The sequence below is a fragment of the Triticum urartu genome, chromosome 7, assembly GCF_003073215.2.
Source record: "Triticum urartu cultivar G1812 chromosome 7, Tu2.1, whole genome shotgun sequence".
NCBI classification, from domain to species: Eukaryota; Viridiplantae; Streptophyta; class Magnoliopsida; order Poales; family Poaceae; genus Triticum; species Triticum urartu.
In genome coordinates, this window is record NC_053028.1 from 714,241,535 (window position 1) to 714,301,810 (window position 60,276).

Consider the following 60,276-nt stretch of genomic DNA (forward strand, 5'->3'; position numbering starts at 1 on the left):
TTTTGCAGGGCATGTTGTGATGTGATATGGTCAAGGCATGATGCTGAATTTTATTGTATGAGATGATCATGTTTTGTAACCGAGTTATCGGCAACTGGCAGGAGCCATATGGTTGTCGCTTTATTGTATGCAATGCAATCGCGATGTAATGCTTTACTTTATTACTAAACGGTAGTGATAGTCGTGGAAGCATAAGATTGGCGAGACGACAACGATGCTACGATGGAGATCAAGGTGTCGCGCCGGTGACAATGGTGATCATGACGGTGCTTCGGAGATGGAGATCACAAGCACAAGATGATGATGGCCATATCATATCACTTAAATTGATTGCATGTGATGTTTATCTTTTTATGCATCTTATCTTGCTTTGATTGACGGTAGCATTATAAGATGATCTCTCACTAAATTATCAATAAGTGTTCTCCCTGAGTATGCACCGTTGCCAAAGTTCATCGTGCCCAGACACCACGTGATGATCGGGTGTGATAAGCTCTACGTCCATCTACAACGGGTGTAAGCCAGTTTTTGCAGAAGCAGAATACTCAGGTTAAACTTGATGAGCCTAGCATATGCAGATATGGCCTCGGAACACGGAGACCGAAAGGTCGAGCGTGAATCATATAGTAGATATGATCAACATAAACGATGTTCACCATTGAAAACTACTCCATCTCACGTGATGATCGGTTATGGTTTAGTTGATTTGGATCACGTAATCACTTAGAAGATTAGAGGGATGTCTATCTAAGTGGGAGTTCTTTAGTAATATGATTAATTGAACTTAAATTTATCATGAACTTAGTCCCTGATAGTATCTTGCTTGTCTATGTTGATTGTAGATAGATGGCTCGTGCTGTTGTTCCGTTGAATTTTAATGCGTTCCTTGAGAAAGCAAAGTTGAAAGATGATGGTAGCAATTACACGGACTGGGTCCGTAACTTGAGGATTATCCTCATTGCTGCTCAGAAGAATTACGTCCTGGAAGCACCGCTGGGTGCCAGGCCTGCTGCTGGAGCAACACCAGATGTTATGAACGCCTGGCAAAGCAAAGCTGATGACTACTCGATAGTTCAGTGTGCCATGCTTTACGGCTTAGAATTGGGACTTTGACGACGTTTTGAACGTCATGGAGCGAATGAGATGTTCCAGGAGTTGAAGTTAATATTTCAAGCAAATGCCCGGATTGAGAGATATGAAGTCTCCAATAAGTTCTATAGCTGCAAGATGGAGGAGAACAGTTCTGTCAGTGAGCATATACTCAAAATGTCTGGGTATAATAATCACTTGATTCAATTGGGAGTTAATCTTCCGGATGATTGCGTCATTGACAGAATTCTCCAATCACTGCCACCAAGCTACAAGAGCTTCGTGATGAACTATAATATGCAAGGGATGAACAAGACTATTCCCGAGCTCTTCGCAATGCTGAAAGCTGCGGAGGTAGAAATCAAGAAGGAGCATCAAGTGTTGATGGTTAACAAGACCACTAGTTTCAAGAAAAAGGGCAAAGGGAAGAAGAAGGGGAACTTCAAGAAGAACGGCAAGCAAGTTGCTGCTCAGGAGAAGAAACCCAAGTCTGGACCTAAGCCTGAAACTGAGTGCTTCTACTGCAAGCAGACTGGTCATTGGAAGCGGAACTGCCCTAAGTATTTGGCGGATAAGAAGGATGGCAAGGTGAACAAAGGTATATGTGATATACATGTTATTGATGTGTACCTTACTAGAGCTCGCAGTAGCACCTGGGTATTTGATACTGGTTCTGTTGCTAATATTTGCAACTCGAAACAGGGACTACGGAATAAGCGGGCACTGGCAAAGGACGAGGTGACGATGCGCGTGGGAAACGGTTCCAAAGTCGATGTGATCGCGGTCGGCACGCTACCTCTACATCTACCTTCGGGATTAATATTAGACCTAAATAATTGTTATTTGGTGCCAGCGTTGAGCATGAACATTATATCTGGATCTTGTTTAATGCGAGACGGTTATTCATTTAAATCGGAGAATAATGGTTGTTCTATTTATATGAGTAATATCTTTTATGGTCATGCACCCTTGAAGAGTGCTCTATTCTTATTGAATCTCGATAGTAGTAATACACATATTCATAATGTTGAAGCCAAAAGATGCAGAGTTGATAATGAAAGTGCAACTTATTTGTGGCACTGTCGTTTAGGTCATATCGGTGTAAAGCGCATGAAGGAACTCCATACTGATGGACTTTTGGAAACACTTGATTATGAATCACTTGGTACTTGCGAACCGTGCCTCATGGGCAAGATGACTAAAACACTGTTCTCCGGTACTATGGAGAGAGAAACAGATTTGTTGGAAATCATACATACCGATGTATGTGGTCCGATGAATATTGAGGCTCGTGGCGGATATCGTTATTTTCTCACCTTCACAGATGATTTAAGCAGATATGGATATATCTACTTAATGAAACATAAGTCTGAAACATTTGAAAAGTTCAAAGAATTTCAGAGTGAAGTTGAAAATCATCTTAACAAGAAAATAAAGTTTCTACGATCTGATCGTGGAGGAGAATATTTGAGTTACGAGTTTGGTGTACATTTGAAAAACTGTGGAATAGTTTCGCAACTCACGCCACCCGGAACACCACAGCGTAATGGTGTGTCCGAACGTCGTAATCGTACTTTACTAGATATGGTGCGATCTATGATGTCTCTTACTGATTTACCGCTATCGTTTTGGGGTTATGCTCTAGAGACGGCTGCATTCACATTAAATAGGGCACCATCAAAATCCGTTGAGACGACGCCTTATGAACTATGGTTTGGCAAGAAACCAAAGTTGTCGTTTCTTAAAGTTTGGGGCTGCGATGCTTATGTGAAAAAGCTTCAACCTGATAAGCTCGAACCCAAATCGGAGAAATGTGTCTTCATAGGATATCCAAAGGAAACTGTTGGGTACACCTTCTATCACAGATCCGAAGGCAAGACATTCGTTGCTAAGAATGGATCCTTTCTAGAGAAGGAGTTTCTCTCGAAAGAAGTGAGTGGGAGGAAAGTAGAACTTGACGAGGTAACTGTACCTGCTCCCTTACTGGAAAGTAGTTCATCACAGAAAACTGTTTCAGTGACACCTACACCAGTTAGTGAGAAAGCCAATGATAATGATCATGAAACTTCAGATCAAGATACTACTGAACCTCGTAGATCAACCAGAGTAAGATCCGCACCAGACTGGTACGGTAATCCTGTTCTGGAAGTCATGCTACTAGATCATGATGAACCTACGAACTATGAAGAAGCGATGGTGAGCCCAGATTCCGCAAAGTGGCTTGAAGCCATGAAATCTGAGATGGGATCCATGCATGAGAACAAAGTATGGACTTTGGTTGACTTGCCCGATGATCGGCAAGCAATTGAGAATAAATGGATCTTTAAGAAAAAGACTGACGCTGATGGTAATGTTACTGTCTACAAAGCTCGACTTGTCGCAAAAGGTTTTCGGCAAGTTCAAGGGATTGACTACGATGAGACCTTCTCACCCGTAGCGATGCTTAAGTCCGTCCGAATCATGTTAGCGATTGCTGCATTTTATGACTATGAAATTTGGCAGATGGATGTCAAAACTGCATTCCTGAATGGATTTCTGGAAGAAGAGTTGTATATGATGCAACCGGAAGGTTTTGTCGATCCAAAGGGAGCTAACAAAGTGTGCAAGCTCCAGCGATCCATTCATGGACTGGTGCAAGCCTCTCGGAGTTGGAATAAACGTTTTGATAGTGTGATCAAAGCATTTGGTTTTATACAGACTTTCGGAGAAGCCTGTATTTACAAGAAAGTGAGTGGGAGCTCTGTAGCATTTCTGATATTATATGTGGATGACATATTGCTGATTGGAAATGATATAGAATTTCTGGATAGCATAAAGGGATACTTGAATAAAAGTTTTTCAATGAAAGACCTCGGTGAAGCTGCTTACATATTAGGCATTAAGATCTATAGAGATAGATCAAGACGCTTAATTGGACTTTCACAAAGCACATACCTTGACAAAATTTTGAAGAAGTTCAAAATGGATCAAGCAAAGAAAGGGTTCTTGCCTGTGTTACAAGGTGTGAAGTTGAGTAAGACTCAATGCCCGACCACTGCAGAAGATAGAGAGAATATGAAAGATGTTCCCTATGCATCAGCCAAAGGATCTATCATGTATGCAATGCTGTGTACCAGACCTGATGTGTGCCTTGCTATAAGTTTAGCAGGGAGGTACCAAAGTAATCCAGGAGTGGATCACTGGACAGCGGTCAAGAACATCCTGAAATACCTGAAAAGGACTAAGGATATGTTTCTCGTATATGGAGGTGACAAAGAGCTCACCGTAAAAGGTTACGTTGATGCAAGCTTTGACACTGATCCGGACGATTCTAAATCGCAAACCGGATACGTGTTTACATTAAACGGTGGAGCTATCAGTTGGTGCAGTTCTAAACAAAGCGTCGTAGCGGGATCTACATGTGAAGCGGAGTACATAGCTGCTTCGGAAGCAGCGAACGAAGGAGTCTGGATGAAGGAGTTCATATCCGATCTAGGTGTCATACCTAATGCATCGGGTCCAATGAAAATCTTTTGTGACAATACTGGTGCAATTGCCTTGGCAAAGGAATCCAGATTTCACAAAAGGACCAAACACATCAAGAGATGCTTCAACTCCATCCGGGATCTAGTCCAGGTGGGAGACATAGAGATTTGCAAGATACATACGGATCTGAATGTTGCAGACCCGTTGACTAAGCCTCTTCCATGAGCAAAACATGATCAGCACCAAGGCTCCATGGGTGTTAGAATCATTACAGTGTAATCTAGATTATTGACTCTAGTGCAAGTGGGAGACTGAAGGAAATATGCCCTAGAGGCAATAATAAAGTTATTATTTATTTCCTTATAATCATGATAAATGTTTATTATTCATGCTAGAATTGTATTAACCGGAAACATAATACATGTGTGAATACATAGACAAACAAAGTGTCACTAGTATGCCTCTACTTGACTAGCTCGTTAATCAAAGATGGTTATGTTTCCTAACCATGAACAATGAGTTGTTATTTGATTAACGAGGTCACATCATTAGTTGAATGATCTGATTGACATGACCCATTCCATTAGCTTAGCACCCGATCGTTTAGTACGTTGCTATTGCTTTCTTCATGACTTATACATGTTCCTATGACTATGAGATTATGCAACTCCCGTTTGCCGGAGGAACACTTTGGGTGCTACCAAATGTCACAATGTAACTGGGTGATTATAAAGGAGCAGTACAGGTGTCTCCAAAGGTAGATGTTGGGTTGGCGTATTTTCGAGATTAGGATTTGTCACTCCGATTGTCGGAGAGGTATCTCTGGGCCCTCTCGGTAATACACATCACATAAGCCCTGCAAGCATTACAACTAATATGTTAGTTGTGAGATGATGTATTACGGAACGAGTAAAGAGACTTGCCGGTAACGAGATTGAACTAGGTATTGGACACCGACGATCGAATCTCGGGCAAGTAACATACCGATGACAAAGGGAACAACGTATGTTGTAGTGCGGTCTGACCGATAAAGATCTTCGTAGAATATGTAGGAGCCAATATGGGCATCAAGGTCCCGCTATTGGTTATTGACCGGAGACGTGTCTCGGTCATGTCTACATTGTTCTCGAACCCGTAGGGTCCGCACGCTTAAGGTTACGATGACAGTTATATTATGAGTTTATGCATTTTGACGTACCGAAGGTTGTTCGGAGTCCCGGATGTGATCACGGACATGACGAGGAGTCTCGAAATGGTCGAGACGTAAAGATTGATATATTGGAAGCCTATGTTTGGATATCAGAAGTGTTCCGGGTGAAATCGGGATTTTACCGGGTTACCGGGAGGTTACCGGAACCCCCCGGGAGCCATATGGGCCTTATTGGGCTTTAGTGGAAAGGTGAAAGGGGCTGCCCATGGTGGGCTGCGCGCCTCCCCCCTCCCCTAGTCCTACTAGGACTAGGAGAGGTGGCCGGCCACCTCTCTCTCTCTTTCCCCTTGGGAATCCTATTTGGAATAGGATTGGGGGGGGGGGAGTCCTACTCCCGGTAGGAGTAGGACTCCTCCTGCGCCTCCATAGGGCTGGCCGCACCCCTCCCCCTTGGCTCCTTTATATACGGAGGCAGGGGGCACCTCTAGACACACAAGTTGATCCACGTGATCTATTCCTTAGCCGTGTGCGGTGCCCCCTGCCACCATATTCCTCGATAATACTGTAGCGGAGTTTAGGCGAAGCCCTGCTGCTGTAGTTCATCAAGATCGTCACCACGCCGTCGTGCTGACGGAACTCTTCCCCGACACTTTGCTGGATCGGAGTCCGGGGATCGTCATCGAGCTGAACGTGTGCTCGAACTCGGAGGTGCCGTAGTTTCGGTGCTTGATCGGTTGGATCGTGAAGACGTACGACTACTTCCTCTACGTCGTGTCAGCGCTTCCGCAGTCGGTCTGCGTTGGGTACGTAGACAACACTCTCCCCTCTCGTTGCTATGCATCACATGATCTTGCGTGTGCGTAGGAAATTTTTTGAAATTACTACGAAACCCAACAGAGATGCCACAGGAGCCGACCGATACTGGGTCGACGGCTGCCGCAGGAGGACGCCACGGACGCATGCGTGAAAGTGCGTTGCCCCGCGGACGAGGAGCGCATCGACGTCGAGTGGAGCCTCCTGAAGCCAAGGGGAGTCGTCGGCGATGAACGTGAGCGCGCCGAGACGAATCTCGCGGCCCTCCACCAAACCTCCGCCCGAAACCATGATCAAAGTGATTGGAAAAAATCGCAACTTCTCCAACTAGGCGCTAAGACTCCTGCCCCAAGGTGGGCGCCAACTGTCGTGGTTCTAACTTTGACAGTGATGTAGGGGGGTATGTATGGAGAGGCTAGATCTTAGCTATGGAGGAGTTGTAAGCACAGGAGGATTACGAGTTCAGGCCCTTCTCGGAGGAAGTAACAGCCCTACGTCTCGGTGCCCGGAGGCGGTCGACTGAATTATGTGTGTATGAATAACAGGGGTCTGAACCCTTGATACTGAGGAGGGGGGTGGCTTATAAAGAGTTCGCCAGGCCCCTCCAGCCCTCAGTAATGCAGGGTTTAAAGTACATTAAGACTAGGGGTTACTGGTAACGCCCCTAATAAAGTGTCATGATGACCATAAAAGCTACTTAATGACCGACCGTTTGCGTGCAGTGTGACTTTAGATCTCCTGGCAGTCGAGTGGTTGGATCTTGGTCGAGTGATTGCTTCGTGGTAGAGTGTCTTGAATCCGTTGAGTGGGATACCTCCAAGTCGATTAAAAGGTGACTTCTTCTAGGGATGTCCTTGGGTAGGGTACTTAGGACAGGTCCATACCCCTATCCTAGGTACATAGCTTCATCAAGCACTGCCCGACGCGCCAAGCCAGGCGATGGGCGCACGGCAAAGTAGTTTTTAGCACGCGGTGCTTTCGGCGGCTGTTGGAGATTCTCTTATAAGTTCCTTATTTATGCACTTGGGGATGCTTGGCAAAGTTCAATGTTTCAATTCCCATGAAACGCAAACTCGGAACTAAGATAGTGGATTGTGTTTTTATAGGCTATGCTCAGCGTATCACTGGTTATAAATTTTTAGAGGTCAAATCAGAGATACATGATATGCATGTTGATACTATTATCAAATCTCATGATGCAACATTTTTTTAAAACACGTTTCCTATGGAAAAATATGCACAGTGTTGCAAGACTTTTTATGGGATAACTCCAAATTCTAGTGCATCTAGCGATTATTCTGAACAACCACATGCTGAGGAAGTTCTTGAGAAAGATGACAATGAAGCTCCTAATAGGAGTAATATACAAAGGTTTCAAAATAACTTTGGTGATGATTTCGTTGTATACCTTGTGGACAATACTCCTATGTTCATTTTAGAGGCATTTGCATCTCCGGATGCAGATGACTGGAATGAAGCTATCCAAAATGAGATGGACTCGATTCTCTAATCCCGTGGGTTGTAAGTGTGTGTTCAAGAAGTAGCTAAGGCCTGATGGTAATATCAAAAAGTCCAAGGCACGGCTTGTGGCCAAGAGCTGCAGCTAGCAAGAAGGCGATGATTAAATTGACACCTATTCACATGTTGCTAGACTGACTACCATTCATGTACTACTTTCATTGGCTGCATGTTATGGTCTTATCGTTCATTAAATGGATGTGAAGACAACTTACCTTAATGGAGAGTAGGAAGACGAGATCTATATGGATCAACCTTGTGAGTTTGTAGTAAAGAGTAAAGATAGAAAGGTGCGTAAATTTCTAAAATCGTTGTATGGGCTGAAATAAGCACCTAAGCAAAGACATGATAGTTTGACATAATGTTAACTTATGTAGGCATTGTCATTAATAAGGCTAGAGGTGTGTTTACTGCTGCCATGGTGGGTGTGATAGTTTTATAGTATGCTTGTATGTTGACAACATACTGATCTTTGGTACAAGCATAACTGTTATAAATGAGGTCAGGTATTTTCTATCAAAGCGCTTTGGTATGAAAGATGTGGGAGAAGCTGATGTAATTCTAAATATTAAGATCATTAAGGATGAAAGTGGGATTACATTAATGCAATCACACTATATTGAGAGAGTCTTGAGCCAGTTTGGCTTTATGGAAAGCAAGCCTTCTCCAACACATTATGATCCTAGGATGACGCTTCAAAAGGATGAAAGTTGAACTAGTAATGGCGCACCATACCACGGTGCGCCATTAGTAACTTGGCCCAAACATTCGCCCGAATGCACACACACACACACACACCCCCCATGGACCGCCTTTTCAGTTTCAAAAAAAATAAAAGAAAATGATAGAAATGTCAAAAAAAATAAAAGAAAATAAGATTCCCAAGTGATATGTGGTCTAGTTGTTAGCAAAATTTACAAACATGAATTTTCGAATTTTTTGCAAAATCTCTCGAGAATTTGTAAAAATGGGCATAACTTTTGCGTACGAACTCGGATGAAAAAGTTTTTTATATGAAAAATCATCTACTCGAAAAGTTACATCCGAATTTAACGGGGAAACTCTGTTAAACATTTTCAAAATCCTCAAAAACCGAACAGAAAAAAAAGATACGGGGCTTTTAAGATCTGGAGAGGCAAAAAAATTCAAAAAAAATCAAACTTACTAATGGCGCACCTGCCCATGGTGCGCCATTAGTATCTTCCCGCCTTCAAAATTCAAAATAAGTCAAAAAATAAAATAAAAAGTTACTAATGGCGCACCTGCCCATGGTGCGCCATTAGTATCTTCCCGCCTTCAAAATTCAAAATAAATCAAAAAAATAAAAAAAAAGTTAGTAATGGCGCATCTGCCCACGGTGTGCCATTACTATGTCGTATATATGGCTGGGCGCACCTCCTCCACTCCACCTCTCCTCCACTCCATCTCCTCCTCTCCTCCACTCCACCTCCTCCTCTCGTCCACTCCATCTCCCCTTCTCTCCTCCACCATACTACCCTCCTCCTCTCCGGCGACCTCCTCCTCCTCCTCTCCAGTGACCTCCTCCTCCTCTCCGGCGACCTCCTCCTCTCCGGGGACCTCCTCCTCCCTCCTCTCCTCTCCTCCCCTCCCCTACCCTCACGGTTTCTCCTCCCTCCTCTCCGGTGAGCTCCTCCTCCCTCCTCTCCTCCCATTCCCTCATGGTTTATCCTTCCTCCTCTCCGATGCTTCGGTGAACTCCTCTCCGGCGACCTCCTCCTCCTCTCCAGCGATGTAGGCGAGCGCCTCTCCGGTGACCTCCTCCTCCTCCTCTCCGGCGAACTCCTCTACGGCAAAAGAACGTACAAGATCCAAAAACAGGAACAAAATTTGAAATAATATCGTGCCAAAAAACGAGCAAAAAATGGGCAAAAAAATCACGATCCAGATCCAAATTCAAAATTCAAAAATAGCAATGGCGCACGGTGGGGGTTAGACGGTGCGCCACTACTATTTTCCCGCCTAGAAAATTCAAAAATACTAATGGCGCACCGTGGCCTATACTAATGGCGCACCAGTGGCCTATACTAATGGCGCACCGTGGCCTATACTAATGGCGCACCAGTGGTGGGCCATTAGTAAAAAATACTAGTGGCGTGATACTAATGGCGCACCAGTGATGCGCCATTAGTAGGCAAAACTGGTGCGCCATTAGTAGCCGTTTTCCTAGAAGTGACCGGTTCGGTAACCGGCACTAAGGTGTGGGCACTAACCCCCCCCCCCCTTAGTACCGGTTCAGCACGAACCGGAGCTAAAAGGCAACCACGTGGCACGAGCCAGCTTCGGGGGCAAGGAGCCCTTTAGTACCGGTTGGTGACACCAACCGGTATTAAAAGGATGGGGGTGGGTTTATGATTTCTTTTTCATTTAATTTTGTGTTTTCCATTTAACTCTGTTTTGTTTGCTGGTATTTTACGATACTACATATTGTACACGTTATGCATATATATAAATAGAATTTCTAGTAGAACCGATCATAATATATATATATATCATCGAATGTCTCACAACCACCATTAATTAATTCACACATATATACACACATGTATATATATATATGGACTGTGATATTTGGCACATGTGTGCCATATAAGCAAAACTGCCACACCTCTACTTCTTTCACTTTAAAGTACCACACGGTCCCCCTTCCTTCGACCCCACCTTCTCCCGAACGACCTTGCAGACTTGCCCGAGAAATCTGCTTCTCCCACACATCTCGCGCGCCCACCCCCGAGAAAACTGCCACTTCTTCATGTTTACCACATGATAAAAAAATATTACGCATGTGGGATTTGAACCCACACCTCCTTGGCACCAACCACGCCACCACAACAACCTCACCCTCAGGTATTTGTTGCTGAAACTAAAGAAACTAATCGTTTGATCTTTTTTTTACAATTGTGTTACTACAAAAAAGTACAGAAAATTACCACTATTTTCCCTCGGGACAAAGTTACTATGGTATTCGCATGCAAGTTATCAGACCTGTGTTGCGTAAGTTACCGTGCTATTTACATAGAACTTACCAGGTACTATGTTTCAACAACTACACCCCTTTCAAAGTTACCACTGTGTTATAGGGTCTTCGATGTGTAAAATATCGTGGTACTTACACTTAAGTTATCAAGGTATGTGTACATCAACCTCGTCCTTGGTCAAAGTTACCATGGGGGATTGTACATGAGTTACCAGGTCTACAGTTCGTATATTATCATGGTACTTACACATAAAAACATGGGTGTGTTTCGGTAACTTTTTTCATAACTTTTTCGATGTTTTTGCGTAACTTATCACGCCTATAGCGGGTCAAGGTGGGCCGTTTTTCTGGGCCAACCCACGAGCACATGTGCCTCCTCATGAAACTAAACATTATGTGGCTTTTCTGTGGCACATCATGTGTTGTGTTCATCTAAAAGGCCTCGCGAGGCGAGCGTATGTTTTTAACAACTTGTTTTCCTTTGGTAAAACATTACCATCATGTTTATATTGTAACTTATCGGTTATGCGGTGCTTATATTATCATGTTATTCACACAAAAATTATCGGGGATGTTTTGAACAACTTTTCCCCGGGACAAAAGGTTATCATGTTGATTCTAGGTAACCTATCAAGCCTGCGGTGCTTAAAATATCATGCTATTTACACAAAATTTATCAAGGGTATGTTTCAGCAAATTCCCCCCCCCCCCACTGGTCAAAAACTTATGATGGTGTTATCGCGGTGCATATGTTTTCATGCTATTTACACATAAAAATACCGGGGGAGGGAGGTATAGTACCGTGCTATTTACACAGAAGATACCGAAGTATCTTTTCAAAAAAATCCCTATGGTCAAAGTTACCGTGGTGTTTCTACCTCAGTTATCAGATGTGCACTGCGTATATTACCATCTATTTACACATAAATTATCTGGTATATTTTCACATTTTTCTTCCCCAATGGTTAAAGTTACCACGATGTTTGTATCTAAATTATCAGGTCTATGGCGTGAATGTTATCGTGCTATTTATAGAAATTACCTGGGGCCGGGGTTAACCATGATGCTTTCACCAAAGTTATCACGCCTTCAATGCTTATGACCATGCTACTTACACATAATGTACCGTGTGGTATACAAAAGTTATCATGTTGGTGGTGCGTCATTTATCGTGGTGGTGATGGAGAATTTACCACGGGAAAAGTTTATGTGTCAGGTTTGATAGGTGAAACAAAAGTTTTTCAGTGATAAAATATTAAAGGCAAAACATGTCAAAAACAGTATTTTCCTTAGCTTGTTCAACAATGAGTGTCATAGGTGAGATGGTTGGTTCCCTTCGTTGATTACCTGCAGACCAGAGATCAAATCCCAATTAAAGCATTGTTTTTGCCCAAAAATCTGAAAGGCGCGTGGGGCCGTAACTGGTGGTTGAAAGAAAGGAAATCAGGAGGGCGGGAAAGGAAGGAGATCAAGAGGAAAGGAAGGAGATCGGGAGGATGTGCGGGAATGGAAGGAGATCGCGAGGAAAGGAAAGAGATAGCAAGGACGTGCGGGAAAGGAAGGAGATCGGGAGGGTGTGGCAGTTTTGCAATCTGCCACACGGTTTCCACTTACATATTTCGATATATATATGCAATTAGCTAGCTATCTACAATTTCTCCTAATTGGTGCCTTCGAAGCCAGTGGCATTAGCCTAATTGGTGCATTCGGAGCACGATAACAATTGGAAGTGGTTCATGGGGGCGGTAGCGGGTAATAGTATTCTCCTTTGGATCTATGATCTGGTCGAGCAAAAATCCCGCTATTTCCTCTTGAATTGCTTCTATGCGGTCCTCTGGTAGGAGCTTCTCTCACACCTCTTTGAACTGTTAAGAAGGAGATCAATATAATGGTGTAAAAATTGTAAATAGTGTTCTGACAAACGTACCCACTCCTGTCTTTGAGATCTGCTCCTTTCGGACACCATCATGCGAATGCTCTCGCAAACGTAGTATGCACATAGATTATTCCCCGGCGCCTGCTTCAGGGCCTTTACGAGAATGGAATTTGATCAGATAATAATTAATCAAGCATGATAATTAAAGAGATGGCAGCTAGTAAGTACTACTTAATTACTTACATGGGGTCGATACCATTTCAGATTTTGTTTCCATGGGCCTGGAGTGGCCCTGATGAACTTTGCCCAAGCCGTGCCCGCCGACAAAGAAAATGAATAAATGGGTTACTAAATAGTTGTTATCAGGAAATGATGAAGTAATTAAATAGGCCGAGATATAGTTAATAATGATTGAAATTACCTGTTGACTATCCCCTTCACGATGGTGTAGTCAGTTGGTCTCTTAAGTAGTGAGTCTAGTACTTCAACTGTTCCTTCATCAACTTTAATGATTAACAAGATCCAGTGAAATCTGCATGCACACACATTTGCATGTCTTAATTAAGCGGGCATATGTAAGCAAAAACATGTAGCTAGCTAGTAGGCAAAAATAGAATTTTTAGTACAAGACAGTGTGACTCACTGGAAGTTGAAAGGAAGTAGTATATCTTCATTGTATTTGAGGCGCTTGAAGAACTCTAGCATGCTTTCCTCTACAGTTTTTTCATAATATGGATCTAATTTCCATGTGTATTCATTAATGGTATTTGGGTCAACGAACCCAATGCCATAGCTTCCACCTTTTCTCATTTCATAAATCTTCATCCTGCATAATCCCACAGAAAAGAATATAGTGAGGATAATTACAGGTAATGATTGATCAAAATGATCACTACAGCTAGCTTGAGACTTAAATTACAGAAAGAAATCACTTACAGACAATAGAAACTGACGATAGATTTGTCGAGTGCGTCTTGATTGTATAGCTGAAATAGTTCTGAATACTCAACGGACACAGCTTTCTCATGGTAGTAATGATCCTTCTCGACTTTCACCATGAGGGACTCTCGATTGGAAATCTTGGTAATGTCCATGTACCATTGATGCAATTCATACATTCTCATTGGGAGCTTCTTGACCTCGTCTGGCTCAACCAAAGGTTGGCCCCGGACATATTTCCGTTTTATTTCCTCCTCTCTAGTCGGAGACATGGGCTCGATATCGAGGAGTTGTCCAACAGTGATCATGAGCGTTTCAGCCTGCTCAATATGCTCCTCGGTTATTACCACATCGCCCAGCCCGGGAACGTTAACGGTTTTCCCACAATAATATTGGGCGCACCTACTCTCATGTGTTGTTGGCACAACAAGCGGGGGGGTTGATTGCGCCGCCTGTTCTCCCAGCTGGGGAACGGTTTTACCGCTCCTTTTGCCAGCTGATTTGCTCGAGCTCGAGCTCGCCTATTTCTGTAGACGTGCTCGATTTAACTTCTTGATGTGGCGCTCATAGTCTGTGTCAACAGACTTCGGAGCTGGTGCTCTAGCCATACGAATGAAGTGGTCAATCTTTTCCTCAGGCACTTTCTCCCTTGGCGGCGATGGCGGTTTCGGTGCAAAATGGGCTTCCACCTCGGCCTTCGATATGGCTACGGTTTCCTCCTCAGACTTGTCATAAGGCCTCTGCGAAAGAGGCGTGAGGCTTGGACCATATTGAAATCGCTTGCCTCCGCCTGTACCTCCAGTACTACCTCGACTTGTACTGCTACGCACCATAGCTGAGGCGACTCTCTTCCGTGATTGCTGAGGCAGCGAAGACGGCTGACGTGGCTGAGTTGGAGGAGGAGGAGTGGCCTGAAGCTGTGCCGGACTTGGAGGAGGAGTGGCCTGAAGCTGTGCCGGACTTGGAGGAGGAGTGGCCTGACGCTTTGCCGGACTTGGAGGAGGAGGAGTGGCCTGAAGCTATGCCGGACTTGGAGGAGGAGTGTCCTGACGCGTTGGTTGACTTAGAGGAGCCGGAGTCTGCTGACTCGGTGGCGGACTTCGACGAGGAGTCGGATGACGCGGTGTCGGTGGCCTTCGAAAGATGATGCAATCCTTTCTCCATAGGATGATACGATGGTTGGCCTCTCCCAGTGTGTTCTCATCGTCACCTCCAGGAATGTCAAGCTCTAGCCCCGAATATTGGTCCACCACCTCATCAACCAAGACACGAGCATAGCCCGCTGGAATCGGGTTGCAATGGAAGGTTGCCTCGGGGGGGATTTGTAAAAGCAAGGGCGTCCGCCACCTTCATGGATATGTTCTTCATTTTGAAGTGTAGCTCCCAGTTAGTGTTCTCCATGATGTCATCCATTGGGTAGCTATCCAGCAATGCGTCGCCCGGGGCGGAACCCATGCTGCTTCTCGGCATGGATGGGACGGTGCTATCCAATGTTGGACCATCTGCTAGCTGTTGCAGCTGCTGAGACCCCCTTTGCTGGCTAAGTGAGTCGATCTGCTCCTGTTGCCACTGGAATTTGACTGCCAAGTCCGCGTGTGCTGATTCTAGGCCTTGAAGGCGTTCATAGTCTAGCTTCCTCTGCTCCTCCTCCATCTTCCTCTTCTTCTCCTCCGCAATCTTCTTTCTCGCACGGGTTCTGTAGTCAGCGTTCCAGTCCGAAAACCCCTCATACCACGGAATAGCGCCCATGCCTCGTGTTCTTCCCGGGTGTTCAGGATTTCCCAGGGCACGCGTAAGCTCGTCGTTCTCTCTGTTGGGCTGGAACACCCCTGATCGAGCCTCTTCTATTGCAACAAGTAGCTTATCTTCGGCTCCGTCCAGACATGCCTTCTTCGAAACTTTGCCTGTATTCGGGTCCAAGTCCCCCCCATGCGCATAGAACCAAGTCCTACACCTGGGGGCCAGCTCAATGTTTCTGGAGTGACACCTGCATCCTCCATCTCTTTCTCGGACTTATCCCACTTAGGCATTCCCACCGCATAGCCACCTGGCCCCAGCTTATGGAACTTATCCTTTTTTGCGGCATTGGCCTTGTTTATTCTTGACCGTTCCTTAGATAATTCTGAATCCTTGAATTTCACAAAATCGTCCCAATGAGCACTTTGCTTCTCTAGTGTTCCCTCGAATACTGGAGTCTTCCTTCCTCCCTTGACGTACTTGGCCCATTCACGATTCTTGTGGTTGTTGAATGCAACCGCCATCTTCCTAAGAGCAGCGTCCTTGACTTTCTCCACATCTGCATCTGTGAAATGACCTGGTAGGGTGAAATGTTCCATGAGCGTTTCCCAAAGCAGAAGTTTTTGTCTGTCGTCGACAAAAGTAACTCCTGGACGTGGCTTTGCTGGCTTTCTCCATTCTTGAAGGGAGATCGGGAGTTGGTCCTTCAAAAGAACTCCGCACTGACGAATGAACTTGTCCGCAATCTTCTTAGGCGCTAATGGTTCGCCATTAGGTTTGATGGCCTCGATATTGTACTTTACGCCCTCCTTCAACTTTTTGTTCGGGCCTCGTTTCTTGTTGCCAGAAGATTTGCTCGATCCGGATGGCTGAAAGAAGAAAGATCGATTCGCTAATATATCTTCAAGTCATTTAAAACATGTGATGATCACTAGATGCCTGCTTATATAAATATACATACCTCGCCGGTCTTTGTTGTTTCAAGATCAACATTTTCTTCGTCATGTTCATAGTTCATGACTTCATCAATTCAGTCATCGCGATCGAATATCATATCACCCTCCCCGGTGTTGTTTAGATATTCGGAGACGTCATAATCTTCTTCATTCTGATCATCATCTAGCCCGCGAGGATTGCGTATGATATTGAACAGGGCCTCTTCTCTCTCTCTCTCTGCCGGTATTGTCCGCCATAGGTTTTGTTTAACTAATCCAAAAGAAATATATTCAAATTACAATGCATGGATGCAATCAATTAATAAGGAAAAACTAAATCAATCATAGTACATAATAAGCATCATCGAATATAATCTCGAATACGTCGTCTCAAATAATAGATATAATCTCGAATACATCGTCTTGAATAATATATATATAATCTCGAATAAATCATCTCGAATATTATATATCAAATACATCACTAGCTAGCTAGCTAATAAAGATCGAATACTAGAGAGTAATGTAGGCGGTGGACAACCAAAGTGAAGGAACCATCACTGGATCATAGCTCGGGTGATCTCCCCAAAGAACCTGCCAGGTATTGGAGAACCTGACGTCCATAGCAGCCATGTAGCGATGGACGTGCTCATCCTCCTCCCTGACACAGCGACGTACCACCTCCAGCGAGGCCGGCTCCCTCCGCACCGAAAGTGGCCCACGCCGAACGCCACCAAAGGAGATGACGGTCAATGATGGGACCCGGGGCCGGGTTCCTCACCAAGCGCCGCACCCCTGAAGGTAGCACCTCCCAGTGCCAGCCCGGCGGAGCCCAGTCCCGGATATGGGTCCTCTGAAGCACGACGTCGTCGCGAACGGGTCGACGGCGAGGATGCGGGTCGGGCATCGTCGACAACAAATACTATATGCCGCAAAAGTAAAGTAACATTTTTTAAATGATGGATTGTGATTTCATATATGCAAATTCTAAATTTTATAACTAAAACTAACATTTCTAATATTTCTATAACTAAAACTAACATTTCTAACATTTCTATAACTAAAAAACATTTCTATATAACTAACATTTTTATATAACTAACATTTCTAATATAACTAACATTTCTATATAACTAACATTTCTAATATTTCTATATAACTAACATTTCTATATTACTAACATTTCTATATTACTAACATTTCTAATATTTCTATAACTAAAAAACATTTCTATATAACTAACATTTCTAATAATTCTATAACTAAAAAACAGAAAGATTGTGTGTGTGTGTGTGGTACATGGTGGCCGGGGCAGGAGCTCACCGGCGAGGCGCGACGACGGGGGGCGGCGACTGGGACGGAGACGGAGACGGTGACGGGGATGGGGCGGCGACGACGGGGACGGGGCGGCGACGGGCCGGGCGGGGACGACGGGAGGACGGAGTGGAGCGTGGCGATGGGGCGCGGCGCGGCGACGATGACGACGAGGACGGGGACGGCGACGGCGACGGACGGCGACGGGGTAGGCGACGGACGGCGACGAGGGGCGGCAACGACGGGGCAGAGGAGAAAGAAGCAGAGGGAGAGATGAGAAACTAGCAAATTTTTTGAAGTGTTTTCTTATATAGCCACCAACCGGTACTAAAGGTCTGTTTTGGCCAGGCCAAGCGGCGGGAACGGCACTCCTTTAGTACCGGTTTGAGCCACCACCTGGTACTAAAGCGGGTGCGCTGGCGCAGGTGCGGTGCGAAATATTTAGTCCCACCTCGCTAGCCGAGGGGCGTCTGCACTGGTTTATAAGCCCCAGTACGGTAGCTCCCTCGAGCTCCTCTCCAAAGCAGGCCTATTGGGCCTAAATGTTATGTGGTGCCCTGTGGGCCTACTGGGCCTTTGCGGGCCTGCATCCTGGCCCAACAACAGGTTGGGTTTCTAGTCGTATGGAGGCCGCCGTGGTGTACTAGGTGGGCTTTTTTTCTTATTTTTTTGCTTTATTTATTTTTGTTTTATTTATTTTTGAGTTGTTTTTTGCTGTATTTAGAGTTTCTTTGTGAATATTTTTGCTTTAGGTACAAAAAATTACAAACTTTCTGTTGGTACCGGTAGTTCACAAATTTGAATAGTTTAAATTTTAATTATTTGAAATTTGTGTGAATCACTAGTTTGTGAATAACTTAACTTTGAAAATAGATTTTTCAGTGATTCTTTTTTCTTATGTTTAATATTAGTGTGTTTTATCATTATATTCAATTTGGTAATGCTTAGGTTAATTAAAAAATGAAATGCCTTGGTAACGGATGAGTTTTCATCCGAAACCCTGATACTTCGAAAGAGATTGTCCATTTTGTATACGAAGTGCATCCAGTTTTTGCGGTAACCCTCTCTACTTTTTTGCACATGCTATGTGGGTGAAATTATGATACCATGCCAACTTTCAACCTTTTCTGAGTTCATTTGAAATGCTTTTCAATTTCAGGGTCATTTAACTGAAAAAATCAATAAATGCATGAAAGAATTTGCTTGCACATAAAATTTCTTCGCGTTTCAAATGCCAAAACACATTACTAGCTACCCTAACTATTACAGAGATTCCCTCCTGGGTGTGAAACACAGAAGAAAGTGATGATAGTGAAGCCGATCACATCCCAGATCTTTGGGTGTGAAACTTTTTTCTTTGCGTGTGTCCCTTTGCGCCGTAGCCATGGAAAATCTTCATCATTTAACTAGATGCTCGGGTCAATATTCACTATGAATGGAGCAATTTCATCAAACTTTTCATAATCTCCTGACATGTCTATCTTGTCATCCACTCCCACGATGTTTCTCTTCCCAGAAAGAACTATGTGCCGCTTTGGCTCAACGATGCATTCGCTTCCTTATCTTTTCTTTTTCTCGGCTTGGTAGACATGTCCTTCACATAGAAAACATGTGCCACATCATTGGCTAGGACGAATGGTTCGTCTGCATACGCAAGATTGTTGAGATCCACTGTTGTCATTCCGTACAGCGGGTCTTCCGTTACCCTGCCTCATGTCATATTGACCCATTTGCACCGAAACAAAGGGACCTTCAAACCACATCAATAGTCAAGTTCCCATATGTCCTGTATATAACCATAATATGTTTCATTTCCCATCTTGGTTTCTGCATCAAATCGGACACCACTGTTTTGGTTGGTGCTCTTCTTATCTTGGGCGATCGTGTAAAATGTATTACCATTTATCTCGTACCCTTTGAAAGTCATTATATTCGAAGATGGTAACTGGGACAGCAAGTACAGGTCATCTTCAATAGAGGCGTCATGCATGGTACGTGTCTGCAACCAGCTGGCGAAACTCCTGGTTTGTTCACGTGTAATCCAGTCATCAGACCGCTCCGGGTGTTTGGAGCGTAGCAAATTCTTGTGTTCATCCATATACGGAGCCACCAAGGCGGAATTCTGTAGAACTGTGTAGTGTGCTTCAATGAGAGAATGTCCGTCCATACATATTATATGTTCCCCTCCTAGCGTGCCTTTTCCATCCAGTCTGCCCTTATGCCGCGATTCAGGAACACCAATCGGCTTAAGGTCAGGCATAAAGTCAATAAAAACTCAATGACCTCCTCATTTTCATGGCCCTTGGAGATGCTTCCTTCTGGCCTAGCACGGTTATGAACATATTTCTTTAAGACTCCCATGAACCTCTCAAAGGGGAACATATTGTGTAGAAATACAGGACCTAAAACGTTAATATCTTCACATAGGTGAACTAGGACGTGCGTCATGATGTTGAAGAAGGATGGTGGGAACACCAACTCGAAACTGACAAGACATTGCACCAAATCATTCTCTAACCTTGGTATGATTTCTGGATCGATTACCTTCTGAGAGATTGCATTGAGGAATGCACATAGCTTCACAATGGCTAATCGAACGTTTTTTGGTAGAAGCCCCCTCAATGCAACCGGAAGCAATTGCGTCATAATCACGTGGCAGTCATGAGACTTTAAGTTCTGGAACTTTTTCTCTACCATATTTATTATTCCCTTTATATTCGACGAGAAGCCAGACGGTACCTTAATACTGAGCAGGCATTCAAAGAAGATTTCCTTCTCTTCTTTGGTAAGAGCGTAGCTTGCATGACCCTGATGTATGCCGTCTTTTCCGTGCATACGTTGTTGTTCCTCCCGTGCCACAGGTGTATCTTTTGTCTTCCCATACATGCCCAAGAAGCCAAGCAGGGTCACACAAAGATACTTCGTCACGTGCATCAAGTCGTTTGCGGAGTGGACCTCTAGGTCTTTCCAATAGGGCAGGTCCCAAAATATAGATTTCTTCTTCCACATGGGTGCGCGTTCGTCAGCGTCATTCGGAACAGGTTGTCCACCAGGACCCTTTCGAAAGACCACCTTCAAATCCTTGACCATATCATGTACATCAGCACCAGTACGGTGGCGAGGCTTCGTCCGGTGATCCGCCTCACCTTTGAAATTCTTGCCTTTCTTTCTTACGGGATGCCTGCTCGGAAGAAATCGATGATGTCCCAGGTACACATTCTTCTTACAATTAGTCAAATATATACTGTCGGTATCGTCCAAACAGTGCGTGCATGCGCGGTATCCCTTGTTTGTCTGTCCTGAAAGGTTACTGAGAGCAGGCCAATCATTGATGGTCACGAACAGCAACGCCTTTAGGTCAAATTCTTCCCCCATGTGCTCATCCCACGCACGTACACCTGTTCCATTCCACAGTTGTAAGAGTTATTAAACTAATGGCCTTAGGTACACATCAATGTCGTTACCGGGTTTCTTAGGGCCTTGGATGAGCACTGGCATCATAATGAACTTCCGCTTCATGCACAACCAAGGAGGAAGGTTATACAAACATAGAGTCACAGGCCAGGTGCTATGGTTGCTGCTCTGCTCCCCAAAAGGATTAATGCCATCTGCGCTTAGACCAAACCATACGTTCCTTGCGTCATCTGCAAACTCCTTCCCATACTTCCTTTTGATTTTTCTCCATTGCGACCCGTCAGCGGGTACTCTCAACTTTCCGTCTTTCTTACGGTCTTCTCTGTGCCATCGCATCGCCTTGACATGCTCTTTGTTTTGGAACAAACATTTCAACCGTGGTATTATAGGAGCATACCACATCACCTTGGCAGGAATCTTCTTCCTAGGGCGCTCGCCCTCGACATCACCAGGGTCATCGCGGCTGATCTTATAGCGCAATGCACCGCATACTGGGCAAGCGTTTCAATCCTCGTACTCACCGCGGTAGAGGATGCAATCATTAGGGCATGCATGTATCTTCTGCACCTCTAACCCTAGAGGGCAGACAGCCTTCTTTGCTTTGTACGTACTATCGGGCAATTCATTGTCCTTTGGAAGCATATTCTTTATCATTACCAGCAACTTTCCAAATCCCTTGTCAGATACATCATTCTCTGCCTTCCATTGTAGCAATTCCAGTGTGGTGCCCAGCTTTTTCTTGTCACCTACGCAATTCGGGTACAACAATTTTTTGTGATCCTCTAACATGCGCTGCAACTTCTTCTTCTCCAAATCACTTGCGCAGTTTCTCTTTGCATCGGCAATGGCCCGACCTAGATCATCAACGGGCTCATCCGATGCCTCTTCTTCAGCTTCTTCCCGCATTGTCGGCTCAGCTTCTTCCCACATTACTGTAACACCCCGGATGTAACTTTCCCTATTTGTACTCCAACTCTTGCCGTTTCCGGCGTTAAGCTATATTTATTTCTCGGGTTCGGGTCTTTATCTCCGTGTGTTGTTTTCTTTGTCATGCATCTCATATCATGTCATCATGTGCATTGCATTTGCATACGTGTTAATCTCATGCATTCGAGCTTTTTCTCCGTTGTCCGTTTTGCATTCCGATGCTTCGTTCTCCTCCGGTGGTCAATTCTACCTTTCTTTCGTGTGTGGGGATTAAACATTTCCGGATTGGACCGAGACTTGCCAAGCGGCCTTGGTTTACTACCGTAGACCACCTGTCAAGTTTCGTATCATTTGGACTTCGTTTGATACTCCAACGGTTAACCGAGGGACCGAAAAGGCCTCGTGTGTGTTGCAGCCCAACACCCCTCCATTTTGGCCCAAAACCCACCAAACTCTGCTCCATGTCCTAGAGCGTTCGATCACGATCGCGTGGCCGAAAACCGCACCTCATTTGGACTCTCCTAACTCCACTTGTGCCTATAAATAGCCCCCCCCCCCCGTTTTCGGATCATCTCCCCCTCTCGAAACCCTAAAAATCAGAACCCGGCGAGCTCCCCTGCCTCCGGCCGCCGCCAACTCCTCTCCGGAAAGGGGGATGTGCTGCAAGGCGATTAAGTTGGGTAACGCCAGGGTTTTCCCAGTCACGACGTTGTAAAACGACGGCCAGTGAATTGTAATACGACTCACTATAGGGCGAATTCTTGATCCATATGCTCCTATTCGAGGCTCCGTAACTTTGCATCCATAGCTCCGATTTGGGCATATAATATATCAAAATGTTCGCCTCGCCGAGTACATCATTTCATTCCATGGCATCATTTTCATTTGAGTTCATCTTGATGCCCGAAATGCTGTTAGAAGGAGGCTTCGTGAGTTAATTGTCAGATCTGCTAGTTCATCTTAGACTTTTGTCATTTTTGCCATGATTATTGTGTGCATGATATGCCTGCGAGTCCTTCATATGTTTTATTAAGCATTTTGTCTTATTTCCAGAGGTGCAACCCATGCGTTTTTAGGATGTGTGTGGTGACTTGTGCAAGCTTGCAAAGTGAGGCACCCGGGAAATCTGTTTTCAGAGACAGTAGTTTTCACTAAGTCTGGGATTATTTAGTTCATGATGCCATATGTTCAGCTTGATTCCTAGTGATCCGTGCCTCTTTTGAGGATGATCAGTAAAGGTGTTTTGTTAATCATGTTATGCTCTATCCATCCATGTCTTTTTTTGCAATTATGAAGCAACCTAGCTTGAGTCAATCGAGCTCTACTTTTGCTTCGTGGTGAATCTGGGCAGATCGTCAACTTGTTTGCGATTTTGCCGGCGTTGTTGTAGTTGATCCGTGAATGCTATGCCATTTTTCTTGCCATGTCTAGCTAGAATTTTGTGCCTTCTTAATGGATGTATGCCTGCCTTGCCATGACTTGCACCGTAGTGAGTGCATCGAGCTCGTTTACATGCCTTCGTGAGTTTTATTTCAGCATGTCTCAGTTTTCACAGTCTGAAAACTGATTGTGTTTGAGCTATGTTCGTGTGCTCGTTAGTATATTTTGTGATCCCTTTTGGCCCCAGGTCACTTAGGGACTTTTGTTAAGCTTGTTGAGTAGCTCCATGCCATGTTCTTACTTGTCATAATCAGGTCACGTATCATGTTGTTTTGCTGCTCCGAAGAGGGCTTTGTGATCTGAAATTTCAGACAAGTGTTAATTTCACTAAGTCTGGAATCTGTTTTGCATTTGCGTTTTTACCATACTTGTTTGAATCTCATAATGGATGAATTGGTCGTGGCTCAGTGCTAGTCTTTTGTTAAGCATCTTGTGTGCATCCCTTCCATGTATTTTTTTGTCATGTTTGGTGGCTGTAGCATATTCATTTCGTTGCATTTAGATGCCTACTTGCTGTAAATTGCAGACCGGTGTCATTCTTAAAACGCTTGCCATTTCCAAACCGTAACTCCGATTCCGATGATCTTTATATCGTTTTCAAGCGATTTCATCTCATCTTTCCAGTGGCACCCTTGGAATTCCAAGTTGAGGCCAGGTTCATGCTTTTCCTGACATATCTTGCATTTTGCATCCCGCATCGCATCCCGCATAGCATATCATCATTTCATCATATTGCTTGGTCTTGCACGTGGTTGATTGTATCCTTGTTGCTTGTTTGTCTTGTTTGGGTAGAGCCGGGAGACGAGTTCGCTACCGAGGATCCTGTTGAGTTTGCTTGTGAGGATCCAGTCAACTCTGACAACTGTGCAGGCAAGATGATCATACCCTCGAAATCACTACTATCTTTGCTATGCTAGTTTGCTCGCTCTTGCTATGCCAACGCTACGATGCCTACCATTTGCTTGTTAGCCTCCCAATTGCCATGTCAAACCCCTAACCCACCATGTCCTAGCAAACCGTTGATTGGCTAAGTTACCGCTTTGCTCAGCCCCTCTTATAGCGTTGCTAGTTGCAGGTGAAGATTGGAGGCCGTTCCTTGTTGGAACATCTTTTATTTACTTGTTGGGTTATCATTATATTGCTATGTTATCTTAATGCATCTATATACTTGGTAAAGGGTGGAAGGCTCGGCCTCTCGCCTAGTGTTTTGTTCCACTCTTGCCGCCCTAGTTTCCGTCATATCGGTGTTATGTTCCCGGATTTTGTGTTCCTTACGCGGTTGGGTTATAATGGGAACCCCTTGATGTTTCGCCTTGATTAAAGCTTGTCCAGCAATGCCCAACATTGGTCTTACCATTTGCCACCTAGCCTTTTTTTTCCTTGGGTTCTGCAGACTCAAGGGTCATCTTATTTTACCCCCCGGGCCAGTGCTCCTCTGAGTGTTGGTCCGAACTAGAGCCCCTTGCAGCGCCACCTCGGGGAAACTCGAGGGCTGGTTTTAGTTGTACGGATTGCTTATCTGAGTGTGCCCTGAGAAAGAGATATGTGCAGCTCCTATCGGGATTTGTCGGCACATTCGGGCGGTGTTGCTGGTCTTGTTTTAACCTATCAAAGTGTCTTGAGTTACCGAGATACCGAGTCTGATCGGAACGTCTTGGGAGAAGGTCTATTCCTTCGTTGACCGTGAGAGCTTGTCATGGGCTAAGTTGGGACTCCCCTGCAGGGATTGAACTTTCGAAAGTCGTGCCCGCGGTTATGGGCAGATGGGAATTTGTTAATGTCCGGTTGTAGATAACTTGAACCGTAATTAATTAAAATGAATCAACTGAGTGTGTTACCATGATGGCCTCTTCTCGGCGGAGTCCGGGAAGTGGACACGGTGTTGGAGTAATGCTTGCGCAGGTTGTTCTTCTAGTTTCTCGCTCGTGCTTTGCCTCCTCTTCTCGCTCTCTTTTGCGAATAAGATAGCCACCACATATGCTAGTCGCTTGCTGCAGCTCCACATATATTTGCCTTACCCCTTCCTATAAGCTCAAATAGTCTTGATCGCGAGGGTGCGAGATTGCTGAGTCCCTGTGGCTCACAGATACTATAATTCCAGATGCAGGTCCAGGTGATTCCGCTCCAGGTGACGAGTACGAGCTCAAGTGGGAGTTCGACGAGGACTCTCAGCGTTATTATGTTTCCTTTCGCGATGATCAGTAGTGGTGCCTAGTTGGGGTTCGATTCAGGGCCTTGTCGCATGTTGGGTTTTCTTCTATTTTGGCGTCGTAGTCGGGCCATGAGTGTTTGTATGATGGATGTTATTTATGTACTTTGATGTGACGTGGCGAGTGTAAGCCAACTATGTATCTCCCCCTTTTATTATATATTACATGGGATGTTGTAATGATTGCCTGACTTGCGACATTGCTTTCAATGCGGTTATGTCTCTAAGTCGTGCCTCGACACGTGGGAGCTATAGCCGCATCGAGGGCGTTATAATTACCGGCTCAACTTCTTCCCTCATTGTTGTATCATCGTATTCAGGGAACCCATGGCCAGGATAGCTGTCGTCGTCCTCTTCTTCTTCATTGTCTTCCATAATAACCCCTCTTTCTCCATGCTTGGTCCAAACATTATAGTGGGGCATGAAACCAGACTCAAACAGGTGGACATGAATGATTCTTGACGTAGAGTAATTGTGACCATTCTTACAGCCAGCACATGGATAAGGCATAAAACCATCCGCCCGCTTGTTTGCCTCAGCCGCAAGCAGAAAAGTATGCACGCCATTAATGAACTCGGGAGAGCATCGGTCATCATACACCAAATTAATAGCCGGCTCATCTTCAATACACAGCACCGAAAACACCAAATTAATACAATACACAAAGTTCATACGTAAAGATCATACAACATTTAAATGCAACAAACAAATAACTCTCTAGCTAAAAAATTTAAATGCAACAACAAATGCGATCAAGATCGCAACTAAGGTAACAATTGATCCAACAGCATAATGATACCAAGCCTCACTATGAATGGCATATTTTCTAATCTTTCTAATCATCAAGCATTTTCTCCATCTTAATCTTGTGATCATCGACGACATCGGCAACATGCAACTCCAATTCCATCTTCTCCCCCTCAATTCTTTTCAATTTTTCCTTCAAATCCTCGTTTTCTCTTTCAATTAAATTTAACCTCTTGACAATAGGGTCGGTTGGAATTTCTGGTTCAACTACCTCCTACATACAAATATCTATGTCGACTTGATGGGCATAATTTGTCATAGACACGAAATGCAATGAATAGTTTTAAAAGAGAATATACCACATCCGAATCATAACCAGGACGAGGGCCGACGGGGACGGATATCAAAACCATGGCACTATGTATAACAAACAACGTACGAGTAAGATAATTATACGAGTAACTATATATCCAAATCACACAAACATCAATTTTTATATAAAAATTCATGAACAAGAGGCTCACCACAAGGTGGTGCCAGCGACGGGACGTTGCGAGCGATCGACGGTGGTTACGACGGAGATTTAGAAGGTACTAAGTAAACCACACCTACATATGCAAACTAAGTGTTATTTTTGACCTCAGATTGCATATAAATCAAATACTAGCACATATATATAATTCCTCCCAAATTACTAAACTCAAAAATCAATCACTATATAAAGCATTGCACGAGCTAATCTAGCAATGAGAGATGAAAGGACAAAGTTGCTAACCTTTGTGATCATTTGAATGGATGGGGGCCTTCAAATCTTGACAAATTTTGGGCAAAATGTGTGATGAGCTTGAGAGGAAGAGGGACAAGAACATAGAGGAGAGGGAAAAGGGGAAGAACAGAGCGACCTTGGGTGGGCGAAGGGTCTATGCAGGACGACCTTTAGTACCGGTTCGTGATTCGACCCGGTACTAAAGGTGCTGGAGGGGCCCCGGACTGACAACATCCTGCCAGCACTCACTTTAGTATCGGTTCGTGGCACGAACCGGCACTAATGCGCTTCACATTTGACCCTTTTTCTATTAGTGATGAGCTCTTGATGGGCTTACGGTAGTTGAAAACGATTACCGGCCATCCTTATAGACTGTGACAACCAAATGGTTTATTCAGGTTATTTGACGTTCAGACCCTGAGAAAGGCTCTGCACTTGCCACGGCTGCTACTCAAGTCTGTAGTGCCATCCACCTCCTCATAAAGCAGTTGTCACACGATCTAGACATAATGCGTTGGTTGATTGGATAGAAAATTAAATATTAAACACGTATAATATTGTTGTTTGGTCCTTGTATGGTCTCAGTAATAGCAAAGGCTTATGAAAATCGCGATTTCGGTATTTGAATCTGAAACTAATTTCAGTTTATTTACTTTCACAAAAAAAGTACTCGTTTAGTGAAGGCATTGACATGGATCTTGCTGCATATATGTAGCACTTTCCTTAATCTAATCAAAACCTAGAAATGCAAGTGTGGTCTAGTCTGCAAGTCTAGCCCTGCACATTGGTAGTTTCAGCCTAGCAATTTGTCAATCACTTTTCGTGGCATCCATCTAGGCAGACACGCAAATGTACAAACCATTTTTTGTTATTCTTTCGATAAAAATACACAAGAAAGCTCTGTAGTTGGCACACCTGCTACACTCCACTTTGTAGTGCGATCCACCTCCTCGTACAACAGGCATTGTATGATCTAGAATTAAAGCATTAGCTGATCGGATAGAACATTAAATATTATACACATATAATATTGTTGCTTGGTCCTTGCATGGTCTCAGTTTATCTTTCTGGAAATGTACTACTTTCCATAATCTAATCAAAACCAGCAAAAGCAAGTGTGGTCTAGTCTGTAACTTTAGCCAAGCACATTGGTAGTTTCAACCTAGAAACATGTCAATCAGTTTTCATGGCATCCATCCAGGCAGGCATGCACACCTACAAGCACTTTTTGTCATTCTTTCAAGAAAAAAAAACACAAGAAAGCTCTGCACTTGGCACACCTACTACACTCCACTTTGTAGTGCTATCCACCTCCTCGTACAGCAGGTGACATGATCTAGAAATAAAGCATTGGTTGACTGGATAGGACCTTAAATATTAGACACATATAATATTGTTGGTTGATCCTTGTATCGCATGGTCTCGATAATAACAAATGCTCAATGACAATCATGATTAGTAAATATATCCAAACCATAGCTGCCACTGAGCGGATAATTATATTTCCACACAACCCAAGAAGAACGGTGCAACCTGCATGGGCGACTTCAAGCCAATCAGTCTCATACAATCCATCGATGAGACTGGCTGCGGTCTTCGACATGATTATCTCCCCTGCGGAATCTGCTTTTCAGGGGGCTAAATGCATCCATGATAGTTTCCTCTTCGTTCAGAATAGTGTGCGCGCACTACACGGCCGCAAAATACCCCCCCCCCCTGCTGTTGAAACTAGAGATAACCAAAGCCTTCGACAGCGTCTCCTGGGACACTAGCTAGTGGAAAAAGGGCCATTTGTCCCGGTTCGTAAGGCCCATCTGCCCCGGTTGTGGATCTGGGACTAAAGGGTCGTTACTAAAGCCCTAGACCTTTAGTCACGGTTTTTACATGAACCGGGACCGATGGGCCTCCACATGGCCAGTGCTGCGAGCCCAGGCAGGAGGGCCTTTGGTCCCGGTTGGTGGCACCAACCGGGACCAATAGGCATCTACGCGTCAGCAGTTGGCAGGAGCTGAGATTTTTGTTTTTTTCTGAAAGGGGTGGTTTAGGGGGTAATTTAGGGTGTGTTAGCTAGCTAATAGAGAGAAGTGTCCTCTCTTATCTTCGTGCTTGGTTTACCAACGCTACTGCTATGCCTAAACATGGCTTATATTAAAGTGAAGGCAACATGTGGTGCATGTCGAAAGTAATACTAATCCTAACTTGATCAAGTTTGGATTAGTACTACTTTCGACATGCACCACATGCATGTTGCCTTCACTTCAATCCAATCCATGTTCATTACACACTGATATATAATAACTCTTCATGCTCGCATCATGCATCGTCATAATAATAAGTCCTACTAATCATCATCATACAACTTCTACTTGTTATTATTTTGCCCACCGAACGTTCAGTTCAGTTCAGTTTTTATAGAATAGTAGAATACAACCCTATATTTTGTAGAACCAAACTGAGTTCAGTTCAGTTTAAAACCAAAAGCAGTTTTAAGGTATTGCTATCTAGTCATACACATTGTCAAGCAGCAAGTTTTTGACACAATCAAACTGAATTTTATTGATCTTATGGGAATGCACAAGGATGTATTGATGTGAAACCAATGATTCGATCAGATGAGGCTATGTTGTATTGTAGATTTACAAGAAATTGGTTCAGACTGATAGAGTTATGTTAGGATTTACAGAATTACTCTGTTTTAGTCATACACAAATTATCAGACAACAACTATTTTGATGGAATCAAACTGACTACTTCTATAAGAAACTTACTTGAAGTAGACACTTGAAGAAACATGTTTCCTGTAATCTAGACACTTGAAGTAGGTAAGCACCTAAAATAAACTGAATATGAAGCTCTGCAATGCCCTCATTGGTCCTGACATATTGGATCCTTCGCCATCCTGGGTTTATTGGCTCATTCTTTCCAACAAATTACAAAAATCTTCTTGCTTCAGTTGCTTGTTAGCTGGCATACCATATGTCATCTCATTCCAACAAACACTGGAGGACTAGTAAACATAGTCCTGGTCTAGTTGAATTGGTTTCTGAAAAGGAAAATCATAATATTACAAATTACAAGTTGTCCAAATAGAAAGATCAATTTAATTTGACGATTTGACAGAGTTACAATACTGGAGAAACTGGGATTTCCAAAGCCAACTGGCACCAAATAATAAAGCAAAATCAGGTTATACATCCACTTCTTCCTGTTATGGAAAATCTATGCATTCTGCAAAACACTAAAATAACTACAGAATTTGCACAATTAGAAACAACAAGCTTGTGATACACTAATCAGATTATCCCTATGGAGCTCAAACTTGTAATTAGAAATACTGGACTGGTGCAGACTGCAGTAACCATCTGCTTTAGTCAATCATTACTCCAAGATCAAAATGTGATAATCATAAGACAAGTTTGCTTCATGGAAAAATTGTAATATGTGCTTGTACTCTGGTGATAGCTATACTCATTCCTAAGATAACAAACATATATTTTGACAAACTGATGAGTATTTTTTCCACTTTTTTGTGATCTGATCGTCCATTGAGCAGGCAGGCAGAGGCATACAAGGGCTTTGTAGCACTGGCCTGATGTAATGTAAAGATAGAGGTGCCAACAGTTAGTCACCTGCGAAAGAACATGTGTTCATCAGAGCCTGAACTCCTTTTTTCCCAACCTCTGTAGCCAATTCAGGTTGGAAAATTCATGAAAAAATCTTCAGTCATCATCTGCATGAGTTTCTCCATTGGTTGCATCTGTATGTATACATACTGTCATGGAGTAACTCCTCTCTCAGTGCATAAGGGAACGAATTTTAGAAAAGGGCCATTTGGCGATGACTCATGTGAGTTGTGTTCAAGCCACTTGACCAATGCTGCAGCTAAAGCATGTCTGGAGAAAGTAACCATGAAGAGATATAGGTTATACAGAAAAAAATTCAAGCAAAAAATTTAACATAAAACATGGTAAGAAGGATGAGACTTTTTTCAATTTTCTTCCCTTAGGGGGCTTACCAATTTTTTGCCACAGCAGCCACCATGACTCATGGTAGCAAGAAAATTTCAGTCCCACTAAAGGGCAAACAAAGTATTCGCACAACTAGAGCAAAGAAGATCACAAGATGGAAAAAGTGATCATCATTATATATAGATAAAAATAGGATGGTGAAGAAAATAATTCTTTCCCCTCAATCTGACATAGCAGAGCATGAGTACACCCAAATAGTTACATAATTTGCCTGCTTTCCGTACTACCTAGATAATTAGATTTGCTCGAGGGAATATGTAGAAATTAGAAAACCAACATAAAGTAAACTGACATTGTTCTAACCTTGCAAATTGAGGTGCATCAGTAAGAAAACAGAAACTTGTTACCCTGTTGCTTGCACAAGTAGCAGGCTTCCTAGGTTTGAATCACTCCAAGAAGTCAATGGGTAAATTGCAGCCGTGCTCTGTTCTGCTCATTGTGCGGGAGGGCGAAGTGGTTAATACACCGATATAGGGACGGATTACATCGCAAATTCGACAGCCAACAACGATAGGGCCATATCTCTGAAGAAAAACACATCCACGATGTGATCTTTACTCCCTTATAGCCACTAGAGAAAGTAGATGGAGAGCGTCATCACGATCACAGATGCGGGGTTCATCACCAGCACCGGCGGAGCTCTGTCCAGGCTGCAGAGGCGACGACGCGGGGTTCATCTCCATCTTACACAACCAGGCGTCTACCGGCGGGCGGCATGCCCTGTTGAGCCGGCCCCAGTGCTCCGTCAAGGCTACTATTAGTGCAGTAGCAGGTCGCCGCGCACACCTGCTCGCTTGCTTCATGCCCCTGTATCGCAGTATACTTGCCGCCTACTCACGGTCGACATACATGCATACACACAAGCAGCCACACACCACATCCTCTACAGACCCAGGACAACATCTTCTACACACCCTGAATTGACGACGTAGCGCGATAGCAGTACAGAAAACAATTCTATAGTCAAATTCCATCAAACACTATGTTTGCCTCGAAATCAGAATGTTATGGTAGGGGGAGTGGGATCCAGGAGGCCGGTGAGTAGGGGAGGTATACTGGGCGCCAAGTAGGAGGAGTGCGCTGGGCGCTGTCATGAGCGCGGCTGTGGGACAGACGCCGATGACCAGCTCGTCCGTGCTCCCTGCATGTCCGATGAGCAGCTCGTTCGTCCTCCCCGCATGGCCGACAAGCAGCTACGCGAGATGCGGCGGATTCTTCCGATCTCTTCCAGATTCGGCGACGGCGGAGCGAGGACGGGCACCGAGGAGAGGATGGACCGGGGGCACGGCGGTGGAGGGAGGGGTTGAGGCGGCTAGCAGAGGGATGGGGGCGCGGCGGTGGAGGGATGGGGCGTGGCAGCGGAGGTAATCCTTGTGTTCTCGTACGGGCTGTGGTGGCAGGGTTTTATTTTGCAAAAAAAAACTTAACGTTATCCACACTTTAAGTAGGACTGCGGGTCAATTTATTAGGAACAGAGGGATTTTTTTGCAAAAAAGCCCGATGACGGACGACCAGCCGCGATCGCTCGTTTATTATTACTAGTAAGCGTGCACGTGCAACGCACGTCTTCACTAATATAAATGATAATGGCCACACAAATTTATAAACTATATTGGATGTTGTTCAATTTAGCCATAACTTCAAATATCGTGTCAACTAAAATTGATTTCCATCCATTGTTTAGATCAGATACGTAGTATTGTGAAAATTCCACTGATCACATAAATAATAATAGATATACTCATTTCACAATGCAATGCAACTTGTGTTAAAGGACCAAAAACAAAAAACATGTACCATAAAAAGATAATCTGGAAAACTTGTCGAACAGTCACAAAATCAAGAAGATAATGAATGAATAGGTCCTCTAATTTAGGCTCCAGGCAATGTGGAGGTAACTCTAGTAATACTTGTTCAGCTTCAGCTACACCCAACTCTTCTTATTTCTCCTCTTAACTGGCTACAAACTGTACTCAACCACATCATGCGCCATCACCATGACAACCAACAACATCACCTTTACGCTCTCCTTCATCCTTTCGTCACTGGCGAGAACATGTACTCTGTCCAACCACGCACCGCCCTTGGCATGTAGAGCCAGACCATGGTGGGATGCTCACAATATTGATCCAGGCATGACCAAACAGGTGAGCAGAGTGCCAATGCTACAATTAGGGGCACTTTACAACTGGTATATATACATGTAACAATATGTAAATTACCAAAGAACAATAGCCAAACTACCAGATCAGAAATGTATTTGCCAAAGTCCAGGATACCCATCAATTCAAGAAAGATACATGGGTGTTCAATGCGCTTTGAGGAAAATGATTAAATATAAAATTTAATTAGAAGCGGTCACAATGGTACATTGTTCCTAGAGTGAGGCATACCGTGCCACTAAAATATTGATGTTAAGAAGACAACTAAAATGATTCTTTGAGAAAATATAATTTTGCATATTCCTTTCAAATAGTACATCAAGGCAATGTTATTGTGCATGTCAAGGCATAGTACATCTATGAGCAGTGTTATTGTGCAAGTGAAGGCAGAGTATGACAACTTAGAAAATGCATGCCAGAGAATCTTCTGTTTCAAAAATACCCTATTTTACTTTTCAACTGTGTAGGATTTTCCATCAAATAATTTGAAATTTCCCACATTATTCATGGTCAGAGAACTGGATTTTTCTATATCGCTCATAATTAAGCAGGCTACTTTAATTTCAAGAAGAAACTATTCTAGACCTATATGATTAATTTGAAGTGTGAAAAAAATTACACTTCAAGAAACATGACTTACGGGTTGAGGTGTCATCTAAATAAAATTAATACATTATTAGCATTAAGGGTATTCCAGTTCGGAAGAGCACAACAAATAAAGCTATTGGCTGTGATAATAGTCAATGTCTTTACTCATTTTCCATTTAAAATTGTCTCTTTAAGAAGCAAAATATATGATGATGTTCTGCTGAAGAAGTGTATGGAAAGCAAGAGCTAGATAGCCGAATACAATATATGTATTGAAGAGCATAAAAGGGAAAGATCAATTCTAGCAATCCACGATACATACCATAAGTATATATTAGCACCTTTGAGTAACCAAAGTTACAAATTTTTACCGGGATGTTGGACTCTCATCATGTTAATATCACGGTGATAGATTTCCTGCATTTCTAGCATTAGTCATGGACAATTTTTTTCTGCATCAGTTTCCTTTGATAATTTTCAAAAGCAAAGCGTACCATGAAATGGCAGTAGCAGACCTCCGAAAGTAGTTGCTGGAAGAAGTACCTTGCTTGTTGGCAAGAGAAATCATACAAGTTACATGATTACATCATTAGAGAATAAATAGAAGCATCTTTGATTAAATTTATTCTTCTTTACTAATAATGTAAGTGTTGTACATCACACAGGCTGCAAAGCAATTCTCAACATTCAATTCTACTGGAATCGCCAATAACATAGAGAGGTAACATGTTAGGAAAAATTAATTTTGTTACATCTCTTCTTTTTATCTGATTCCTTTTATTGAAAGGCAACATGCTACAAATATAGCATGTACATGTGCAGGTGCAGTTAGTGGCAAAATCAAAAAGCAATCTTGTACAGCTTCAAAATATTGATGTGAGCTATGTGATTCAGAAATTAGAACACAAGACATGTTCTCTAATCAATTTACGCCTTTAAATCATTTAGTCAAGCAACTACCATGCCAATTGTCATGCAGAGAAAAATCTAATGCATAATGCTTATCATTCTGAAATGTTGGTAGTCCAGGAACACGACAGTACAAGTACATTACTCATGCAGAAATCAAGGTTATTCCTCGCCGTGCTGTAAGCTTCATCTAAAGTTTACATTGGTGCACGTCGGCCTTATCCACCGGAGTAGCTCTTACAAAAAAACATAGTAGAGAAATGCAAGATCTATCATTAGCGCACACGAATAAAATCATATTAACAACTTCATTCACACCCAATCGGCAGTTCCCCGGGTTGACTTGTCAAATCAAATTAGTAAGTAGGCACAGCCAACAACAAACTGCTGAAAGATCCAACCTTTGATGTAGAAGTCGTGGTAACTCATCTTCGAGTTATTCTAGAGAGCTGGATGAAAACCGTGAGCCGTAGAAACTTGGCGAGAACCAATCCATCTTTTCTGGTCTTCGCAGTCGCCGCAAGCACGTGCCTGATGCTTCTTCCGCTGCGCTCCTCCTATTCCGGCGATGCTTCCCAAGATTGGAGAACCACGAGAATTTGAATCAGAAATTAACAGAAATTTCCTCCAAATAGAGCGCTAAGAAACCAACTAAAAAATCCTATGAATTCAAATCCTACAAATCAATCAACCTGCAGAGTGCTAAGCCACTTTAAGCGGCAGCCGTGCTATCTGTTCAACGGTGACATACTTGGGGTAGCAAAGGAGGAGCGGCGGCGCATCGGCCTGCTCTGGCATATGTTGGAGGAAGAGTGGTGGGGCGGCGGTCTGCTCTCGCATCCATTGGAGGAGGAGCGGCGGGGGCGTCGGCCTGCACCCATGACAATCGGAAGAGGACCCGCGGCCTACATGTGACAGCAAAGGAGGAGCGGCGGGAGCAGCGTCCTGCTCTCGCCTCCGTCGGAGGTGCGGCAAGGACGGCGGCCTGCTCTCGCGTCCGTCAGAGGTGGATCGGCTGGGGCGACGACCTGCCCTTCGTGTTTATCAACAGGAAGCCAGGACGTGTTGTTTCCTGTTATGATTACGCCTTCTTTTCCTCCTAGATATGTGCTGGCATGGGAGGAGGTGGGGTTTGGCAGAGTAATCTTCCGCCAGGCGAAATCGATAAACACACTCTTCGCTTACGCGAAGTGTAATCTGGATGGCGAGAAGAAATTAAGTATCTCTAATCGTGAGGCTGTAATTGATCGGGGTTGTTATGTGTAGGTTAGACTGAGTGCATTTAGCGATGAATATGTTTGCTTGTTTAGTAGTAGTAGAGATTATAGGAAAAGGAAACATGTGGCTTGTACTAATATACGAATGAGACACGTATTACCATGCAAAAAAGGGTTCTGTTTTAGCCTCCACCATTGATTCAGCAGAAATCAATCTAGAACTTCCATACATACAAATCAAAACATGGCACACTATTTTCAAGCTCTAATTTTTATTCATTGTTTATTGTTGTTGATATAGCTTACCACCCATGCCAAGTGGTTAATAATAGATATGATTTAATGAGATACATATGATTGCCACTAACTCAGATGTACTCACTCTGTCCCATAATATAAGATGTCATTGAAACCATGGAAGTATAGTGGATGTAATAACATCATGGGACAGAGGGAGTATATATGTAGAAAATATACCAGTTTGGATTCCACAACGAAGCATATAACCCGTACCAAAGCTGCAGCTCACATGCTCTTGTGTGATCTACTGCAGCTGGTTTTGCATCAACTTGAGGGTTGGATATGGAGGGAGGCCAAGGTGGTAGAAGCATGTATGCATGCGAGGATGGGAGATGGTCGGCTGACTCAAATGTCTTGTGTATCTACAGTTTTGAGCTCAGTCCACCAAAACCTTCTGAGGGCAAATATTTCACTGAAGTCCAAAAGAAGAGAAGTTGCCTCTGTTGCTCAACTGGCATGCTCTCAACAGCCTGCAGTGTGAATAGATAACTTTGCTAATCATAACATACAAGATAAAAAATTGAACTCAAATTTTTAACACACGTGAATTATAACAGCGGACACAGACAAAGGTAGTTGTACTCATCTCATTACACAAAATAACAACGGACATGGGTTAATTGTAACAAGTAACAAGCTATTGACATTTTTCATGGAGTAAAACAGTTATCTTTTTAGAATGAGTACCGTGGTTGTTATGTATCTCCAATAAGCAAGAAATATGATGCATTCATAATGGGCACTTCAATGCCACAAGATCACGTCAGTTATTTGTACCAACTGCCAAGGCTGGCCGGGCTCTGTTTGGCCACTTGCCTCGGTCACGAAATCACATTTGGACCCAAAAAGGAGAAAGTAAAAAAAAATGAGCAATGATAGAAGCAGTTCAACCATTTTCATTGGGAACATAATATACATGATGACACATACAAAATACTGGGTATTACAAAGTGGAATTGATCTTAAGGGACACATGGATATTAGGATTGTGACCGCAGATCTCTTGTGCACATGTACCACAAATATATACCTCACCTATTAATCTATGATCATGGTGTCAATGTTTCCTCCTAAATCTACATGGAATTAAAGTAAGAGATGGTATGTTGCGCATGAGAAATTGAGAACATGGGTTAATCTATGATCACAGTATCAATGTTTCGTCCTATATCTAAATGGAATTAAAGTAAGAGGTTGTATATTGCCCATGAGAAATTGAGAACATGGGACGAGCAGATGATTAAAGCGTTTCATGGTATGGTTAAAACCAGATGAAAATTCATGACTTAGTGCATGTATACAGAGATACACGATACACCTTCCAGAACCAGTTAACATGGCGATCTTTTTCTTTGTAGCCATTATATTGAGTATGTGATCTGCAATCTTTCATATTTATACTGTTTTTGTTTCCCCCAAGCATTCAGTCAAAGTCATCTTGATCCAAACACCCAAAAAATAGAAAAAAAAAATAGAATCGTTTTACAGCTTACATACGTGACAGGGTATGCAGCCGCAATATCTTCCAATGTAATACTTCTCCCAGCAAGATGCAAAAATAATGCTAGTCCAATTACTCGCCCCGAAAAGGTGAAGTATTCCAGGTGGAGTGGGTACACAGCAGATGCTACAAAGCACAGATAAGTATCAAAAGATATAAGATGCTCAATCAGTACCATCTTGCTTCACAGACATAACCAGTCTCATCGATATTGAGTGCATGAGAGCCACAATTAAATAGAACGAAGAAAGGCCCCACACAAAATAGAAAAAAGAAACAAAAGATTGCTCTTTTGTTCGTATAAGAAGAATTAAGTATTGCTTGATGTGATGTTTACTTTTTGGCGAAGTATCAAGTGAAAACGTCCGTTCAATGAAAACTGAAAACTATCCTCGTGCGCCACTGGATCAAGAAGGTACGGTGCGGATCAAAGATGGAATCTAACCAGCCACTTAACCCCAGTTTTGCAGCTAACTCCCTGCTCCCAGGAGTTAGGCACTCGCGCGAGGGCGTCCTCGTTGTTGGCCCAGACCGGCACCGAGTACTTTCTGGCGACGGTGACGATCGATGACGGACGACGATCCAACTGACTTGGTTCCTGCCCCAAGTGGCTAGATGTGCACGTACAAAGCTAGCACCAGTCTCCGATCGATTCCTTTGTCAGAGACGTATACTAGTACTAATTGCACTACTGCTGAAACTAGCCTAGCTAAACGATCAGACTTGATCGATTCCAGCTAATAGCTCATGTACGCACACGCCGAAACAATATTGATCGCCAAAGGCTCGTCTCGAGCCTTGTTTTCTTTATTGAATCTCACGGTCTGATATACAAGAGGTAGGGGTACACGCATATAAATATGCTTCAGATAGCCTAGAAGCTAACCTACTCGGTCTCTACTTCTAATCCTATCCGGTGACTGTTTCTGTGTACAAACCGGACACAGTGCCACGCACACATCGTCGTGGTTATTCTAACAATCACCCTCCTAAACACGACGTCGTTACGTTACAGCTCCGATGCCGATTCTTCTTCGTATCTCCAAGAACTTCTCTCGATTCAAAACTTTGGTTAGCATATCTGCCATTTGATCATCGGTGTTAATGTAGTTGACCTTCATCTTACCTTCTTCCACACAGTCCTTTATATATTGATACATCGTATTAATGTGCTTGCGCCTTTCATGCCGCACTGGATCCTCGCGTAGAAAAGTTATAGACTCGCCGTCAACATTGAGCACCGCTTGTTCCGGATCTCGATCCATGAGATCACCGTGTAGCCTCCCTAGCCACACACCTTGACACACCGCAGTGGCAGCTGCAATATACTCTATTGCATCAACTATGGGTGGTTTACTCTTCTTGCTCAGCTCAAGACGAGGTTCCATTGAAGCATCAACTGGATTGCAATATTTCATGCCACGGTTTTCAAGTATCTTCCTTGCGTATGCCTTCTGGCATAGTATGATCCCTTCCATCTTTTGATGTACCTCTATCCCGGGGTAGTAGCTCAAAAGACCTAGATCACTCATCTTGAAAAGCTCCTTCATTTGTAGCTTCAACTTTGCAATCACCTCTTCATCTGCTCCAGTAATTAATAGATCGTCGACGTATATGCCAACTAGTAGATGATCCCTTCCTTCACCTCTCTTGTACATTGCATGCTCTAGTGGGGCTTTCTCAAATCCAAGAGAAATCAATGTCTGGTCAAGTTTGATGTTCCACTCCCGAGGTCCTTGCCATAGTCCATACAGGATTTTGTGTAACTTCAGTACCTTGTGCTCTTCTTCCTCTTTGATGAAATCCGGTGGTTGATTCACATACACATCTCCTATCTCGCCGTTCAAAACCATAGAGTTTGCATCCATGTGATGTACTTCCATGATTCCTGAGACGCGAGAGCGATGAGTAATCTCACCGACTCCATCTTTGCAATGGGAACGAACACTTCTTCGAAGTCCACACCCTCTTCTTGCACGTACTCTTTGGCCACTAGCCTCGCTTCATGCTTCACACAATTCCCTTCAGCATCTTTCTTGACCTTAAACTCCCACTTGAGATCCATGGATTTTTCATTGTTGGGAAGATCCACAAGCTCCCATGCATTGTTGTTGCGGATCAACCACAAGTCTTCCTCCATAGCATGACGCCAACACTCCATCATATTTGCGTCCTCAAATTCCGCCGGTTTCTCGGCACTTGCTAGACACTGTGCCCACTCCTGTTCACCATTGCCGGGTCAATCGTCCGAAGAGTATTCTCTGGATGTGGGTGTAACACCGGCCGTAGATGATCGGTTGTAGATGGACGTGTCCTTTTCTTCTGTACTGTCGGAGAAAACCAAATTACTTTTGGAGATGTCAAAGCTCCGATTCCTGGCATTCCTGGCCCTTTCAAACTGCTCTCTGGTGAAGAACGTGCAACTCTTGGGCTGCTACTTTCCTGACCATCAGCCACTAGGTTAACTTCTGTGTGCCCAAGTGCAGCACCTTCTGACGCGTGTCCTTTTTTTGAACCATGCCCACCTTCTAGCATGTTGGAAAGGCCTACAAAGGCTCCCGTGGATGTACCTCCTCCACCGAATGGGCTGCCTAATGATGAACTTGGCGCAACATGCACACCTTTTTCTGACTCGCCCGATCTACTGCGCGATGCAACGCTCGCGTCGATCGACGGCACGAGCGACCTACCGGGTGCAGCACCTCCACTTCTGCTTGGACTAGTCTTGTCCAGTGCGCTACAACTCATGACGCCTGCACTCCTAGCCGAACAGGCTGGCTTCATGTACTCAGCAAACTCTTCTGGTCCGAGCGTAACTTGCCGCACATCTCGACTTGCCCTGCGATCTTTTGACACGACCACATCGAGACGCCTTCGGTCGTGGACTTCTGAAGCCACGTCTTCGTTTATCTTCAGATTTTCTGAACTGCTCTTTCGGTCGCAATTGGCCTCTCTCTGACGTGTCGCACAAAGACTGCTTCTCCATGGCCGCGCACACGCAGCTATCACCGCATCCGCTCCAGCAAAGTTGGCACTTACGTCCATAGCACTGACATAAGTTTCGGAATCACTCCCCGCATCTGTAGCTTCGACACAGGTGTCCGAACCACAATCATGATGGCAAACTTTTTCTTCCGCAAGCTCGACAATTTCTTTAGTCAATGCTTGAGAGTCTGGATCCTTCTCGTCCACCAGTTTACACATCAACATCATGTCACCATCATCTCCTTGCTGGGCAATGAGTGCCTTCTGCTTCGGTGCTTCCTCGCAGTCAACCTTGAAGTGACCGAGGAGGCCACAGTTATAACACCTCACTTTCCTGATGTCAAACTTTCTCCTCGGTGGTGGTGCAGCCTCATCGTCCGAGTCGTCGTCCGAGTCGGTAAGTTCTTTCTCACTGAATGTTACTTCCCCTTCTTCTTGCTGCTGCTCCTGGATCCGCCTTGCTTTTCTAGGGCGTCCCACTGCGCCTTCGTGAGCATCACAAGCTCGTCGTTCCTCTCGTTCACAAGACTATACCGCATACGCTCATCATGAGCCTTGTACCGTCCGACAAGATCGTCGATGGAGAGAGTTGCGAGATCGACGCACTGCTCGATCGCCGTGACAATTTGCAGGTACCGGGGAGGGGCCGCGCGCAAGAATCGCCGGACAACTGAGGCCTCCGTGAGGTTTTCTCCAAGCGCACGGATCCGATTGACGAGAGTAGCCACTCGTGAAGCGAACGCGTCGACAGACTCATCGTCGCCCATGACCAAAGTCTCATAGTTCCTTAGGAGAGTTTGGAGATTAGCTCGCTTGACGCGGGTGTGTCCCTCGAACATGAGCTTCAAAGTATCCCACACCTCCTTCGCCGTTTCTTTGGTGATCAGGTGCTGGAGGACATCCATCGGCATTACCGAGTAAATCGTCGACGCCGCCTGCCGATCCTTCCGGTGCTCGGCTCCCACCTTCTTGAACGCGTCGCCTCCTGGATCAACCGCGTCCCATAGCTCGTTGGCGCGGAGACCATACTCCATGAGGGCCTTCCAGACCCCGAAGTTCTCGCGATCAAACCGTGGGTACGACGAACTCACCGGAGCAGCAAATACTTTAGCCGCACCGGAGTACTCCACCAACTGCTTGTTCTTCTCGTCGTCCGCCATGATCCTCCGTTACTAGAAGATCAACCTTGCTCTGATACCAATTGTTGACCCAGATCGGCGCCAAGTACTTTCTGGCGACGGTGACGATCGACGACGGACGACTCAGGATGGACACGGTCCGGGCCGGTCCGGTCCCTGACCGATCCACTGTTTGGACCGGCCGGCGGCGGTCCGGACCGGACCAGACCGACCAGGCTTGCGGTCCTGTTTTCTAGGACCGGACCGGTGGAGGCAAAGCCCGGGCCGGCCTGAGCGGACCGGCCAACCACCATCAGTAACGAGGTGCGCGGGAGCAGCGGTGAGGTAGGCGACGTGCAGGAGTGCTCTGGCGAGAGGTGGACGACATCGTGAGCGCCGCTCGAGGTGGGCGACGTGCCATGGGTAGTGCGTGGGCGGCGCGGCTGTTAGTCATGAACGTGAACATGTTTATTCATTGCCAGTTTTTGTGTTGCATGCAAGTAATATAGCGAGTGCATGAACCCACGATTTGCAGTGCGCTGGCCTTGCCGGGATTAGCGGCACAAATCGGACGTGTAGATAATCGTTAGATGGTGCCGTAATTTTTGGAACCAACCTTGTTTCCCTCGTACTTCCTATTTTCTGATCGACTGAAAAACACTGCAAAAGAAACGGCACCGTGGATGGCGCGTGATTATAGGAAGTGTCCGGTACTAAATCTAGCTCCTTCTAAAACAATAATTGTCTCATTTGATGGACGAGAAAATTACGGGGGAGCATTCCTTTGCGTGCGTGCTGTGCGGAAACGGCTGGCGGCGATCCGAAAATCACGGCCAGGCGTTTATCCCACAGTCCAAAAAAATAGTACTTGCCGTGCCATGGCACTGAAATCCCCAGCCATGGCATGAATTCGTCCGACAGTTGGGGTCGACGGCATGGTCGAGAACTCGAGAACGGCGGCGGTGCACGCACGGCAGCGACGGCGAGCGGCGGCAAGAGGCCACGGGGCACGGGGAGGAGAGGAAGGAAGCTGTGGGCAAGCTCAGGGACACGGTGGTTCAGCCCAGGTCTGCCGGTGGCCACGACGACGAGGAACGGCAACAGCGATGACTATATTTTCTCGGTCCACTCGGTTGGACCGGTTAAAGACCGGACCAGACCGAGAACTTTTCGGGCCTAATATGGCAAACCGGACCGTCCATTTTATGTAGCGAGCTAGGACCGAGCGGGCCAAGACCGAACGGGCCACGAGCGGGCCGAAAAGCCCGCTCGGTACGTCCAGCCTGACGGACGACGAGCACCAGTCTCCGATCGATTCCTTTGTCAGAGACGTATACTAGTACTAACTAGTAGAGTGTCCGTGCGTTGCTACGGACTTTTGAAATAGTTTACAAGAGTTACATGTTAAATTCCACACGTACAAACAATAAAACACAAATACAATTATTTAATAACTAAAGTTCATTTTTGCAATGTAAATTGATAACATGAAGAAAAATTAACGACATGTCCATGTAACAAACCAAGCGATGTTCCAACTAAACATCTATTACAAAACTATTAATATCTAGATGATGCGCTTAAGTAATTCTTTCACAATATCAGGAAAAGTTTCCTTTAGCTTCATTCCCACGATGTTTTAGCAAGTGTAATAAAAACTGCTTTCTCAATTCATACCCATCCTGCACAAACAATACATTTAGTTAGTATGAAAATTTCACGCTGAAGGTCTTAAAACATGTAACTGACAATACTCACCGTGCAAATCGGCTTGACCAATTCTTTACCGTTCCACCAGAGCATAAAATGAAAAACAAAATAGCCAGACACATTCCTGCAAAACTTTAGATTAATAATATATAGAATATAGTGATAACAAAAGTAAATATTTTTGTTATGAATTCATTATCCGTCTATACTCGTTGGAACACCGAACGGAAATAAACGTTGCCATTTAAATATATCAAAATTCCAACCAGGCAACTTTATTTCGAGTGCTTTTTTGAAATCCCTTGCAAAACTTTTTAATTTCAGTGCATGCCTCAATTCTTTTTCCTCTAACGATTGTGATGTTTGAATAGGATCCAGAATATATAGACGACGTGCCTCTTTCTCGATGACGTACAAGATGTATCGGCCGATGGATGCATAGGGAAGATAAATCTACAAGTGGAGCTATTAGAAACAACAATAAACCATGATAACAATGGACAAAATACTTTACTTACCTTGTTGCACGATGAGATGTCGTTGTCCATCCCAGGCCAGCTATCAAATAATGTTGCCAACGTCTGGATAGTTTCCTTCTCGCAAAACTTCTGACCTCGTGTTGACTCTAGCATCATGGACTAAGTAAAAAAAAGAAATATTTCTTCAACATGTTGATGCTAATGACACATAGAATGAAGAGTTACGATAACTTACACAAAATCGTAGATCCATGTAGTGCACAGGAGGGTATGTGAACAATACTCTCTCGTCACATGCCAGCATACGCACGGCTGTGTTGAAGCAATCATTGTCCATGGGCTGCTCTATGTTAACTATGCACTGAAGTTTCTTAAGACTTAAGCCCATTGGATCGGGTGTCGAGCTCCGGACCCATACCTTCCTATAAATTGAATGGTAAGTAGAACAATAATATACAACCTCACATTAAATATTGATACCTGATACTTACTCCAAACAACCGGCATCATCGATGGACAGGATGTAGTTGCAGAGGCCGGCAAGTAATTCACGTTGGTCCGTGGGTATGATAGTGATTGGTGCAGGACATTTGTCTTTGACTACGTCAGATGGATTGTCCAATATATTGAGATCAGAATTAGCTAAAGTTTTTTGATCGTCAGGTTGATGGTATATGGGACCTCCTTTTAGCTTATTCAGCTCTGAATCGAGCAAAATGACAGCTAATTTTTGTCGAAAATGTTTCATATCCTCCTACAAGATATATATAAAAACAATTTATATATTATTTTGAGATAAAATAACGAGATAATGTATAAAAATGAAATACCTGGGTGAATTGGTCTGACAGTGCATGTGATGTCCAGTATTCCATATAATTTAGCATAAACAGTCCACATGATACACTATAGTATTATAAAATAATGCTTTAGAATACCACACAGATGAATCAAATAAACAAACAATTGTAACAAGTGCTTACCCATCGGTTTGTATTGCCTCATGAAACTGCTCTACAACTGTCCATTTTGTAACATTCAGATCGGGCCACTTATGACCTCTGATAAAATCTGGTTTATGCTCTACAAGTTTCAGACACTTCTCGAGTCCTAGTAACTATTTTATATATAAGAAATAGTAGGGATCAAAGCAAACAAAAACATATGTTAAGATGAATAAAAATAATAGATAGTTACCGTAGTTGCAAGGTCATTGCGTTTGACCCGAGAACCAAGTGAGTCCAAAATACTTGAATCTCACGTTTTTGTGCATTGAAGACTGCTAGGTACCAATGGTAGCCTGGTATGTTAATCGGAATGAATAACTGGTGTAAATATCATACAAGTCACGGTCGCAATTAGATATAAATATTAATAAATCATTATACATATGAATTAATAAAAACAATATATAATTATATGCATGGATAACGAGACAAAAACTAACCATGTCTTGCTGTAGATAAGTATTAACATGATGCACGATGTGGTGATATTTTGATGGGTCTATGTCTCTTTCCCCGTCTTCTTTTATCTGGCCAGATACAAACGTGCTAACAATGTGTACCTTTTCACCCGCTCTGTCTTGTAGATGATCGTGAGCAAGCATGCAATATATGTAAGCATTTATCACCTATAATCAACATTTAGATTATGTGTACATTTTATGATATTAAATATTGTTCATATTATTAATTACAAAGTTTGTGCAATTGGTCTTACACCGTCATGTAAGAACGTATCATCTTTCATAAGGCATTCCAAATCGTCGGTTGATAACAAGGCATCTCCAATATCCACGAACTGGGTATTCTTGGGGGCAGACTTGATTGATTCGATGACTGTAATATCCCTAGGGGTACAAACATAGTCTGCCGAATTCATAAATAAATGAGCCAATTTAGCAATCAAACTGAGCAAAAATAGTTGAATACAAGAGGCAATATCACAAAAATAAGATTGATAGTAATATTAAAAAATATCTTGTGAGATAACATGTAAATTAGCATCCTTTTTTGGTTTGTTATGAGATATAACCTCTTCGACATTTTTATGTTGTGAATTTTTGTCCCCTTGTAGCAACATCGCATATGAACCCTCAATGGATTCTTTCCGTGCATCTCCAAAGTCCATATCCATGTCTCCTATATTCTAAAAAAACAAAAATATAAAAATAGACCTTTCGTGTTATCATGTATAATATACATACAGAGGAAGGTTAGCTATATGCACCTCTTCTCGTGGTGTTTCAGTACGGTCTGTCATCGTTACATCAGTGCATATGTCGGAACCCATCACTTTGTATCTACGATGAAATATATATGATGAAATATAAATGATGTTTTCTACTGCATAATATAATCATATATAATATCTGAAAAAATAGTAGTGATAATAACACACTATTTTCTCTATAAAAAACATATTTGACATTATTAGGAAAAAATGTTGATTAAATAATTTAAATAATTGTACTAACACAAAATTAGGGGAAAACAACAAACAGTAATGTTCATATATAATGAGTAGTCATATGAAAATTATTTAAATTATTTATATAGGCCATGGAAATTTGTCAAACAAAAGAAAAAAACATGCAAACAAACCTTCTTCAACCAAGTAGATTTATTTATACATCAACCAAGTTTTGTTGTGGTACCCTTAGTATATGAAAGATAAATATAAAAAATATTTATTTTTATGAACAATATTTAATGAATAGAATATATATACTTTATTGTTTCTGTTTAATAAATAAATATAAATTACCTTATCCACATTATATTTTTTCTGAGGGATTACATTATAACTGAACAAATGGGCCGGCACTTACCGGCCAGGAACGCGTGGTGGCCTCCACGGCCCATGCACTATAAAGTTGCCTAACGGGCCGGCTCGACGGCCCACCTGGCACGCTGGCGTCTGGGCCCAAACCCTAACACCATTCACTCACCACACTCCTCTCCACTCACTCATTTCCTCTCGCCCTCTCCCCTTCCCCGCCGCGTGCCTCGACGACCCGGCGCCCGCGCGACTCCGCCCGCCGACCGCCGGATCCCATGTCGCGGCAAATCTTGGGGTGGCCTCACCGGCCCTCTCCACCCCCACCAGCAGCTCGGCCCCCTCCCCCCCCCCCGCCGCATGGCCGCGCGCCTCGACGAGCCGGTGCCCGCGCGACTCCACCCGCCGGATCCATCCCATGTCGCGGCAGATATTGGAGCGCGTGTTTTTACCCCTCGCTACTACTAAGTTGATAGTAACCCGCGCTACTACTAAGTAGTCTCTATCATGCCCCCCTGGGACATGCCATAGTAATAGCGAGGGGTATGAACCCGCGCTACTACTAAGTTGATAGTGGTAGAGCGGGTTTATACCCCTCGCTACTATTAAGTAAAAGGTAGGTGAAGTCCCCATATCCTCGGCTGAATCCCTCCTCTCTCCCACACTCTCCCATTCCCCTTCTCCTCCCACCCGTGATTCCCATCCTTGCCCACCGCCGCCGCCGATCTCACACCTCGGCGCCTTCCCCAAATTCGGTGACCTCTCCCATCGCAGCCCCCTCCCCGGCCCCTCCTTCCTCCTCCGTTGCTGGAAGGAGAGGGAAACCAGCAGAACATCGTCCATGGCGGCGACCAGATCCACCATGGATGCAACCACTTGCACCTCCTCGCTGGGACAAGGCCTCCTGAGGACATGCGAGCACCATGGTCAAGGGTCCTACGACAAGCAGTAGCAGGTCACCGGGCTTCATCTAGGTTTCGAGCGTCGGCTCCAACTTCGGCGGCCACCAGTGAGTTCCTCCTCCTACTCCTCTCTATCTCTCTCTCTCTCTCTTCCTCATTCAAATAATTTTCTCTTCTTTTGTAGCAGATGAGAGGTGCGGGAACGAGTTGGGTGGGGAGCCACCATCACCATGGACAACTTCAGCCCCTCCAGGACCAGCAACAAACATGGTTGGAGAGGACGATGATGCCCAGCAGCAGCAACCATGGATGAAATTTATTTATTTTAATTCCCAATTAGTTAGTAGTAGCACGGGGCCCTAACAATCTTCTTAATAATCAAGAAAACATCAAAGCTTTTGCCTTGTGTTTGAATTTATTTACTCATACTCATTTCCTCAACTAAAATTCAGATATATCAAATGTGTTTTTTACCAGTATTTTTTTCAACTTTTATAGATATTATTTATACAGGAAACCTTTTAGAGCATCAAATGATTATGACTATAAAAATAATGGATTTTATTAGAACAATGTGAAGTAAATCAGACACGGCCGATAAAAAGAAGACAATCTCTCCCCCATCACTGCCTAGTACAGTAGTCTACATAGTAGTATTAAGAAAAAAAACGTTAGATTTCTCAAAAAAAATGTTAGTCATCCTCTCCACTGCCGCCTCACATTCTTCTCTGGATAGTTCCCCACCACTGCCTCACAATCTCCTCCGTTCCCCATTCTCTCCACCACAACCAGCGCTCCCTGGTCAGGCCGCCCCCTCCCCTTCGTCACCACCGCCGGCGCTCCCTAGTCAGGCTGCCCTCCCCTTCGTCACCAGCGTCGCCCCTCCCTAGCAGGCCGCCCCTCCCCTTCGAATCAGATCGCAGAAGTGGCCGGGGAGATCCTCGAGCTCGGCATGCTCGCGCCAGTGGTAGGCGCCGTTGGATGCGAACGCGGAGGCTCGGGACTTGCACGCCCTACTCTACCTTGTTCCTTCCAATCCGGCCTGAAGTGCTCGAGGAGGCGCTCGAGGTCGGCATGCTCACCGGCGACGCTGGGTCCCTCCATTCTCCTGGTTCCCTCACCGTCGCCAACATGAGCCTCTCCACCCTCTCCCGCGCGATCGTCCAGGTCTAGGTAATCTCTCTCTCCCTGACCCTGCCGTATGCTCCTCCCCGTCAATTCGGTTAGTCGCCAGGTGCATCGCCTCACTGAGATATCACAATGAATATTCCTTTTCAAGACTCTCCATATTTTTTCTGTTAAAGGGCTTTGTTAAAAAGTCTGATTTAACTGAGTATTATTCTGCTCTAAATTGCAGCCCCTTCTGGTTGTGAGTGGATCCAAGAGTTCACATGATGCAGTATCTTTTTGAAAGATGATACATTATCTTCATAAAAGAAAGGAAGTTGGAGAAGTTATTACTGAAGAGGAATTCAGTGGTATGTGCTTCTCAAGAGCTAAACTGGAACAAGAAGTGCATGACTCTCATGCCTACACTAACTAATCAGGTAGCATATGCAAATTTTTAACCATACTACATCCAGATATGACATTTGAATATAAAAACTGGCAATTCATATTATAAAATGGAACAAAAATGGGTGTCGCGTTTATTCTTTAGAGAGTGTGTTTTCTATTAGAATGGTTCCTTTCAAGAATGTAATATGAGAAATCATCTGCTTAGTTGGTGGTTGTATTGATGATTCGGCCCTTAATGGTTCAGACTTCCCGAAGGAGAAGAAGGAGGTGCGGAAAGAGGATGGGAGCAACAAATCTGAATCAAAGAGTATGTTTTGTTGTGGATCTTCTATGGAATGTTGTTGCTAGTAACCAAGCATGCTTTCTCTTTAGTTCCTCTATGAAAGTAGCTTCAAATTGGGATTTTGTTGATGATTTGCAAAGCTTAATTGAGACATAATTCTCTCAGTTCCCACTTTTGCAAATCGTGATTGTTAGTTGAAGTTAGTTGGTTCTCCCGATCCCAGTTGCTTCTAATGCAGGTCTGTAGTCCTGAGTTTAGTGGGTGATTCTATACGATCTTGCGATGATTATAACTGCAACACTTGAGGGTTGGTAGTAGCACATGCCCAAGGCTTGATGAACTCGTATGGCTTTTGTTCTCTTTCTTTTGGAGGGGAGAACTCTTCCACTTGCTTCTGCCTTTTCATCAGCTTCCATGCTGCAGTTTGACAATTTTTATTTCGGTGTTATTTTTTGGGTTCCCTTTTCCCATCTTTTATGTTTGTCGATGGGTCATTAAAACAGAAAACGGTGATGTATGAACCATTTTGACCAATGATTTATTCATTGTGTCCACCAGTGATCTTTTGAGATACTGACGCTTGTATTTTTTGGAATTAGGGGTGAGAATTACTTATCGATGACTCGGGCATCAACTCTTGATTTTCGGCGGAAGACACAGGGTCAGAACAACTGGTCTGGGCCGTTGCGCCCAGTAAATGCCATCAAAAATAAATTCCCTACCTACAAGAATGGTACGAATGGGATAGTCATCAAATTTGCCGATGAGCCAGAAACGCCATGACTTATGGAGTCTGTTGCCAAAGAGACAGCAGATCTGCTTGATCGGCGTCAGCGTCTTTCAGTCCGCGAGCTCGCAATGAAATTTGAGAAGGGCCTCAGTACTGCCACATTATTATCTAACGAGGTATGGGTCTTCCTGATTCCTGAACACTCATTTAGCAATTGGTTCAGTTATTACAGACCTTAAGTTATTGCATTGGCTTTAACTCTCAGGTTAAATGTAAACAAGTGGCTTTATTGGAGCGAGACATCCTTCTGAAGAATCTAAAGAGTGTATTGGAGTCACTGAGAGGTCAAGTAGCTGGCAAATATAAGGATGAAATTGAGGAATCGGTATCTATGGTTCGTTTTTCTTCTTTTGAACCATATTTACAGCCACGTGAAGGATTATTGTTCCTCAGTGCGTTTTTAGAGTATCTTTAATGACGCTGCAAGTGTTCTAAACTAACCAATATGGTTTCTTAAAAGAAGTCTCCAGCTAAATATATATGCCTAAATCATCCCTTTGTTTGCGAGCACTTTAATAGTTTGACACTTTCTATAGGTGGATATTTTAGCAGTTCAGCTGTCCAAAACAGAAAATGAGTTGCTTCAGCAGAAAACCAAGGTCACGAGAATAGCGACTTCACTAAAACTGGTGAGTTGATCCTTGTACTTTGGAAGTATCTTTATTCTATGGACCTTTGTAAGCACATTTTAGTACCATGATCCATTCTGTGTTCTCTGTTTACAATGTACTATCAAATGTCATGTGTATTTTCCCTGCTTGCTACTGGCTTTGGAGGAAAACTTAGTTCCGTCGTTTTTAAATGTAAATTATCTGCCATGATTAAGCAAGCCAAGCTGAAGTTTTGCCTTTGTTGGGACTTCTGAAACAGACTATCAAACAGTACTACAAATTTGAAATGGTGTTCTTTTCTTGCAAATGCACAACAAATTTTCAGGGGCCTGCCGATGGTTTGTTGAACAGCAAATTTTTAGGAGTTCTTCCTGATTTTCTTACCATGGTTAAGAAAATAACATGCTGGCAATGATTTGTGCGTAAAGCATGTTCCAATTCCTCTTGGATTGGCGCGTTGTTTTAGTATTTTTTATAAACATCATTTATCCATATCAAGTATGCTTAATCTTGGTATATTCCCATTTTTTCATTTTGACAAATCATTCTTTCTATATCGTTCACAGGCTTCTGAAGACGCTAGGAGATTGTTGACGAAGAACGAACTAATGCACACATGGAGATTGAAAATGCTAGAGCTGCTGTACAAAGAGTTCAAAAAGTACTTAAAGAGAAAGAGAACAGTTCACAAAGAATTAGAAAGCAGGTAAATTGTATATAATTTTATGAGCAGCATATTATCTTGTTTTCTGTACTTTAGTACCAAGCTTACCTGGAACTTATGCCTGAATCTATATTCCTTATGTATTCTTTTATTTATGTCATATACAATTACTCCCCTTGACTTCTATACAGTTTTTCTGTTCAAAACCAGTGGTAGTTTATTTTAATTTGACTATGCAACCTTCCACGTACTGCATCATACAGCAACAGATCTTCCTGCCCAACTTTGCTTTTATTGCTTGCTTGTCCAGATGTTGTGCTTTGACACTATCCTCAATTTGTTATACTCATTGTATTACTTGCTCTATCTTGAGAATGTAGATTCATTCGGTTGGGATATAGTTGGTATTAGAGTATTACATATCCATTGTGAATAATTTTAGACTATTCCATCGAAGCATTTTGTCCTCATGCAATTTCTATTACATGTAATGACTTAATATTATGACTCTGATGATATATATCTTCATGCAGTCCTATTATATTTGTTTGTTTTCTGGCATGTTGAAACACTTAATAAGTTATTTGTTTGTTTTTCTGGCTCAAATATATATATGAGATTTCATTAAAAAGTTAGGCAGTCAACTATGGTCATGACTTAAAAAGTTAGGTGTATGACACACATGCGATGTCCAGAATAGACTGTTAGCCTATAATATCTGAAAGAACTGTTTGTATTCAGTTGCAGCCCACCTAATAGGACTGCTTGATTCCGTCGAGTATGGAAAAAGTGAAAGGTATTTTACGGTCTCTTTTCCGTTCTTCTTCTGTTACTTGCATATTTTCTGTGGTATCATTCAAGTCATCTACTGATGTCTTCCTTGGGTTTCTCTCAAAAGTGAAAGGTAAAAACAACATGATAGCAAACGAGTATGGAAAAAGCACAATCATTTTACCTTCTATATTTTTATCTGCAATTACATCAGACGTGCCCGTAGCTTTAGGAGGATATGTTGATTCATTATGCGAGATTGATGTATCAACCGAGCTAGCTGGTCATCTAATATAACATGCTTGGTTAGTATTTATTAAAATGGCTGAACCATGAATGCTAGGATGTAACATAAAGTAATCTTACTTGAATTACAAAGGGGATGAAGATCAACTTTCCTGTGCTTATCATCTCACGTGGGTTTGATTAGCTGCCCCAACATATGATCTGCCCCAACATTAGTTCCTATTGTAATCCAGCATGGGCGTTCAGAAAGCAAAGAGAAGTTAAACATAATCACAAATAGTATGATTGTCAAATACGCACATATAACTAACGACATTGTAAATCCACCAAATATGTACCAGGGATCACATATGAAGATTGTTGAACATTTGTGATATCACATAGAGTACGGCGGTGAACAATCGGCCCATCGTCTAGATGGTTTATAAAACCATCTGACTTCTTAGTGCGATAAGATGCCCGCCTCCATGCGTTGATAAGATCCCTATGGTCTACCATTTTTACAACAAATATGAGAGTTAGAGAACAAAAAAAGTATGTACAAATCACTTAGATAGATGTTGATACAACATCTATGAAACCAACACGGGGAACATCTATGAAGTCAGGTTACTATAACGATTAATTTGCATACTATAGGTATTCAGAAAAACCCAAGAGTAGTCAGCAAAATCACGCTTAAATACTTACCAGTCTTTGAAAGGGATGGCTGATTATCCTCTTGTAACCTGACCATATCCTCCTCTTTTTTCTTCCGATAAGATTCACGCCTCTATGCGTTGAACTGCTGCCTTGTTTCGCCAACGTTTTTTTCTTCATTACATACAGCTACTGTTGCATGCTGCTCGGAAGTTTTGTCATCTACACTACGTTAAGCGTAAAAACCACAAAGCCCATTAAGCTCATCCGGGAAAATGGACTAAACCTCTCTGATCCGCTACCGGAGATGTCGATTTGGAAGCTGTATAAGCATGCCTGTGAATACCTTGAGTATCACCTCGTAGCTTAGTCATACCATCCTTATTATTCTCAGAATACAATGGAATCCCGTCGTTTGAAGGTTCCCGCCCTACATCTTAGCAATCAACAAAATATACAGTATGCACGAAACATTAGCAGCAATCTTGACACAGTCTTATACCTGCTCCCGTCGTGTAAATATCGTGAATATTTGCATGTAAGGGTATGAAGTTTGCATTGTAGTCTCCAACATTTATCCCGCTCGTAAGGACTGCAACACATAAAATGCATTCTGCCACTTTCAGAAATGCACGTGAGGCAACATTTATAACCAATCTTCGCACATTATTATACCTGATTCCGTCGTGTAAACGTTATCAACAATTTCAGCTACGGGTATGATGCTCGCATTGTGTTCTGCATCACTTCTCCCGCTTGTAAGACCTGGAAGACATTATGCATACAGTCTGTCACTGTCAGATATTCAGGTCTCGCAACTAAACAAAAACATGGTAGACTGCATCATACCTGTAGTTACGTCATCTTCTGGTTGATGTTCGCGTGCCGTGCTTTTTGAATTCCCCATATGCAACTATTGAATGGCAAAAATCATGAAGACAGAAATGGTAGTTCTTTGATGATCTTCACCAACATGGTAATTTCTTCTACATCTTTGACATTCTGCAAGGGTTATTGTTCTACATATATACTGCAACATGTTGCTAGCATATACTGCAATTGTATTTTATTCTACATATATACTGCAATGGCACTTTCATCTACATCTTCTACATCTCTGTACTTTATTGGAGTGCAAGTGTTTTTGTTCTATCTTTAGTTCAGCACAAGTGGAAACATACTCTTGGGTCCTGTATGGTTTATGTTTTCTTTTTTGCCATATTCACTCAAGTGCAGGATGCAGGATACTCCTTGGTACAAAAAAATGCCAATTGCCAACTGTAAACATGTGTACTTGAGTCTATTTTTAACATGAAAAAAACCTAAACTGTGTGCAACAGAAATCAATCTCGCAGGCGGATCCATCCCTGTGAAAGCACTTGCCATGGCTGTATGACATGCGATGGATGTATGGGCTGTGAGATGTATGAGATGCGATTGTATGGCATTTGAGATGTATGAGATGCGATTGACGTATGAGATGGTTTGTATACCTATTTTTCGGATCCAGGACGTGTTCTGGCCGGATCCTGGACGTATCCGCGTATACTCGTCTAGGATCAGCGCCGGATCCTGGATCAAGGGCGAGGAGTTCAGCGCGGCGGCGAAGTGATGGAGGGCGGCGGCGACCTGAAGGACCAGTGCCGGATCGTCGAGGTGTTCAGCGCGGCGGCGAAGTGATGGAGGGCCGCGGCGACCTTGTCCAGGATCGACGCGGATGGAGGACGGCGAGTGAAGCGGGGGCGGCGACCTCGACCACGATGGAGGGCGGCGACGATGGAGGGCAGCGACTGAAGCGCGGCGGCGTAGGGATGTAGGGCGGCCACGAAGGGAGACCTCGCTCGATAACAGGACTCGTCGCTCCTACGTGCGTCCGCACGGTTTTTCTGTCGCTGGTTAACCGTCGTAGGTTTTTTTGTCGCAGGTTAACCTTCGTACGTCTATTGAGGGTCACATGTGGATAGGTGCGGGTTCGGGCCTCACGAGGAGGTTTTTTTGGTTTGTGGTGGCTTAGTCAAAGGTGGGAGGAGGTACCAAAATAAACCATGGAAGGTGGGACTAAAAAAACCTGGAAGCGAGACTACCAACTGCTCCTTTAGGAGTAGAGATTGCACTACTGCTGAAACTAGCCTAGCTAAACGATCAGACTTGATCGATTCCAGCTAATAGCTCATGTACGCACACGCCGAAACAATATTGATCGCCAAAGGCTCGTCTCGAGCCTTGTTTTCTTTATTGAATCTCACGGTCTGATATACAAGAGGTAGGGGTACACGCATATAAATATGCTTCAGATAGCCTAGAAGCTAACCTACTCGGTCTCTACTTCTAATCCTATCCGGTGACTGTTTCTGTGTACAAACCGGACACAGTGCCACGCACACATCGTCGTGGTTATTCCAACACTCGTTATCCCCTCCTTAGTTCTCCACCCGCGCGAGGGCAACCTGGAGACGGCGGCGATTGGACGGCGACTGATGGCGCCGGCACTCCACTAGCGGTGGACACTTGAAGGCCGTGGTGGAGACCTGGCGCTGATCCCACGGGCGGGAGGCCGAGCGGCCGCGTCCTCCGCCTACCTGCCCTTCTTCTCCATGCGCGCTGGCCGTGGCCGCGGCGGCGGCAGCGGCGCTGGTCCCACGCAACCTGGCGACCTGGCGCTGCTCCCATGCGAGGGAGATCAAGCGGCCGCAGGCTCCGCCTCGCTGCCTTTTTTCTCTGCGAGGGAAACTGATGTTTTGCTGTCCTTGATGTTTTGCTGCACCTAAGTGAATGTGAATGTACAGAAAGTTCTTGAATGAATGTGGATGTACAAGAAATCTAAAGCTTTGCTCTTTGCTATTGTTGTACATACTGAAGTTGCAGCTTTGCAGAATGAACGCGAATTGGTTGCAGATTTCTTTGTAATTTCCCCTGTTAAAAGTGAAGCATTTTGCTTTCCCATTGCTCTCGAGGCGCTGTTGTATAACTAGTTGAGCAACTTTCTTTCAGTGACATGGATTCGGCTTTACTTCCCTGCCATGCTTGGACTGGTGGTTAACTTGCCCCTGATAATTACACACCACAGCACACGCACGGAGAGCAACAGCATATTAATAGCATGAGCAGGCAGGGTGCTCATGCTAAGCTAAATGTCCTCTCTTGTGTACATAATTTTTCCATTTCTGTGCAGTAAACTAGATCAAATATCTTGCAAAAATATCAGCTGCGACAACAATATTTTTGCTCTGAAAAATAAAATTCCGTCATTGCCATTTCATGTAGCACATATTCAGACATAAATATTCAGAAAAACTACAATATTCAGAGATAAAATGATAATCTCCTAGCCAAATATTGGCACAAAGGCCATCTAAAATTCATCAAACACATGAGCTTCACTACCAATTTTTCGTTCAGAGAAGCATCACAACCGCGTCTTCTGATCTTTCTCGCATGTGTTCTTTTGTTCTCCATTCGAATATATCTTGGGTTTAACACCAAGTTGTCTTTCAAAGATGCATCATAAGATTACTACGAGCAGCAGTGATGCGTGTTCCGTAGAGCAATGGCCCATGGCCGTGGTCGGCGTAGGGTGCGGGATCACGGCCGTCACCGGCGGAGGGAGGGGACGCTGGGGACGGCGCAGTGCGGGGGCTCAGGCCAGGCGGAGGGCTAGAGATGATGGACGCGGCCGTCGGAGAGCTAGGGCATATGGCGATCGGCGCAGGACTAGACTCCATGGCGGCACATACACTACTGGAATAACCCTATATGCCTACGGCCTTATCTATGCCGACGGCTTTTTGTCGGGGCCGTCGGCATAACTTGAGCTACGCAGACGGCCTGGGAAAAGCCGTCGGCATACCTTCATCTATGCCTACGGCAGCATACCTTCATCTATGCCTACAGCAGCCGTAGGCATAGTTAGGCCGTCGGCATATATCGATCTATGCCTACGGTGGCCGTAGGCATAGTTAGGCCATCGGCATAGATGTGGCCCTGGTGGCCCAGGGACAAACGGCGGGCTGACGCCGTCAAATCTATGTCGACGGCCCTGACGGCGACCGTCGGCATAGATATTATCTATATTTTTTTAGTAGGAGCTTCCACGTGGCAGAGCTATGCCGACGGCAAAGCCGTAGGCATAGTTTTTCATCTATGCCTACGGCCTTGCCGTAGGCATAACCCCGCCACGTGGCGCCTCCTGGCAGCCCCTGGCCAAGAACTATGCCTACGGCCATGCCGTAGGCATAGATATTATTTGTTTTTATTTTAAATTATTTTTATTTTTAAGTTAAATTTTGTTTAATTTAAATCTAACTTATCTAAACTTAAACATACACAAATTATACATCGATTTAGGGTAGAATTTTCCATAGATTATGAATATCCAGTTTGTTTTTGTTTTTGAGTATGTTAGAAATGTGGCCTCCTGTACTTTTGCATGTAGGTCCTTCTGCTTTATTAAAATCATAAGTAATTGATACTTGGATTGATTTTGACAAAATTTATATGGTTTTTTATCAGAATCTTGAAAGGATTATGTGTTATACTATGTTTCAAATTTGAACAAACTTAAATCATGTTTGCTTCATCAGATTGTTTCAAGGACTGTGGTGGCGGGTGCAAAGGCAACTAGCTCAGGAGTGTGACCCTTCATGGACGCCGATGCCGCTGTCACTTGGGGGGAGGAAACGGCCATGTCAGGTTGACATGAAGGGAATCTTATGGTGGGTTTGTCCCAGACCTTGTTCTCAAGTGATCCTATGGGCCGACCTATCACAACCAGGTGAAAACGTCCATTGGTCAAAGCTCGTCCGGTGAAAGTCAAAGGCGTAGATTTCCGGGTCAACTTGTCCAGGGTTCGGCTGACCGGGGACCGGTTCGGCTGACCGAGTCCTCATACATGCCGAAAGATGTGGTGCCATGTCTAAAGAGGCAATACGCGGCTCCAGTGTGAGGTTCGCCCTCATGAACGGCGATGCAATCGAAGTAATCCTTCTGCGGTTTTGGCGTTGCATGAATATTCCTGAACACTTGAGCATAATCAATTCATGAGATTTTTACACAGTGCAGACACATATGATATAATATGTGTGGCAATTTCTTATATTTTTGTAAGATGCAGGAGTATGTGAAAAAAATCCCCCACCATGGATTGTTCTTCGCATGTCTATGAGTGTGGTCGAGGGCCTTTGGGGGCTAGCTACGCCATCAAATCTTGCGCCAGGTCCTCTTACATGTCTGGAATTGTGCTATCAGGTGCAAACAAACGACATGCGGCTCCGGAGTGTGACCCCCTTCACGAAAGGTGCTGCCGCCGGCACTTGCAGGGGGGGGGGAATCGCCGCATCGGGTCGACACGAGGAGGGTCCGCTGGTGTGTTGGGCCCAGACCTTGTTTTGAAATGTTCCTATGGGCTGACCTATCACAACCAGGTGAAAAAGTACGTTGGTCAAAGGCCGTCCGGTGAAAGTCAAAGGCCTAGATCTTCGGGTCAACCGGGCTAGGATTAGGTCGGTCGGGGGCCTTGGGGGTATCAATGGTACCCAAACTTGCATTGTGTCTTAATATATGTATACAAGTGCGATGGAGGGTTGAAATAGCCAATGGAGGAACGGGTAACACATTTCATTCACAAACCAGACACGTTCTCTCTCGATAGCTAGATACTAACTCGGAGATGTTGCAGTTTACAAGCGGCCTTCGGTCAGGCTTCTGCGAAACGCGCTCAAACTTTTACCACACCCTACAAGGGGCATATGAAGACACTGTGCCGGGTCCCGAGGATTTCCGGCATCGTATGATTTTTCACAGATTTTTATGGCTTGATCTGGCATGCCACCAAGGTACATTCCCCCCCCCCCCCGGTTCTGGGGCTCCTCCTTCTTTTGTTGCACTAGGCCTATGCATGCTGCAAGACATCATATATGATTTTACAAACCACTTCTGGACATCATTTCAGGTGGCCGTCGTGCAGATCTGCAATTCCCCGCATTGAAACCCTACGAATGTAGTAAATGTCTCAAATAATCCAGGCAAGCCCGAAAAATGCCATGTCATGGCACGTGTCATGAAATGGCCCCCTTTGAGAGCATGAGAATTTTTTAGGTCAACGGAGCAACAGGCAGCGCAGTTCCTTCACAAACCGAAACATTCTCTCTCTATAGCAAGATACTAATTCGAAGATGGTGCAGTTTACAAGTGGTCGCCGGTCAGACTTTTGTGAAACGCGCTCAAATTTTTTACCACACCTTACACGGGCCATATGACGACATCGTGCCAGGTCCCGAGGATTTCCGGCATCGTATGATTTTTCATGGATTTTTACGGCTAGATCTGACATCTCGTCGAGGTACATTCGCCTCTCCCCGTGGTGGGGTTGCTCCTCCTTTGGTTGCACTAGGCCGATGCATACTGCAAAGACATCATATATGATTTTACAAACCACTTATGGACATCATTTCAGGTGGCCGTTGTGCAGATATGTGATTTCCCGCATTGAAACCCTACGGATGCAGTAAATGTCTCAAATATTCCAGGCGTGCCCGAAAAATGCCATGTCCTGGCACGTGTCATGAAATGGCCCCCTTTGAGAGCATGAAAATTTTCGAGGTCAACGGAGCAACGGGCAACGCAGTTCCTTCACAAACTGAAACATTATCTCTCTATAGCAAGATACTAACTCAAAGATGGTGCGGTTTACAAGTGGCCGCTGGTGAGACTTCTGCGAAACACGCTCAAATTTTTACCACACC

The 60,276-nt window shown here is 44.0% G+C and overlaps 1 protein-coding gene and 1 long non-coding RNA gene across 4 annotated transcripts; one reads left to right on the forward strand and one right to left on the reverse strand.

The window, feature by feature from the left end:
- Positions 1–29,863: 29,863 nt before the first annotated feature.
- LOC125522160 lies at positions 29,864–32,719 on the reverse strand. The gene is made up of 2 exons (XR_007289644.1): positions 30,964–32,719; positions 29,864–30,377 (listed from the first exon to the last, which is right to left on the reverse strand). It is a non-coding gene; the product is annotated as an uncharacterized LOC125522160 (long non-coding RNA).
- Positions 32,720–49,039: 16,320 nt separating this feature from the next.
- LOC125524087 (stomatal closure-related actin-binding protein 1-like) lies at positions 49,040–53,001 on the forward strand. Of its 3 annotated transcripts, none has more exons than XM_048689161.1 (8): positions 49,040–49,187; positions 49,372–49,561; positions 49,777–49,839; positions 50,415–50,721; positions 50,811–50,939; positions 51,142–51,234; positions 51,783–51,922; positions 52,622–53,001. In XM_048689161.1, the coding sequence occupies exons 4-8, from the start codon at positions 50,602–50,604 to the stop codon at positions 52,647–52,649; spliced, it is 510 nt and encodes a 169-aa protein (XP_048545118.1). In that variant the 5' UTR covers positions 49,040–49,187; positions 49,372–49,561; positions 49,777–49,839; positions 50,415–50,601; the 3' UTR covers positions 52,650–53,001. The 3 variants fall into 3 exon arrangements, with proteins under 3 accessions (XP_048545118.1, XP_048545119.1, XP_048545120.1); XM_048689162.1 differs by having other exon boundaries at positions 49,372–49,492; XM_048689163.1 differs by lacking the exons at positions 49,040–49,187; positions 49,372–49,561; positions 49,777–49,839 and adding an exon at positions 49,906–50,158.
- Positions 53,002–60,276: the final 7,275 nt, after the last annotated feature.

Excerpts from the sequence above, each read along its gene's own strand:
- LOC125524087 (XM_048689161.1), top strand. The coding sequence starts at position 50,602 with ATGGAGTCTGTTGCCAAAGAGACAGCAGATCTGCTTGATCGGCGTCAG. Across the intron at positions 50,940-51,141 it reads TTGAGGAATCGGTATCTATG|GTGGATATTTTAGCAGTTCA; the intron begins GTTCGTTTTTCT and ends CACTTTCTATAG. Across the intron at positions 51,235-51,782 it reads TAGCGACTTCACTAAAACTG|GCTTCTGAAGACGCTAGGAG; the intron begins GTGAGTTGATCC and ends TATCGTTCACAG.